Source organism: Lactuca virosa, chromosome 3, assembly GCF_052849685.1.
Source record: "Lactuca virosa cultivar CGN04683 chromosome 3, Lactuca_virosa_CGN04683_v6, whole genome shotgun sequence".
NCBI lineage: Eukaryota > Viridiplantae > Streptophyta > Magnoliopsida > Asterales > Asteraceae > Lactuca > Lactuca virosa.
The window spans coordinates 4,833,658-4,903,179 of NC_136428.1; the positions used below are offsets into that span (position 1 = coordinate 4,833,658).

At 35.0% G+C, this 69,522-nt stretch overlaps 2 protein-coding genes across 2 annotated transcripts; both read right to left on the reverse strand.

Annotated features, from left to right (window-relative positions):
- Positions 1–26,008: 26,008 nt before the first annotated feature.
- Positions 26,009–26,831, reverse strand: LOC145162182 (uncharacterized). The gene has a single exon (XM_079081405.1). It carries the CDS (start codon positions 26,740–26,742, stop codon positions 26,083–26,085), a length of 660 nt encoding a protein of 219 aa, XP_078937531.1. The 5' UTR covers positions 26,743–26,831; the 3' UTR covers positions 26,009–26,082.
- Positions 26,832–47,536: 20,705 nt separating this feature from the next.
- LOC145163262 (uncharacterized) lies at positions 47,537–50,840 on the reverse strand. Its single transcript, XM_079082098.1, has 8 exons — positions 50,444–50,840; positions 49,885–50,379; positions 48,636–49,772; positions 48,530–48,545; positions 48,370–48,469; positions 48,205–48,290; positions 47,653–47,794; positions 47,537–47,563 (listed from the first exon to the last, which is right to left on the reverse strand). The coding sequence occupies exons 1-8, from the start codon at positions 50,838–50,840 to the stop codon at positions 47,537–47,539; spliced, it is 2,400 nt and encodes a 799-aa protein (XP_078938224.1).
- Between the last annotated feature and the right edge of the window lie 18,682 nt (positions 50,841–69,522).

Here is a 69,522-nt window from a genome sequence, read left to right on the forward strand (position 1 = left end):
GGTCCCTTGATTTACATATCCGGTCCCTGTACTTCTTTAATTAATTTATTCATATCCTTTTGTTTGTGTTCCATTCAACTTCCCACTTTTTTGGCAGAATTGGTCCCTATATTATTGTTGGAAGTTAGGAATACTAAATTTGGATGTTTTTTTGGCAACTTTGGTCATTATTCTTTACCCATTTTCACACTTTTGGTCCTTGCAATCAATATTTTTACACTTTTTTGGAACCTTTTAATATTTAAAGTTTGGCCACAAAACTTTAACGGTTTGACAACTTTGATCCCTTTTCTAAAAAGTTGCTAATTCCTACCCCTTTAATTCTTTAGCCATTTTCACACTTCTGGTCCTTGCAGTCAAAACTTTTACATTTTTTGTCTGGGGCAAAGCCTGGACTTTTCATCCTTGCACTTTCTATGTCTGTCATATTTATCAATTCGGAAACAACATTGAAAGCTTCTGGCCCCCGCGTAGCGGGGGTAACCTTTCTAGTATATATTAAAGTTGTGAAAAGTTTTAACAGTAAAGTGGCATCTTTTTTGTCAATTTTGGTCCTCCAACTTACAACATTGACCCTTCATCTTTATGCTTTTGTTCACAAACAACCCTTTCACTTTGGTTTGAATTTTTCATAACCCTCGCCTTTTATTACATATTATTAGTATTTAGTCTTTTGGCAGAAATGGTCCCTCTTCATTATTATTATTATTATTATACAAAATTACACGATTGGTCCCTGTGGTTTACCATATTTAACATTCTCTTTTTGGTTTTAAATTAATGTTTTATTTATTAGAAAATATCCACCCAATACCATAAACCCACCCACCATCTGCCATCACCACCACCACAACCACCGCCAAAATTACATAAATGGTCCATATGGTTTACCCATGGTGACAAATTCAGTCCCTACTACCTGAAAAGACCAAATTACCCTCACATTAACGGACAAAAAGCAACCAACATGCTACTTTACTTTACAAAACAATACCTTCCGACCCCGGCAACGCCGGGGAATCTTTTCTAGTTTATGATTGTATTTGTTTTTTTTTCAATTTATTACATTTTATATTACATCATATAATATGATTATTTTACCATGAATCTTGACTTAAAGAACACTACGAATGTTTTAAAAATCATTTTAACTATTAAGTAAAAATAATGATGACGAACTTATGAATAAAACAATCAATGTTGTTTGAAAATAACTGTTTGCAAATTTAAGATTGATAATTACGATTTTTATAGTCTATGTTTTTTGCTATTACAGATTAAATTAGTTTACTTATTTATCATTTTGGTTGTATTTATTTCGAAACTTCACTTTTAGAAAATGTTTAAAGTTTACACGTTGATAGTTAACCTTTTTTATAATCAACTCGTGTAATATACAAGTTTCACATCTAATTAGTTAATATAGAATCTTCAACCAATTACCAATCCAAACAACAAACACCCAAACAAGATTAAAATCTAAATTCAAGTATGACTTTCCATAAGATGAAAACTAAAATTATAGGAGATTGTAATAAATCTATTCCGGGATGAGTTTAAATAGAATCTAGGTGGATCCTATGATCCACCTAATTTTTTTTAAAATTTCTTTACAATTTATATAGGAAAAAAATTTATGTTCAATCTTCAAAAAAGAAAAACAAAAGTGAAAGAGACATAAAAAAATACAAGAAAATGCATTTAATATTTGGTGGCAAGAATTAGTCCTATATCAACTCCAAAAAGAAAGTGCATGTGTGTCTGTGGGGGGGGGGGGGGGGGGGGGGTAAATACATTATGTTTCTTTCACACTTTCACGCCATGAAGATTGTTGAGGATTGGTTCAGACTAACTTCCTCCAAGTTTAAGTTGATTTTAATAAAAAAAAAACAATTAAGAAATGACCGATTTGGACTCCGTCCTCTCACCATCGATTTTTATAAATATTGAACAAATTATTTTTCAGTTTAAACTGTTACAGGTAAGGAATTACGCGGTTTTCTATTCTAGATTTGCCACTGAACCTATTTAAGAATTAAACCATTTATCATTACATCAATTGATCAATAATACAATGAGTTTAAAACCTTAATCTAGGCAAGTAATGAAGTACCCCTGAGTAGAAGCTTTATAAAAATGAATTAAGATAAAAATCTATATAATTAATACGGTGTTATCTAGTACCACTAAACCCTATTATAAATGTAGGAGGTGTAATAGTTTTAATGAGAAAAATGCAACATATGTAGGTTTAAGTGAACTCAAACCACATTTTGAAACAACCAGGATATCAACATCCAACCATATAACATTTTGATGGATGAAACTACTAAACGCCAACAAATTTAGGTCCCAAGTAGCGAATTAGGCAATTTTATGACATCAAACTTTTTAGCCCACTTTTCATCGAGGAATATGACAACCTTGACATTTTGGCTTGGTGGAGAGAAAAGAAACTATAATTTCCAATTCAAGTCATCATGTACTGTGATTTACTAACCATCCAAGATTCTATGGGAGCTTCGTAATATATTTTTCCTCTTAGATGTAAGTTCATTCGGAACAAAGTTCACAAATCACTACGCAATCGATGTATGTATGCATTTAATTGAAGGATTACCTGGACTTCGTTATAATGATACAAAATTTCTTTGGTAGGGGTATATCAGAATGAAGTTCATTAGTCACCGCCTAATAGATAGAAGTATGTGTTTGCTTGAAGGATTAGTTAGATAACGTTCATAAAATGGTAAACTTCATCATTTAAATGACCCACATAAACTAGCTACAAGGCTCATGCAGGTGTGCTAAGGTTTGAACCCTAGACACACTGTGTGGAACTCCACCCTCAACCACTAGGATCCCATCAGGGGGGCATTAGATGGCGTTGAGAGGATACAAAATTGTGTTTCGCTTGAAAGATCGCTTTTAACACTCGCTGAAGAGTTCATCCAAGAAGAAGCTGTACAAGGGATATCACCTCCAATGAACAAAGTAGATGAAAGTGAATTTGAAGAATTATGAGATTAAAAATGTCCGTTTATGAAGATGACTAATTTCAAGACTATAATTGATAATAATCAGTTCCGACATTTATAAGCTTTTATTTAATTTGAAATTCAAATTATTTTGTTTCCTATTTTGTATTTTAAAACCAAATATAATGGTTGAAATATTTGAATTAAAATAAAAGGTTTTTTTATAGGTTTTTGAAGAATCGTAATAAACAAATATCAAGCAATAAAGAACACAAAGTAATCAATAACTAATTTTGATTAAGAACTTATCACAAAGAGAATGCACCAACCAACTAAATTTTACAAGAACCCTAACATAACTTATATACTAGGTTGGACTATTCTAGAATACGAAATCCGTACGAGTTAGGGATTTAAATATAACTTTACAAAGATAGTATAAAATATACAAATAAAAGATCTTATCAGAAAAATAAAAAATATGGAATCGTGTTCCAAAAGTAATCTTCATTCTGTCGTGAGAAGCTCTAGTTAGAGGTTGATATGCTGACAACGATATATCAACGTGAAGTCGGTTTGACTCGTCAGATTATAAGGTTCGACCTTACAGTCTTCCCCAATCTAATGATGTCAAAACCTAATCTAGTTAGAAGGCATTAAAACAAAGTTTATCAGCTTCAACGATTATATCTGGCTTGATCCATCAGTAGTCATCACATGCAAGTTCTTCTATTATTTTGTTCAGCTCAAAGGAGATTAACCGGTGATAGCTATCAGCTTCAGCTTTACCAAAACATTCTAGCCTTAAATGGAACAAGTGTTGAGTGGGAGCCTTACAAATCTCATCAGATCTTTGGAAACACATGTGATCATTTTCATCAACATAAAATATTCAATGTTCTGGTTCTCGAATGAACAGATGTTGAGCAAGAACAAATCCCACTTGTAATGAATTATTGATGTAGACAGTTCCAAAGGGTAAAAAAAATTTAGCATGATTTGATATTCTTATTCTAATCCGTGAGGCACATGGCGCTATTGATGAGGAAGCTGCATCTGGAAGAGGAACCAAATTAAACTCATGCCTTAGTAATCATTAGGATCAGGGCAAGCTTCAACTCTTGAACATGAATACCTTTGTGGGTTTCAATGACATTCTGAATTTCATCAATTTGCTTCTTCTTTTAAACTTCAAAATTGAAATATACAAGTACCTCCCTATGCTCAGCCAAACTTCCTACAACAGAAGCCACTTTTGGTACAACATTAGCATCATGCTTAAGTATAGCTTTGTTATGAGCTACTGCCTTATGTTCTGCTGCAAAGTCCCTTGATTCTTCAACACTTAAACTCCAATATTTAATAATGTCAGAGAGTCGAGTGAATCGAGTGACCTTTTGATGTTTGACAGTATTAGAGGTAGTGGCAGTGGCAAAAGAAGTTTTTGTTGACGTCCTTTTCCTAGGCATAACTTGATCATCATCAGACTTAATGTCACTATTGACATGTTTCTCCCCTTGAAGTTAATCTCCTATGAAGAGAAGATCTAGAAAACCTTTTTCATCAGGACCAGTAGGATCAGAAGGATCAATGTGTTGGTATTCATCAAAAGATTCACCGGAGGAAGACTTGTCTTTTTTAGAGTCTTTTGCTTTCTCACATTTTTTTGACATTATCCACTGGAGAGTCAGTGGACCGAGTGGAGCTAGGTGTTGTTGGAGGAGGAGGTTGTATTTAAGGTGGTGGTTGGTTGCTTGACAGAGGTGGTGGTGGAGGTTGGTTGTGATGTGAAATAGGAGCATCTGTCAGAATAACTGCCCTTATTATAGCAACAATATCACCCTCTATGCATTCTAGACGCTGAGCGAAGACATCAGATACCTTAATCATAATTATGAGGTTTGTGAGAATTTGAGACTGCAAATTTGGTTGCTTAGGCTCATGCACCCCCTCACGCTGAGAAGGAGGTGAGTTATAATAAAATGAAAATGATTATCCATGAACAGGACCAGGTAGATGGAGTTTTATCGAACCCAAAAACATGTTCAGATGCATTAGGTTTTTAAAGAATACATTGATGCGATGAGGAGGATGAATTGAAGTACATATGCCTTTTAAGATGAGGAGGAGATATTGCACCAGTAGGATCTGGGAGACATAACACTAGTTGTTTGATTGTGATTGATGGGGACTTTTAAGGATGCTCCTGAAGAGTTTTCACTGTTAGCAGCCTCAACATATTCTTCATTTTCCTCCATATTGACATCTTCATCGTCAATATCATTATTTTCCTCTGTATCCTCTTTTTCTTCTTCTTCTTTAGTTTCATCATCTTCCTCTAACACTGATACAATTTTAGAAATATCTTCATCAGAAGAATAATTAGTGGCCCTGACGCCCAAAGGAGTATAGGGGCGTTTTTCGGCATTGCAAGGCTTTATAATCCACTTAGACATCCACTAAGTAATGGAAGGACCTGTGGGATTTAGAGTTGCATTGAAAAACTTTGAGGACATCATATATTTAGCAATTTCATTGGGAGAAGATCCAATATACCATGGATCAATGTGTTCGAGAACAAGAGCAAACCAACGAGGATAGGAAGCTTACATTTTCTTCTCATTAATAGAACTGGCGAGTTGGTTGAAGATGAGATGGGAAAAATCAAGATGTTTTTTCTTCACTATAACATAGAGAATTCTCCTCTTAAAGAGGTTCAACTTGTCAAGACTCCTAATTTTATGCCCTAGACACTTATCAATGAAACCAATAAGATACTTCCATCCTAATGGAATACACTGATGGAGAACCAAGCCATGGCGAGTTTGTTGGAGCGAAGGATTATATCCAGTATTTGCCAATACCTTTTTCCACTGATCTTCAGTGGGAAGCTTCGAATACCTAGTAAGGTTGGGAAGACGACGAGCATCTTGAATAACTTCCATAGTAAATAGAACTTCATAAGCACCATTACCAATTGTATCCAATAATAGTGTCTGATTGGTTATCATAAGTACATGTGTAGTAATAGTCACACACATGCTTTGGGTAGAAGGATACAACATGATCAACAAGATCATATCTCAGAGGATGAACTTTCATGAACTGCACGAATTCTTCCAAACCCTTGTTCTTGAACTCCGGTGGAATCACATCGGAGTAAGCAACATTCGTGGTATTGGTGATAATAAGAGTGGATGGAGTGTTTGGAGCTTTGCGGGCATTTGTAGTTAGAATGTAGACGAAGAGAGGATCCATGGTTGTAGGTTTTAGGGTTCATCGAGGGTTTTTATAATAAAGAAAATTCAAGGATATAAAAAATCATAAACCCTTAAATGAGACCTTAATTGACTTTTATACTGAGAATTTGAAGTGATTTCAAAAAGATTTCCATATCTGATGACGTGATTTGCAATCATCTTGATAAAAAAAGGGCGTCGTAAATCCCCAAACTGATTGTTCCGTTCTTATCTAGAAAGTTACCGTTGAACCAACGTCTTTGATGTGATGACATTGTTCTAAAAAATCATTCAGAAGATATATAACCAACGAGAGAGAATATCATGTTGTAGTGGAACAAAGGTCGAATGTTTGATGTCTCACTCGATGTATGGTTTAATACATGAGTTCTTAGACATATAGATTTTTGAAATGTATCACACACTGTATGGGATAATACATAGGATCATAGACACCTGGCTTGATCCCTCACATAATATATGCTTATAATAGAAAAGATCACATGCATCAGGGTAAAGGATTTGTTGATGTCATATCCCTCTCTATGGTGAAAATAGAAAGGGGTCAGGGACATCAAGTGTAGGGTGTGTCATACCTAGTTGATGGTTTTAATAGACAGGGTCAAGGACACAAAAGAAACCTAGAGCGTGTTGGGTTGGCAGGAAAGGATTGGAATCCGGGGAAAAGGATTCCAATTCCCTCGAATTCCTGCGTTTGGTTCAACTTTACAGAAGGAAAAGGAATCCTAAATGAGAAAACATTCCTTCATATGGGGGAAAATACTTTCCTTCATAAAATGGATGGAATGAATACCTTAATAACAAAGGAAAGTGACAAATGACCATTATACCCACAAAACCCTTTCTCACGTTTAAGCCCTTTTTATCAAATACGAGTGCAGCCGAAAACAAGACCTCATATCTCTCCACACGACCTTGTCTTCTCCATTTGTTCCTCGTCTTTTCCAGCTTTCTTCCGCCAGGTAAGTGAATCGATGTTGCTGTTTATCTCAATCTCACTATCTCTCACTCTCGCTCTCTATCCCCTCTTAATTTTCTGTGAAATCGATGGTTTATATTGTTCCTTAAATCAAATGTTGTTCCTGAAAATATAATGTTGTTTATCAGTTTCTGTAAAAGTTGAATGATGTTTATCAATTCGTGAAAATCGAATGTTGTTTATGAAGTTCGGTAAAACTCAATCTCAGTATCTCAAACTCCTTGTTAAACTCGAATGTTGTTCCTAAAAATTGAATGCTCTTCCTGAAAATTGAATGATATCAAGATTAGTTTCATTTCTAAGATTAGTTGTAATGCTTATATATTGGTTGATGCTATGTTTATATAGGTACGATAAGTCAAATTAGAAATTATAAGACATGGACAAACAATGAAGAAGCAAAGGTAGTTGGGGCTTTGGTGAATATGACAAATGCTAGAGGATTTAAAGGCGATAATGGTTTTAAGTCGGGTTATTTGCAACACCTTGTGCAAACATTGAAACAATCACTTCTGGACTCGGGTATTTTAGGTAAGCCAAATATTGAGTCGAAGATAAAAACCATGAAGAGAGATAGACAATGTGTCTACGATATGGTAAACGGTTCAAACACAAGCGGGTTTGATTATGAATCCGAAAAACATTGTGTTACCGCTGAGGATCCGGTTTGGGAGGCATACCTACAGGTACTTCAAGTTATAATATTTTATATTTATATAGTTTATAATGAAGCGACTATATGGAAATATTTTGTTTTTTATATAAAAAATATGTTATTATAAATAGGTTCATAAAGAAGCGACTAGATGGAAACACAAATCATTTCCGTACTATGTGTTACCGTTGAGGATTTGGTTTGGGAGGCATATCTATAGGTACTTCATGTTATAATATTTTATATTTATATAGTTTATAATGAAGCGACTATATGGAAATATTTTATTTTTTTATATAAAAAACATGTTATTATAAATAGGTTCATAAAGAAGCGACTAGATGGAAACACAAATCATTTATTTACTATGAAGATCTTTGCATTGTGTTTGGAAAAGACCGAGCTCAAGGAAATAGAGCTAGAGATTTCATTGATATGGAGCAAGATGTGAACTTAGAAGAAGAAATGCGAGAGTCGGATGATGATTTCCTTGAATCTGAGGAAATTATGCATAATACAACAATGCAAAATGAGGAAACTTCACCAAGTGTTCTATCTAATAAGAGGAAACGTCGTACCGATGATGTGTTCCATAATGCGGTTGGTTTGATTACCAAAAGCTTTAAAGAAATATCAAAGGAATTGAGTCAAGGTATTAAATTTGACATGAAGATCAACGAACTGAGTAAGAAGATCCCTCTGGACATTTTAAAAATGAACTCATTAAGTCAGACCAAGAAGTTCAAAGCTTTGACCAAGATAAGAAGTGATCCTATAAACATACAAAACTTTTGGCAAATTGAAGAAGGCCACAGAGAGGTTTGGGTCAAATACATTTTAGAAGGGTAGTATTGTTAAATAAGATGTTTATTAGTATGTTAATTTGTATTTTGGATTTTTAAGTTCTTTTGGGATGTTTATTAGGATGATGCTTGGTATTTTGGATTTGTAACTTTTTAGTATATACTATAGGGATGTATCGAAATATTGTTATGCTTTTTTGTAAAGTTATTATGATGTGAAGTGGAATGAATTTAAGTTATGCTGCTTATTAACATGATTTTAGTAATATGTTGACATGAATGTTCAATCAATAAATTAAAATTTTACTATTTTAATAATTTATATAATATATGTTTACATATAACTTAGAAAACAAAGTAAAATTAAGCAAAAATAGACAAAAGGGAAATTCTGTCACTTTACATGAATTCCAATTTCATTTCCTGCGAACCAAACATAACATAGAATTAATTCCAATCCCATTTTCTGCCAACCAAACATCACATGGAATTGGATTCAAATTACTGACATATTCCTTTTCCAATTCCAATTCAAATTACTTCAGCAACATTCTGTGAACCAAACAGACCTCATTGTATTTAAGGAGCATACAAGTATCTCTCAACTAATAGACTATGCTCTCAGGGTGAGCAACTGGGTTGTGATCAATGTGTCAGCAGAACATGAGACTTGTTACATGTAGAAACATGTTTCCAGAGACAGGGTCTGGTTAGCGATAATTTATCATAACATAAACATCCAAATCATATATAAAGATTTTTCTTAATAAGAACCTGGATATCTCACACCGAAAGGTTAGACGTGTTATCCTATCAGCGTGACTGGATGAATAAATGACATCTCAACAGATGGTCTCGCTAATGAGATACTTATAGAGATTTAGTCACATATAATAGCATGCTTCTACGAACATTAATTAGTTAAAGTTGCATTCTTGAACGCTAAAGTTCATCGTCAATTCATAAAGGTACAATTCATCATAAGATGATGAGAGAATCAGTGAAATTAATCATAAATATAGTTGTAAACTAGAATATAAAATTCACCATCAATGCCTTAGATAAAATAAAAAATAAAAAGAAACAGTCCTAAAAGGAAACAATCAATGAGAAAAATTGTAGCTTTTTCAGTAAGATCTTACCCGTGCCAATATTTCGAATCTTTTGAATTGAATGGTCATAACTACACATTATAATGTTTTGATTTTTAAAAACACACTCTCATGTTTTTTGTCTGTAAAAATCAATGCAGATTTGCATGCCTTCCTTGTGTTAAAATCTTTTCTTAAAAACAAAATGAAGGCAAAAGAGTTCTATCTTTTTAAAGAATGCATCATTTTGATGGATTGCAAACTTCATGTTTATCGTTATTGGAGAGCCTAGTTTAAACAGTCTTTGTAACCATTGAGTTAATTGTTCGTAATCTTTGTAACCCTCAATTAATGCTCTTTAACCGGAAGATAATCGAAGGGACAAAGGATTATGAACAAAAACATAGGACAAAGGTTTATGTGTAAAATGACCCTTTGTCCCAAATCTGGAATATTAGTGAGATTTAGGTTCCATGGATGGATTTGATCTCATTTTCCATTTATTTTGTCCTAGTTGGTGTTTAAGAGATGTAATGGACATGTATGTCTAAAAAGCAATGATTTTTATGGTATTTAGAGATGGAGAAGGCATCCTGGAAAGTTTGGTTGCTTGGTTGGAAGGATTAAGAGCTTAAAGCATTAAGCTGTCTAGAGCGAACCTCACAACGTGACGGGTTGGTTGTCACGTTGTGACGATGATCTGATTCGTGATTATCTTGTCCTTACTCCACCACGATGTGACCAAAGGATGATCACAATGTGGCGAGTGACGGAAGAGACCTTTGAGTGTTGATCTTGACTTTGACCGTTGACTTTTTGAACAAGTTTGACTTTGGTTCAAATTGAGGGTTTGGGGTTGTAGTTTGAGTTTTGGTGCCTGTTTGTTATATAGGTGACCTGTAGTGTCGGTTTTTGGATCTGTGATTAGTTTTGTTACCTACTAGGATGCGAGGTGAGTTTTCTCACTATACTTTGTACTGGCGTATGTGTCCTTATATGTAGGATGTTGTTATCTTGCATCGTTCTGTTAGACTGGTAGATCTACTATGATTACCTGTGTTGCTTGTTTTTGTTGTGTGCATATGTCGACATGGTGTGGTTGGGTTGAGGCAATACTGCTTTGTGCTATAACCCAACAAACCCGAGAGCAATTAAATCATAAGTTGAGGGCCAGGAGGGCAATTCGGTATTATGTTGTGGGCTCGGAAGCAATCCAATAATAAGTTGAGGGCCGGGAGGGGGAATCCAGTTTTATGCTATGGGCTCGAGGGCAATCCAGTCTTATGTTGTGGGCCCGGTGTGCATGCATTGTATATGTATTATTGTGTGGGGTATTTTGGGGGAAATCACTAAACTTTGGCTTATAGTTATGGATTTCAATGTTTTCAGGTACTTCGGATGACTAGGGCAAGGCGAAAGCGTGATTGTCCACATCATCCTATTGATTTATGTTTTGAGAGATTATTTGATACTCTGATTTCTATGGATTTGATTCGAAAACAATGGTGGATTATCTTATGGTTTTATGAAAATGTTTCATTAAAATGAAAATTTTTGTCATGGTTTTTAGGATGTTGCATCAACGAGTTGATTATCAATTGGAGTATACATCAGATCAATCTTCCCTTTTTACAGATAATGCATGATAAAATGATGCCTTATCTCAATATGCTTTTTCTTGGAATGTTGAACATGATTTTGAGTAATAAGGATGACACTGGTGTTGTCGCAATAGATGAGATTCTTTGTAAACTTGAATGCATAGTCCAGGAATTGGTTTTGAATCCAGAGAATGTGAGAACAACATCTACCAACAACAACATATTCAGATGCCATGGTTGAAAAAGCCACTGATGATTGTTTCTTGCTTGACCAGTTGATTAGTCTATTTCCTAAAAGTTGACAAGCTGGTTGCAAACATTATTAAGGGCGGATGACAATGAGATAAAGCAATGATCCGATTATTCCTCTATACAAAGTTGGATTAACATCAGAACCATTTGAATCAATGGAGATCTTTAGTGAGGGAGATATATGAGTCTTTTCTGGCTTGCAATCATAGAATGATAATTTCTTCATCATATCTTCAATGTAGTTGTTTGAGAGATAAAGATGCCTTTGGACTGCTGCTAGACTTGAAGACCTAAGAAAAAGGTCAACTCACCTATCATACTCATCTCAAATTTTTTGGACATTACTTCAATGAACTCTTTGCTCATCTCTTCATTTGTAGATCCAAAGTTAATTTCATCGAAATAAAACTGAGCAAGAATTAGATTAGATCCTGATTCCTTGATGATCAGGGTGTTGTCGATAGCACCCCTTTTATATCTATTTTGAAGAAGACAAGTAGTTAGTTTTTAATACCATGACCTGGGAGTGTAATCTCAAACCTTATAGTATGATGATGGAAGTATCAATACACGTTATCCACATGCGGCAACGACAGCGCCAGTGCGAGTACTCAAAAGCCTCAACATCAGCGTCAACTTGTAATCTTTTGTACTGATGTTTTTCTTATACTATGTAATTACAGTAATGATAGATGTCAGTTAACTGATCCTTACTCTTAGTGATTAGGATCAATCTGTATATTTAGATTAGAATCAATCCCCTTAATTCCGGGATTGATTGTTACTAGTTCAACTATATATTCGTGTAATTGGGTTGTTCCCATTGCAACCCTAATCGCCGCTTTGTGCTGATTCTCTTTGCGTGAATCATTTCTTAGTGAAATCATCTTTGTGATAACTTTGTGTTATTTGTTATTGTTATTTTACTTGTTTGTATCCGATATATGAAACTTCAGGGAGCTTGCTTCAATAAATAAACAACCTTATCCTATCTATAAACATGATCATGGAATTCTTCACTTTTGAAACTAGGAGGCTGCTTGAGAAAGACTTCTTACTCAAGATCCCCTGAAGAAATGCAATTTTAACACCCATAAGGAATACTTTTAAATTCATGTAAGAAGCATAATAAAGAAAGACTTTAATTACTTCAAGTCTGGCAACAGGAGCAAACGTTTCATCATAATCTAAATCCTCCAGTTGAGTGAACCCATTTTCTACAAGTCTTTCCTTATTTATTGTAATGATGTCATCTTCATCCATGTTCTTTCTAAACACCCATCGAGTTCCAACAATTGTTTTTTCATTTGGACGAGGAATCAGGGTCCAAACATTATGTCTTTCAAATTCATGTAGCTCATCCTACATTGCTCTAATCCAGTTAGCATCATTCACTGCATCATCAATTTCTTGGTTCAATTAAGGAGACAAAGTTGAAAAACATGCAAAATTTGGATAACGCTTGAAGACGAGTGTGAACCCCAACATCAATTTCTCCAATGACTTGAGAGATTGGATGATCATGAACAATTTGAAGATTGGTGAGATCAGACATGAGGGAATTTTCTTCCGTTCAGGTAGAGAGAAATCATCATTAGGATCAACATAAACTTCAGATTCAGGGTAGGGAGTGGAATGATTTTCTGGATCATGATTTAAGGTGACAAAAGATCTTGAATCAGGGATAGAGGGTACAAAAGGAACATCATATTCAGGGGATTCATAGGATGAGAATGAAATGAGCTCGTCCAAAGTAGACCGTGAATGATCAATGGAGTCTTTAGGTGTAACGCCCGCAAAATTAGGCTACACATAATAAGTAATAACTAAAATTAAAATTCTTGAATATGATAATCTATAGTCGTACGCGTTGCCGACTATATAATAGAAGTTTTGTATTAAGGAGAAATATGGAAAAATCAGTCGAATTGCCCGTAAATCGTAAAAATAAATGCGCCAAAACATATATATATATAGATATATATATATATATATATATATATATATATATATATATATATATATATATATATATATAGAACTAGGTTCAAGTATTCTAACTAATTATTGTGCGGATATTGTATGCTATGAGAATTACTAAGAGAATAAGTTGTTTAGCAATGCGAATACGTTCAACCTTACAAAAATATCGTCATTTTCATGCATTCTCGCTAATTATTATTTATTTTTGTTCTCACACATCGTTTTTCACTCATTTTCATTCTGACAGAGTACGACCCAATAAACATTCTGACAAACATTCTGACAGAAATGAGAATAATAATAATAAGTGTATAATAACCGTATAGACGATTTAATTAGTGATAATGTGTGTTAAGGACAATAGTTATGTAAGATTGAACGTATTTATATTATCAAACAACATATTTTCTTTATCATTCTTATAGCATACGATATCCGCACAATAATTAGTTATAATAGAATAACCTAAGCATATATATATATATATATATATATATATATATATATATATATATATATATATAATTTATAAAGTACACATCTTCCCATTCTCGAAAATATAAATTTCGTAGAAATCCGACTCCGTATGAATTAGATATGATTTTTATAAGATATAAAAGTCAGTCGCGCACAAAGAATATGTGACGTAAGATTGCACGTTTCAATCATGCAACCTTAGTGAGTTAAAACTATGAACTCACCTTTACCTTGAAGAAATCCTCCTTCTATTCCAGGTCTTGAACTTACTTGAAATTCTTAAGGCCCCACCTAAACACCACACATAACAAGCAATTAACAAATAAAGTATATGTTTCAAAAATACTACTTTATTCTAACTTTTATATATATATTTTTTATAATTTCCCAGTCCGACCCCTATTCAGTGTTTTAAGCATAAAACCGAATCTACAGCTCTAATTGGGATGACATCGGATATTATAGAAACTAGACTCGATTTCCTAGAACTTCATGAGAGAGGAGCATCTTCCAATTCTGCCCAGATTAGCAGCTATAGCTCTCGCAAGATGGGGAAAAGTTGCTGTGCAGAATTCTAACATTCCCCAAAAATCACCATATGCTTCAAGACTTTAGGTAAAGGATTATAGTCACTCAATTTTACACACAAGAGGATTGAATGATAGTATTAATACATCAATTGTGCACTTTATGATAATATCAAACAGATGACACAAAAAATGTTGAAAGCAGAATGCCTAAACATATAGACGAAAGTTTAGAACAAAGTTTTAGATTTTGACCCGTAAAAGCCACCTGTTCAAAGCCATTTTAACACCATCAAGGCCTTCAAAATATACAATATTTTTATATATTCCAGTAGTTTAGACTCTTAGTTTTTCAGAAAATACTTTTGAAGGTCCAAACGATTTGTCTACAATTTTATATGGATTTTACAAGACAGTCTATCCATGCAGCTAAATTCTGACCAGCTGGTCAAAAAGGCGATTTTCACCTAAGTTGGAGGAAACAACAGGTCCTGGAAAAATTCATGGACAAACTAGACTCAAAATGTAAACTTTGAGAGTTTACGGATCACTGACCTCTGATGATATTTCTACATGTTTTTCAAAACAGGGGCAGATTGGTAATTTTTTAGAATTTCCCAGCAATGCATTTTAAGGGTTATTTGATAACTTAACCCATTAAGCCTCACATTAAAACCTTTTAGGGACTGTTTTGAGGACCTTTTGTATGGTTCAAAACAAGGTTTTATATGAAGGAAATTAATCACACGAATCCAAGAGAATTGAAGATAACAAAAACCTGAACTTGAACAAGGAAATTATTTAAGGTTTTTATAAGAAGTTTTGATAGTAATTAAGCCATCAAAAACACCCAAAACCAATGGAATTAAACCATATGAACTTTCAAAGGTTTTTAGGAAGAAGAAGATGAGATTGTAGTCATCAATTAGGAAGCGAATTGACAACAACAATCATCAATTGACATGAAATTTGATATATAAACACAACAAAAGAGATTAGAAGATGATTTTATGTACCAATCATTGGCCAAAAATCGCTGCACTCCTTCTTCCTTCTAGAATCGATTGAGCAAGGTTTCTCTTCCTCCCTCTTCCCTCTTTGATCGCCGATTCCTCCCTCCTCCACAAGTCACGATCGTTTTTTTCTTATGTATGCACATGAATGGACGGACACAAGGAGAAGGATCGATCCTTCTCCTTGGGGGTTACTCCAAATTTTGCCATCTATCCCTTTAATTCTCCATATTGTACCCCTTTTACACTAACCCTAGTTATCTTGACAAATTAAATTTCTATAAATGACACCTTAGCCCCTCAACTCATAATAAACCATATAAGTGAATTATTTTTACCCCAATAGTTCCATAAATCAATTTCATTAAATTACACATCTTTTAAATTTCGATTAATTCTTTTAGGTATTAAATACAACTTTTATTTAATTTATTTCGTTATATAACCTTAGAACCAAAATAATCCTATGAAAATAAATATTCGTCTAACGGAAACTAACATCGTTGACGGAAGCAAAATTCGGGTCGTTACAAACAATGTATTGGACAATGAGATTGAATTTGTTCCATGTCATTTGTCCACATGATATCTTGCAGAACGGAGGATTATATGATCACTCATCTTAGGATACGTAACATACTGGGTCAGAGTTCGACAACGGATTTGAGAGCTACAATTTGCTTATTAGTTTTTGAAGTTATAGTGGAAATTATAGTTATTAGACTTATCCAAGTGGGAGACTGTTGGATTAGGTGTCTAAGCCCATAACTATAATTGGTATATACTCTAATTGATAGTAACACAGTCCTTTTGGGTTGCCCTCATAACTCCCTAAAAAGGGTTGGATGAAAACTTCTGGGAAGGCCCTAGAATTTTCGTCCAAGGGCTCTTGGATATGGATTCTTGGGCTGCTTGGTCCTTCAGCTAAGGAATTAGGGTTTCCTCCTAAAACCCTAGCTTTGGCAATAAGCTACCTCACTATATAAGGAGCCTTGCCCCTTCTCATTTTCGACCACCTAGAAACCCTAGAAGGATAAACGAAAATCTCAAGCCTCCTCCCCTCTCTCCTCTCTCACCCTCTTGCTTAGTTTGGGAGTGATCTACTAGAGGCGTGACACTTGTGACGCTTGCTCTCAAGGTTCAAGAAGACTTGGATTTTCATTGTTATTACTACATAACAATCAAAGGTAAGTTTACTAACCCCAAATATGTATTTCGAAAATAATATAGATCTCATAGGGTTTTCCATTTGATGTTCAAAAGTTGTATGTTTAATTAGAGAAAACACAGATCCAAGAATTAAGGTTGCATGCACACATAGGAATTGTTTGTTATGCTCAAATCCCATAATTTCATTCATCTTTCTTTTCTACAACAAACTTCTTGAAGCTTCCAACGTCAAATTTTCTAGATACTGATGGACTGATTTTGGATTGAGACTTCCTTTGTTCACTGAACTTCTTCTCATCAAACTTGCCAAAATGCTTCACAATAATAGCAATATTTGAGGCCAACTCAACATAATATTCTTCTTCGGAGACATATCTTTTTCGTTTTCAGAGTAAAGCTAGTCTTATTAGAAAACAAGGCAAATGAATTGTCTTTGAAATTTCCCTTCATAATCTCTCTACTTAAAATTTTTGTCTCTTCAAAATTACGCAAATTCCCATACAGGCTATGAAGATACATGGTTTTGATCTTCTCACTATTTTTTAGAACATCAACATGATGTTCCCACTTATCATCTAGGGAATCTAAAAACTTATGTACCAAGACATATTCATGCTTGAGTATATCAGATCTTCTCATATCATTAAACAAACAATGAAAACGATTAAAAGTTTGAGTTAAGGATTCATTCCTCTATGCGAAAAAGTGTTCATACTTCCTGTTGAGACTGTTCTCCCTGGTGGCCTTAACTTCATCAGTTCCTTTATAAGCCACACTCAGTGTGTCGATAATCTCTTTGACTGAAACACAATTATGAACCAGATGATATATATCATAAGGAAGAGAATTTCCTATAGCAGCGCGTGCACTAACATTCAGACTGAACAACTTCTTGTCATCTTCAGTGTAAGCATGTACATGTGTTTTTTTGAATTCGCTTGCAACATCATCTTTGGTTTCTTGAATAGATGGAATATGTGGACCTTTAGTGATGATTTTCATCATATTATAATCCATGGTCTCGAGAACAACCATGAACTTGCTTTTCCACATAGTAAAGTTCTTTTCATCGAATAATGAGATTTTATTTGCAGATGTTGAAGCGGTAGTAGGTTTAGAAGCTCCAGTGCAAGTTGACTTTGGTTGATAAAACTAGACGCTACCCTGATACCAATTGAAGGATCGTAATATAAAAATATCAAGCAATAAAGAACACAAAGTAATCAAAAATCAAGCAATTGATTTTTACGAGAACCCTAGCATAACTTATATACTAGGATGAACTATTCTAGAATATGAAATCCCTACAAATCAGGGATTTAAATCTCACTTTCAAAGATAATATAAACTAGGGGTGTGCGCGGTGCGGTTTGGTGCGGTTTAGAGTCAAAACCGCAAACCGCACCGCATATGCGGTTTGAATATTTTAGAAACCGCAAACCGCACCACAGATGTTCAAAACCGCGTTATGCGGTACGGTTTGATGCAGGCGGTTTATGCGGTTTGGTTGCGGTTTGTGCGGTTTGATGAGTTGTTCAACATTAAATCTATTAAAAAACCAAAATACTGACCGGGTTAAAAAAAATGATTGCTTTCATTTTATAAAAACAAATACAATTTTCAAGTTAAATCGTTTTTAATAAATTGTGATTCATGCTGCTATAGTTTTGTAAGTATCATTGTTATTGCTTTATATTGCCATTATAGTTGCTATATTCTTGTAAACCATGTGATCTTGATCTAATAGTGTTTTAATGATACGTTATAGATATTTGGTTATTGTAAGAAATATATTTATATACATCATTCCTAAATTGCGATTTGAAGTTATAACAAAGTAAAGAAAAAAAGTATATATAACATGCGGTGCGGTGCGGTTTGAACCGCGGTTTTATAAATACAAAGCACAAACCACACCGCATAGTGCGGTTTGATAAAATGATGAACCGCAAACCGCACCACGAAATTCTAAACTGCATTATGCGGTGCAGTTTGTGTCGAAAAACCAAAGCCATTGGCACTTCTTCACAGCCCCACCAGAGTAGGATCGCACCACGCTCATTGCCCCTGCACCACCTGTTCTTGCAACCTATCTTCAATCTCTTGTTTGTTGTAAAAAAACTCATACCCACCTATCCCTATCTCAGTTTCGAACCCCAACACCATTGGGGCCAACATCACCATCATTAACCACCGAGGCCACCACCAATGCTAATGCTTTCTTCTTTAACCACCAACCGAACCTTATCTCTTTTCCCGAGAAAAATCATCACCACTATACCACCTTCTTTGACGGCATATGACAACGCAAAACCACCCCACCAGAAACAAACGACATAAACCACCAACCACAACCTCGACGACCTTATACCACTAACTAAATACCATACCCATCTCACCCGGTTTCAAACATTACAACAACCTTGATCTTCACCTCCACTGTAAACCACCAATGCAAATCGCCACCATCACCCACCTTCTGTTCTACCAGAAACAACAAACCACCGATACCATCTCTTCGACCAAACTAGAACCACGACACCTACAAAGGGGGTGTTTGGCAAAACAACTTATTAGCTTATTAGTGGTTCCACACCGCGATAAGCTAAAAAATTGTTTGGATAAAACTTATAGCGGGGACAAACCATTAATAAGTTATAAGTTAACTCTAACTTATTATCTTATAATCCAATAGGCTAATAAGCTATAAACTAATAAGTAATAATTTTTTACCAAACACCCCTAATGTTTCCGACAAATAAGAAGAAGAAAAGAGGAGTCATGTGTGTGTCTGGGATTTCTTATGTTGCTGCTACGGGAAAAAAAAAGAAAACTGGGAAATTGGATACATAATAGAAAAGTAGAGCTTAGTCAAATTTGCGTGGTCTAGGCACATTTCTATTGAGCTAATTTTTGTGGGTTAATCTTTGTTTAATTGGAAAGCAATTCTGGCCTGCTACATATCCGAGTTAAGAACGATGACTAGACTCCCCGCAAAGCATGATAGTAACTTTCTAGTATAAGCTAAATGAAAAAGCCATGAGACAGTAATCCACAGTCCCACATATACAAAAGCCCTTCATGAGTCGTATCTCAATTCATCGAAACGGAAACATTATCGATTTATTTATCATATCATATCATACTATATTATAAAGGAAACATTTTTTCTTTCACCACATTCATTTGAAACTCCAAACTCTTCATATTTCCATATAATATACTTAATTTATTAACTTAAATATGTTTTTAGTTGTAAACATTATCATAAATGGAAGACTTTTTGACTTATCAATATAATATACTTAATTTGTTAACTTCAATATATTGTTAAATAAATAACCTACATTAATATATCAAATAATCTTAAAAATTTTGTGTAAAATTTAAAACCTAAAGTAAAATATCAAATAATGTTTTTTAAAAAAAATTCAATATATATTTTTTAATAGTTAAAAGAAAAACATTAAATATAATAAATATAAAAGAACCTAAATCTATGAATCGAATTAACTAAAAGGTGTCTGGAAACTATATTTCATAATAATTAAAATTCAATTCAATAGTTTTTAAATTAATTTATAATAATAATAGTTAAAAATAATAGAAACTTAGAAATTAAATTATGTTAGGTTACAAACAGTTGTTGATAATTTAAATAATCATCATGATGAAATTAAAACACCGTCAATTTTTTTTAAATTAATAAATCATAATAGTAGTAAATTAAAATAGTTGACAAATATAACTAATGTTATACACACATAAAACAAGAGTAGAGCCCATTAAATTATTTGATTGTAATAAGTGTTATTTTATCTATTGTTCAAATTAATTATAATTTTATATAAAATAAATGTAATAATTATTATTTTATAGTTAATATAAATGACATAAAATTTTCAATAACATAAGATTACCAAAAGTTTTAACTTTTCAATTTCTTTCTAATAATAATTTATAAGTTTGTTAATAAGGTTAAATAAATATCAAACAAATCATATATAAACTAAATTTCAATATTAAAAGAATATATCTTTACTTCTACTTATAAATTTATGTTTTTAACTTTTAACATATTATACTTAGTTTATTAGTTTTAATATGTTGTTTTTATGTAAAACATTATCATTTTAAAACTACAACTTTTGAACAATTTGTATAAAGTACTTAAATTGTTAATTTCAATATAACATTACATGGCCAACTTAAATATAAAATTTAGTTCAACTTAAACAACCCAAAGAATATATATATTGTAAATAGTTAAAATTAATAAATTGTAGTATCTTTCTAATAATGATTATAAGTTGGTTAATAAGGTTAAATAAACATCAAACTTAAAGTGTAATAATAATAAAACTAAATTTTAATATTAAAATAATATCTCTACTTCTACTTATAAAGTTATTTTTTTTTAACTTTTAACATATTATACTTAATTTATTAGATTTAATATGTTGTTGTATGTAAACCAGTACCAGTTTAAAGCTACAACTTTTGAAAAGTTTAGACAAAATACTTAAATTGTTAATTTAAACATAACATTACAGGGTCAACTTAAATACAAATTTCAGTTCTACTTAAAAACCCAAAAAATATTGAGAAAATGACAAAAATAGCCAAAAATACTAATCACTTTGTGGAAAATAGCCAAAAAAAAATGAAATTGCAAAATTAGCCACATAAATCGCAGATGGGAATGGTCCATCTGCGATTTTCACATTCCATCTGCAAATGTACAAGTGGCTAAAGCACAAGTGTGCTTTAGCCACTTGTACATTCGCAGGTGGGTATTTTTTATATATTTTTTTCTATATATATATATATATATATATATATATATATATATATATATATATATATATATATATGGGTGGACCAAGCTTAAATCGCAGATGGACACAGTCCATCTGCGATTTCCTCTATATTTCATCTGCGAAATTATGTATTTTTTTTTAATTTTTTTTAATTTTTTTTATTTTGACTATGAAATTAATTGGTTTGACTACGAAATAACCTTACTATATATAAACTTTTGTAGAAAATTATCAGTTTAGTTGTTATTTGTTTAGGAAATTTCTCTAAAATCTCTCTAAAAATGATTGAATATTTGGTTTGTCTTGTAACCGGTGGGAGATGGCAAGTTATTGAAACAAATCTGGAATACGTATGTCCACAGGGAGGTATTTCTGAATTCGCTTTGATATTTTCTGAGTATATTAGTTATAGTGATTTTGTATCTTTGGTGAGAAGCAAAATTGGTTTGTTAGACAAATATAGAATTAGTCTCCGTTTCCATCATCCTGAATTGAATTATTATATAGCTATAGTTGAAGACATGGATGTTAGAATGTTGATAAATGTAATCAAATGTAGTGGAGGAAGGGCTGTGAAAGTGTTTGTGGTGGTTGATGAAGGAGATGAGGTTAATGAGGCTGGTCACAGTGGAAATCAGCCGGTTGGTAATTTATGCAGCTATAAAGGGAGCAACGATCTGATAGGTACTTTCAATACTCGTAGTGTACCTCAATTTCACAGTGTTGCTGAAAATGTTAATGTTAGTTATTCACCTATTCACTATGTGGATCCTGAGAATTACAAGTATGTTGGTGATGATGATGTTGGTACATATCTTAATGATGTGGGTGGTCGTTGTGATGATGTTCCCGAACAAGAAGTTAAAGTTATAAATAGGCGTGTAGTAGATAAAAGTAAAAAGAAAAAAAATTTGAGTAAAAAAGATGAAAAAAGCATGTTTACGGGGATTATGTTGATGTTGCTGATGTACGTTTAGATATAACCGACTTACAAAGTAATTCAGATAGAGATGAGTTGGGTGATGAAGTTAAAGCTAAGTTTCACGATAACCTTTTTTACGGCATGCCCCCTGTACCAGCATGCCCAGTTGATATTAATGAAGATATCCCAACACAGATGGTAGACATCAATCTTCAAAAGATTGAATGTGAGAGTATATTTAAGAACAAAGAACTTTTAAAGCGGTGTATTGGTAAAAAATGTCTTCGAGAAGGTTTTCAGACGAGGACAAGTAGATCCACCAAATAAAGGTATGAGGCTGTGTGTGTTTCGAAAAATTGTTCTTGGTTACTAAGAGCAAAAGCAATTAAAAATTATGATGGACTTTTCCAAGTGAATAAATTTGTTGATGTACACACATGTTCTTCAACAATTTTGCAACTTAATCATCGACAAACAAAAAAAATATGTTTTGGGTGAATATCTTGCTGATGTTTTGGCTGAAGATTATAGTAGAGTTTATCGGGGAAAAGATATTATTAATGTATGAATGCTCAATTGAATATCAATATCTCATACCATCAGGCATGGCGTGCGAAGCAATATGCATTGTTGTTGTTAAGGGGTACGAAAGAGGATTCTTTTACCAAACTTCCGGCTTATTGTCACAATTTGGTCAAACATAATCCGGGTACGGTGACACATATTAAAACAGATGGTGATTATCGCTTTGAGTTTTTGTACGTCGCACTTGGTTGCTCGGTTAGTATTTTAATATTTTATTAATTTTTTCATTTTTATTTTGGTGTATTTGAATAGATATACAATGTATTGTAGGTACGCGCTTTTGTCAAATTTTGTAAACCGACCCTTGTAGTAGATGGAGCCCACTTAAAGGGCGAGTTCAAAGGTACCATGTTACTTGCAGTTACTAAGGACGGACAAAACCAAATATTACCGGTTGCATATGGTATATGTAAAAACGAGTGTACCGATTTTTGGACATGGTTTTTTCAAAAACTACGTGATTGCATAGGCAATATGCAGGAGCTTACAATTATATCTGATAGGTCTCCATCTATAGCAACATCCGTTGCCAACATTTTTCCTCACGCTCATCACAGAATATGTGGTGTCCATTTGTATTTCAACATAATATCTAGATTCGGGAAAAGTAACACAGTTAAAGGAATTTTTTGGGAGGCTTGTAGGGCGTACACAGTTGATGCTTTTGACGCTGTCATGGATGTTATGAAAAAGACAAAAGAACCAGTATGGGAGTACTTAAAAAGTATAAATCCAGAAACTTGGTCAATGACACATTTTAGAGGGAACCGATACAATCTTATGTCGTCTAATAGTGCGGAGTCTATAAATGCATTATCTAGACACGCACGTAAAGTGTCGATACTTATGTTGATCGATTTTTTTCGTGCAACAATGCAATAGTGGTGGTTTCAAAGACGTAACAATGCAACAGTGGTGGTTTCAAAGACGTAACTTTACGCTAAAAAACAATAACATACTATAACAAATTTTCAACTTAAACGACAACTATATAAACAATTTTCCAAGTTATACGACAAGTATACAAACAATTTTTAACTTTCAAATTATATAAAATAACATTTTCTAACCATACTATAAAATTTTTTCTACTTAAACAACAAATATATACAAATTTTCAAATTATACGACAAATATACAAACGACTATTGTACACATATTGTAACATTTTCTAACCATCATATATAAATTTTTCTACTTCAACAACAAATATATACAAATTTTCAACTTATACGACAAATATACAAACGACTATTGTACACATATTCTAAACATTATTTTAACCATTTTTCAAATTATAAAAACAATTATACGATAAGTATATACAATTTTTCAAGTTATACAACAACTATACAAACGACAAATAACATATTCTAACAATTTATTTAACTAATAACTTAAAAAAATTAACATATTCTAACCATTTTACTAGATGTACAACTAGCCAATGCACACTCTACGCAGTCTATACTTGTACATTCATACAACCACTAACAAAATAACATTTAAACTTCAACTTTACTAATAAAATATATTAAAACTATCAAATACAACAAAATTACCCTATCACAAACAATATAATTTCATTTTTTTACACTAACTAATACAATAAATAATAAAATAATAAAGACATATACTAAATAAATGTTAATTAAAAGATAAAAAGAGTTAAAATCTAACCATATTTTCGGGATTGTTGAAAATATCGTCCATTTCCTTCAAGAAATCGTCACAGGGAATCCCCGAGAGAGAGTTTTTCGGGATTGAAGAGTCAAAAATGAAGGAAAAAAAACGGTTTTATACAATTCATTCTGCGAAATTGCAGATGGACTCCCAAATTCGCAGATGGACTATTCCATCTGCGAATGTATAAGTGCCTAAAACACAGTTGTGCTTTAGGCACTTGTACATTCGCAGATGGAAAGCCAAAATCACAGATGGGTCATTTCCATCTGCGAATTTCGTGGTTATTTTTGCAATTTCTAATTTTTTTGGCTAAAATTGTAAGGTAATTAGTGTATTTGGCTAATTTTGTAATTTTCTCAAAAATATTTTGTGAATAGTTAAAAGTGATAAATTGTAGTGCTAAATGCAAAAACTAAATTGTAATATCAATTTAATTAAAATATTTCCTAAAAATATTTTTACAATAACAATAGTTAAAAATAACTCTATATAAATGATTATATTGTTACCTCTAAAATCAAAAATTTAATGTTTGATGTTTTAAATAATTACAATGATAGAAATTAAAACGTTTAGCAAATAAATTTTAAAAAATTAGTTAACAATAACAACAACTATATATAACATTAAACCATATATTATATTTAATTTTATTCATGAATAACTCTCAGGTAGAGGTCATTCAAACAATTGAGATTATGCAGTTTTAATAGATGTATATATAATCATATAATTCAAAATAATCAATATATCATATCAATTTATTATACGAATTATTATATTAAATTTAACAACAACGTTATTGTTATATTTAAAAAAATATATATCTGTAAAGATTTCAACTTTATAGGTGTTTCTGCGCAACGCGCCGGCATTCGGTTAGTTATCTCATAAAATAAGGTATCATAGGTTACTAATTCATTGCCTTCAAATTCATTGAAACTAAGAAAACGTCGATTAATTCCTATGTCATCCATACGTACCATACCATTAGTCCATTATATATGCCATATGCAAAAATCTTCAAATGATGTAGTTTTTTCTTCTTTGTACACAGAAAAACCTTTTTCTTCATCTTTCTCATATTTAACATATCATTTGATAAAAAAACAAAAGATATAGAAATGCATGTTTGATATATTTTTAGCTTTAACTAGCAAACATTAATTTCAAATCACTAACATGGTCAACTCTAGAATAAAAAACCAAAACAAATCGCCCTCATTTTATGGACATTAATGTTTGCTATATCTGGAAAAAAGAGTTAACATAACCACATCTCAAAGAAACATTAAATTAAAAGAACAACTAAGTATAAGCAACGTCACCGCCGACGCCGGCAGACAGATGATCCAATCTACCACCTGTGCTGCACCAGAAGGGATCAGCTTGATGCTATTCTTCTTAAGCTTTTCGCCTGTGAATTCATCAACCTCCACGTCTATCCCCACAACCACCGACCGCTTCCATTGCGCAATAGATTTGAACTTAACCCTGCCAACCAAATCCACCCTCATCACCACCACACTCCCACCACCAGGCTGCACCACCATTCCACCCGTCATCACCGTGTCACGGACATGCTTTTCCTTGTGATGGTCTTGATGAAATCCACGTAAAGTGTACACAGCTAAGGGGATACTAGTATTGGTGGTTTTGTTTGGGAAGTAAGAAAAAGTAAGATTCATTGGACGATAATACACTCCCACCGGATTGTGGTTGTCAAGCTTAAGATCAAAGTAGATGGTGGTGTTCTTGGTTGTGGGGGTGGCGGTGGTGTTTCCGGTAGCGGTGTTGTTAAGGGTATTAACATAGAATTCTTCTATGGAAATTGAGGGAATTTTCCGATGTAGACTTTGTATGAACAATATAAGCAACACTGAAGATATCGTGATATAAATCATGATCTTAAGATTTTCAAGACATGACCCGTGGGCCATTTTGCTCTCTAGAAAATAGAAATCGACACTGGTTATAGTTCTTGTTAAATGTATTTCATGTTTGGAAGTTGTAAGTTTAATATGAAATTATGTTGTTGCAGGGGGTGGAATAAGAAAAGCAAAGTAACCATGTGGAAGACATGTTTTGTTATTCTTAAAACACATCACCGCAAAATCTTACTGGACATGTTCTCCTTTCAAATTTAATTATGTACTTCGTTTAGTTATTTCAGTTTAATAATTTTCTTGATAATCATTAAGAAATAAGATTAATTAATTAAACATAATCTTTCTTTTGTTCTTTTAAGGAAAACTATAGTACAATCTTAATAAACCAACAATATATATATATATATATATATATATATATATATATATATATATATATATATATATATATATATATATATATATATAAAGAGTAGTTAGACCCATAGTTTGTTAAAAAAAATTAAATATGAAGGTCTAGACATTTAAAAGTTCAAATTTATAAGAAAAATACCGAATTATTAAAATTGAAATATTCATTTCTCTTTAAAATTTAAATAAATAAACAAATAAATTAATTGGGCTTTAATTTTGAAATTTTAAATATAGAAGGAAAGTTGCGTTAATGAAATTGAAATACATTTAATATTATATTTATCACAATTGTTAAATTTAAATATCATGTGAAATTTAATAACATGGAAACAAACCATAAAATGACATGCGGAGAAAAATTAATTTTAAATAACCACAAAATGACATGTAACAAAATGAATGGAAGTATGAACTCATATGAATATGTTTCGTCGTATTGTGAAACACTAAATTCTTAATACCAAGGATTTTCTTCAAATTCAAATCCCCACCACTTATCAGCTCCCGGATAAAGTGGTACTCATATGAATATGTTTCGTCGTATTGTGAAATACTAAATTCTTTACCAAGTGGACTGCACTATGGTTGTCACAATGCAATATACCATCTTTTACATCTTAAATTCTGATAGAAGATCTTCATTCATGAGATGCCTTCTTGCTTCTATAATAGCCATGTACTCAACTTCTGTATGGGCAACACTCTTCTGTAACCTAGACATCCAATTGACTGTCGTACCTCTAATTACGAATATATAACCTATTGTGCACTTTTCCAAATCCATACAACCCCCTAAATCAACATCAACAAAACCTTCGAATACTATATTTCTTTCTTTTGAAGCATACGACAATCTCGAAACTAAGTTTCAAATAATGTAACTGCCACGTGAATCCTTCTCAATTCTTTTTTCTCCCTGGATTTGACATAATCTGACTTACAACTCTTACTGCATGAACACTATTTAATCTGGCGCACACCATAACATACATCAACCTACCAATTATTGATATGTAAGGAACTTTAGCCATATCTTCTTTGTCTTCTCCTTTCATTTGGGGACTGTTTCTTTAAGAGTCTCAACTGACTTCCCAAACGTGTAATTTTGGGTTTCATACATTCCATGCTGAATATATTTAGAACTTTATTAATGTACTTTGTTTGAGAAATTTTCAAAGTACATGTAGCTTTGTCTCTAGCTATGCTCGTGGCCAATATCTGCTTAGTAACCCCTAGGTCCTTCATCTCAAACTCTATGGACAACTTCTTCTTCAACTTGTTGATCTTGAAATCTATAATAAAATTCGAACAAAACTCTCCAAAAAGATGAGCAATTTTTTCTTATGATACCACTTGATGAGTTAATAACTCATAGATGAATCAGAAAATGCAGAATTAAAAGAACATAATGATCTAAATATGAACTATTTATCTCTTTGATTGATTTTGAACAAGGTTACAAGGATTGGCTCTAATAACATAAAGTTATAAGCATAAGAGATTTCAAAAAAGTGTAATCTGATATATGGACATAAACTTTTATATATACTGACAAAACTTAAGTTATATCCTAAACTAATAATATTTTTACACATGTACATACATATATACATGAATTCCCAACCACATGCTCTTACTAACATACATTGACATCTCACTAACATACGGTGATTGTTAGGATCATATTATTCCATGTGATAAACTACTTACCGAAGGAGATTAAGAAACTCTACAACCTACTTCGGTATCTATAACTTCTTTTTTATAAGAATATCTTCATTCAATCTTCAATCTTTAACATGAAATAAACTTCGGAATAACAATTTTCTTCGGACTTCATCACAACATTTTTACCGAACAAATTTTTTTTTATAAAAATCTATCATATCTTTGTTATCACATGTTTATATTCTGTATATACTCATTGTTGGCAAAATGACCTCAAGGATCCCCAATAACAATCATAGAGAAAATAATTTACTACAAGATATACATGAAATTTTTCAAAACCGAAAAACCACGAACCTCGAGAGAGAGAACGATCCACTGTATGATAAATCATTACAATCACATAGGCTGATATCTCAGGCCTCCCCCAAATTACACCAAAACTATCCAAAGTTTTAACTAACAATTTTCTACACTCTACAATAAGAGAAATAAATGAAGGAATCAAACACTTCAAGTGTATTGATTGGGGTGTTTACCCAAGCCATGGTCTCCTATGATAAGTTTAGAGACCACCCAAACTTTCTTATTTGTATCAATGTAAGATGAAACATGATTCATTAGTTAGCCAAAAACTCAACAATCTCCACTTTAGTTAAATGAAAGAAAATCGCATTTGCATTAAATTTGATTGAGGAGTATCGAAAATTTATCGAGCACATTAAATCTCTACAAATCAACATATCGTTCGTCGAAGCCGTGTAGAAAATGTCAAAGTACGTGAAGTTTTTGAAAGATCTCCTCACTGACCATAGGAAATTATAGGAGGCATCAATCATGCTGCTAAATAAGAACCAAGAAGCTACCAAAAAAGATGAGGGATCTGAGCAACCTAACTCTCTCCTTCCAATTTAGAAATCTAGCGAAGAGTCACACACTTTGTTAAGACGTTGCCGTAGCGCCTAAACAAATAACAAATATATATATATATATATATATATATATATATATATATATATATATATATATATATATATATATAAAAGCACTTCTCAATTGCATTGTGTGGTAGTAATGGAAATCATTAACAAGCTCTAGTAATCCTCTTTTACCAAATCATTTAATCAAAACATGTTCTTTGAATTAAACCTTACTTTTTACTAAATTAATCAAATAAATTCTTAATTAATCCAGAAAATCAACAATAATAACCATGTAAATTTTCCCAGTAAAGTTCGATACTTCTCATAGACTCATAAGCGTAAAAACTTGTTCACTTTGTTTATTTTAGAATTAAATCCATGTACATAACCAATCTAATATTTGTTACTTATTACTGATTTATTAAGACATTTATGGATCATAAGAACTAGTTAACAGGAATGATTTATTAACAATTCAAGTGGCCAACAAAAACTAAATCTAAATCGAACATTCGATTAAACGCAAAATTGATCAAACTAGACAAGATTCACAATAAAATATCAAGCCTAATGATTACTTACACAAAAAGTCGAGTCGACGCGAAACTAAAATCACATTGCTTAAAACTAATTACAAAATAAGAATATAAGTACAAAATGATTAATCTTACAAAACATAACAAATAGAGTGAATCGTGTTCTTCGGATCTTTGTTCTTCAGTCGAAATCTTCAGAAAATCACCACACAACCATCTGGAATCGAAGTTGGGGCCACTAAAAGGTTATCATGTGCTTTTTATACATAGAAAATTACATCGGCCCATTACACGATCATGGTTTTGTAAAACACGATGTGTTTTTCTTCATTGCGTGTCTAAATTTAGTTTAATGAAGTACATTGCCATTTTTGGATATTTTCTGACTTTAAATGGGGAAACACGATCGTGTAAATAGGGAAAACATGATCGTTTTTTGTCAAAAATCTACAAATGAATTTTCCGTGTCTACAATACTTCGAAGCACTTAGACGATCGTGTTTTAGGGTAAAGCATGATCGCGTTTTTCTCTTTTCTGGCAGATTGATCGTATCTCTTCAGTTAAAGAAGCTTCCAGTCGTTCCTCGGCATCCATCTTCAATTTCCAACTCCAGTTAAGCTCCAATGCTTCATTAAACGCATCCTCAAAGTGTTGTATTCTCATTCCGTTCTACTTTTCCCTAAAAATCATAACAAAAGTGAGTAGTACGGAGTATTATATGAATTTAATGAGCAATACACAATTTATAACAATACAAGGGAGATAGTTAGATTTTTATAAGAAAATACCAAGAAAAACGTGCTAAAAGATGCATATAAAATGCATCTAACACACCTGCCGATTCTGGAGCAAGTATCAACATTATGCCATACTCATTCTACATGAAGCTCAAATTTTAGGAATGAAAGTCGATGCGCATGACGATTCACTTAGCCGACAGAACAGTAACATTCCCTCGGGGAATTGTGGAAGATGTATTAGTAAAAGTCGACAAATTTGTATTTTCGTCCGACTTCGTAGTTCTTGACACTTCGATTCGGAACTGATGCAATCACATTTCAGGTGTACCAAGCAATAAAGCACTCAAAAAATTAGCAATGACACGGTTTTCTCGGTGGAAGTCTTTGATACATTTTTGAAAATGAGATGAAGAAGTGGGAAGAAGACAAGTATGAGGACCTAATGACACTAAAAGATGATATCCTCAATGTTGAACATGAACTGGATGAGCTGGAATGAATTATGGAGGAGAACGAATACGAAGAATTAAAAACCAAGTCTATAGTGACACCACTGCATGGCGAAGCCCCCACACAACACAATTAGCAGATGAAAAGCCATTAGAGGAAGTATTCGAAGAATTACTAGGACATGGTACATATACATACCTCACAGCGGTCTCTAAAGAATAGCAGAAGCTGGAGCTGAAACCATTACCAACACATCTGAAGTACACATTTCTATAAGAAAATAAACAACGTCTGGTGATCATAGTAGCTGATCTATAGCCCATAGAAAAAGAGAGTTTGGTTGGAGTTTTCAAAAAAGGAAAAATGCAATCGTATAGAGAATCACCAACATTAAAGGAATAAGTCTCTTGTATTGTTCACACAAGATCCTCATGGAAGATGGAGCAAAGCCAGTTGTACAAAACCAAAGAAGCTAATGGATGCGAGAATAATCTATCCAATTTCTGGTAGTCCATGGGTGAGTTCGATTCACGTGGTACCAAAGTAAGGAGGAATGAAGGCAATCACCAACGAGAAGAACAAGTTGATTCCTACTAGGACGGTAACCGGTTGGTGGGTGTGCATCGATTACCGCAAGTTAAATGATGTCACTTGAAAAATGACTTTACTTTACCTTTTTTTGATCAAACACTTGAACGATTATCCGATCACTTCTATTACTGTTTCTTAGATGGATTTTCAGGTTACTTCTAAATTCCAATTGATCCATGAGACCAAGAAATGAAGACTTTTACATGTCCTTATAGGACATTCGCTTACCGACGCATGTCATTCGGGTTATGGATGATTTCTCAGTTTTTGGCCATTCTTTTGATAATTGCTAGTCTAACCTTGATCTTATGCTAGGTAGGTGTGAGGAAACTAACTTGGTCCTAAATTGGGAAAAGTGTCATTTCATGGTTAAAGATGGCATCGTATTGAGACACGAAGTTTCAAGGTCGAGGATAGAGATGGACAAGACAAAAATTGACATGATTTCAAAATTGCCACCTACATCAAACGTGAAAGGGGTGTGGAGTTTCTTAGGAAACATGATTTTTTACTGTCGTTTTATAAAAGACTTTTCAAAAATTACTTTTCCTTTAGCTCAATTACATTTAAAAGATTCACACTTTGATTTTTATAATGAGTGTTTAAATGCTTTCAACATTTTTAAAAAGAAGTTAACTGTCGCCCCACTTATGATATCCCCGAATTGGGACTTGCCTTTTGAGTTGATATGTGATGCGAACGAATTTCCTTTAGAAGCCGTTTTAGGACAAAGTGTTGAAAACCGATTTCAACCAATTTACTATGCAAGCAAAACACTAAACCCGACTCATGAAAAGTACACTACAACTCAAAAAGAATCATTAGTTGTCGTTTATGTTTTCGATAGATTCCGTCCTTATTTAATCTTATAAAAAAACAAGTGTGTTTACTGAACACTCTGCATTAAAGTATTTGTTTAGCAAACAAGATGCAAAGCCAAGACTTATTCGATGGATACTTTGGGTACAAGAATTTGACATTGAGATTAAAGACAAAAAGGGATAGGAAAATGTGGCGGCCGATCATCTTTTGAAGTTGGAGAATCTAGAATTGGAAAAGTTGAAAGAAGGCGAGATTGATGACAACATTCCCGATGAGTACTTAATGGTGATAACGGGGGAAGAACCATGGTTTTTGGACATTGTGAATTTTCTACCAAGTAGGTATCTAGTTAAAGGCTTGACCGCCCAACAAAAGAATAATTTTTTGCCGATATCAAGTATTACTTTTGGGATGATCCGTATCTATTTCGAAGTTGTGCCGACAACATAATTAGAAGATGCATATTTGGAATAGATGCAAGGGATCTTGCAACATTGTCATAGTGGACCAACCGGTGGACATCATGAAGCACAATACACGACAACAGAAAGTGTTTGATGTGGGTTTTTATTGGCCGGCTATTTTCAAGGATGCGACATAATTTTTCAAGGAATGTAACTCATACCAAAGATCGAGTAAAATCTCTTCTCATAATGAAATGCCCCAAAATAGCATCCAAGTTTGTGAAATCTTTGACATATGGGGCATTGATTTTATGGATCCATTTCTGGCTTCAAGAGGTAACACATACATACTAGTAGTCTTCGATTACGTGTCGAAGTGGGCGGAAGCACAAACTTTACCAACTAATGACGCACGTGTCGTTGTTAAATTTCTTAAGAAATTATTTTCTTGTTTTTGTATGCTTAAAGCCTTAATTAGCGATAGAGGAACCCATTTTGTAATGAATAAAACGGTAAGGTATTGCACACATATGGTTTTTACCATAGGTTTGTGACACCTTATCGTCCTCAAACAAGTGGCCAAACAGAAGTAACTAATCGTGCATTAAAAAGGATTTTAGAAAGATTAGTAGGAAGCAACAAAAAGGAATGGTCCGAAAAATTAGATGATGCATTGTGGGTATTTCGGACCGCATTTAAAACCCCTATTGGTATTACACCATACAGGTTGGTCTTTGGTAAAAACTGTCACTTAACGGTCAAAATCAAACACAATGCATATTAGGCTCAGAAAACTTGTAATTTTGAATTATTGGAATTGCGTACTAACCATTTGATTCAGATGAATGCCTCAGATGAGTTAAGAAATGAATCATATGCTAACTCTTTGATCTATAAAGTCAAAACAAAGAAATGACACGATGCAAAGACAAGAGGAAACAAGGAGTTCGTAGTGGGTCACAAGATCTTACTTTTGAAATCTCGAATGAGACTATTTCTAGTAAAACTGAAGACCCGATGGTATAGACCTTTCACAGTAAAAGAAGCATTCCCACATAGAGCGGTTGAGCTGATAAAGGAAGATGGAACGACGTTCAAAGTAAATGGGTACTGAGTGAAACATTACAAGGAATGAATAAAGGAAAAAAGATGACAAAGGGGAGGATGTGATCCTTGAGACAACCGCCACAAAATAGATTTGGAAGGAGTCCATCTAAAAACTCCAGATAAAAAGAAGCACTTCCGGGAAGCAACCCGCGGTTTGGTTGATCACATTCAATTAATTTTCATCTTTATTTTTTGTTTTTTTTTTCTATTTTTAGGGTTATTTAATTTGTTAGAATTTTTTTTCGACATAGTTCCTGTGAGGGAAAGGAAACAACAAGTATAGGGTGTGGTTAAAATCAATTTTTGACGAAAAAATTTACGGTCGAAAAAACCTCGAAACCACGGTATGGTACTCAGCCCACCACGACGCACTGCCCTTCTGAAAATCGGTATCGGGTCAGTAAAAAACATACAATGGTGTGGTAACTACTACCACCACGACGTGGTAAAGCTCGAATCAGGTATAATCACGAAACTCTAATTTACTTTTCACTTTTTACACATCTAAACCTCCACCACGACGATGTAATTTCTATTTCTGCTTGCTCTTGCCTAAATCTTTGATTTTTCATGAAATTCTTGTTTAATCCACTACCAATGTATACTCTTTCAAATTTAATCTACTTCGCATTGCCTTGAATTAATTGAATAAGAGGTAAATAGGTTGATTTTTCGTTTTTCTAGAGGTAGTCAAAATTAGGGCTTTTAACTGTTGATTTTGGTTTAATCATTGTTCTTAATCGATTTAGAAATTGCCTAGGATGAAACCCCTTGAATATTATGGTTTGATTAAGTGCTTAACAGGTCCCGATTTTTCTTGCTATTCGTCGCACCACTGTGTGGTGGATAAGCCACCACGACGTGGTTTCTCGGTAGATGCAATGTTCATTTTATTTCTGTTAATCTGTCTAAATCAGAATTATGGGTATGTTTGTTTATTGTGTTTTTCAGATGTCATAGGGGGAGCACGAAACCAACATCCACGGGGACCACAAGTGGATCCAAATTCACAGTCGTTCCATGCATTTTATCAATTTCCGACTATCATTTCGGACAAACATTTAACCCGCTACAACAAGCGGTCCGAGTGGTTACATGGGAAGGAGATTGTTGTACCACCACCTGTGGATTGGGCTTGGTTGGGAGGAGTCGGTATTATGGAGAGAGTAGCCCCTTACTTTTAGAAAGTTTAAATCGACAGTGATTTTTCGTTCAAATGTACCGGCTGGTGGAAAATGTTTCAATTAGCCAAACCCATTTACAAGGAATTTTGTGTGGAGTACTAATCTACGATTAAGTTTGACGAGCACACAAAAAATGTCACGAATCGACAAGCAATTTCTTTTTGGTTAGGTGGACATAACCGGGAGTGTAGTTTGGTCGGTCTTGGATATAGGCTTGGGATCAATATCGAGGAAGCCTCATGGAGATGAGGTTTTGTTAAATTCTTGGAGGACGGGAATCGAAATATTCCCAATGGATTTAGACATTATGATTTTTGGAGTAGAATCGCCAATAGAGTCTACGAGATGGGTACACCAAGAGAGATTATTATTCGCTCCCCAATTCACCGCTTCATTCATAGAGTAATCACTTTTAGTGTGAATAAAAAAAAGACGAGACAAGGTCCTGAAATTGGACCTATTTTATATTTGGTACATTATCTCCCATATGGTGTTTTACAACACTTCTTATGCCATCACCCACTTTTTATCTGAGAGAGCCACAAAACTGAGATATGAGAGCCCGATATATGGAGGGCAGTTTGTGTTGTGACTTGATAGATCATACGGTATTTTGGAGCTACCCATTCCGAGGATGTTGATGAGGGTCACCGACTTAAGATTAGGAAATTAGAGACAATGAAGATAATGGTGACTGTAGGAGAAGGATATGTTATTCCATCCAATGAACCGATCATACCAATAGGAGGCATTGAAGAACTAGAAGTGCAACCCCATTAGAACCTGAGGAGGAGAGTCGATGCATCAACTCAAAATCAGCCTCGAGACATACCTATGGGAGGTGGTCACCCTAGTGATCATTTTTCCATATGAGTTGTGGAGTATTTGGATGATATATGTGGGGGCATATCTTACATTGGAGGATCGTTGGACATGATGATGCAACACTTTGGCATATCACCACCGGCGCACTTGGGATCACAATTTCCATATATCCCGACTTGGAGAGAGAAAGAGAGAGAGAGAGAGAGAGAGAGAGAGAGAGGGGAGAGAGAGAGAGTGAGGGAGAGTGGCACCACGTGGCGATGAATGTGGCTCATCAGGAACTCATCCTTCTGAAGATGATGAGTGATTATCCTTTGATTTATTTACGCTTTTATTCAGTTTGTTTGGTTTAAAGACTATGTTTTTATTTTGTGTGTTAGATTGTAAAAGTTGTATGATTTTCCTTTTGTTACCCTTTGTTGTTTTTGATCTACTAATATTTAATAAAATGATGAAAGTAAGCTCAACGGACAGGTCGTGAAAGCTCAAACAAGATTACCGAGAGGCATGATGAAATTCAAGTGATGGGTGTGACATTCGAAATTAAGAGAAATTTGGGCTAATTTGAGACTATATTGTAACGTACCATTTTTTAACCCAAAATTTTCATTTTTATTTATTCAAAGTATTCATTTACATCAGAGTATTTATTACATTATGCGGAAACATGATTGCGAATGCGCGTATGTATAGTCGAACATTGCCCTTCTTATGAACCAACGAAACTCCTGAAAAACATTTATAAACAACTGGGTAAGCGTTAGGCTTAGTGAGTTCCCCCAATATACCATATACCACAATACTTATACATGCATAAAAATAATGGCTCCCATACTTTAATCGTTCCACCATAAAATCTACGTGGGTCTATAAGCTCCCGTACTTATTTTGTTCCACCATCAACCCTAACTACACAGACACAGGTTTATAGACTCCCGTACTTTATTCGTTCCACCATCAACCCTCACTATCTTTTAAGCATATCAATAATTATGCACAAAGATACTACACTTTCAGCTTTACAGGCACATGGAAACTACAATATGGGTTCTATTCTACTAGATTATATATCATAATATACATGTGTATATAGTAGAATACAAAATATAGTGAGATGAACTCACCTAGACAATTACTTCGAAGATTAACAGCTATCCGGACGATCCTACTGACGAGCAATGAGCCTAATGAGTATTAACCTATAATACTATAACTTATTAGATCCTAAGGGAATCTGGTAATGTGGGATATACTTATCACTAATCCCAATGAATACCGATAGTTCTATCAAGTAAGGATCATCTAGGCAGGACAGTTGGGAGGCAGGATCATTTTGGCATATAGCTTTTCTGAAATCCAACAACCAAGCCAATGTGACCATTGTAGACACCTCTCCCATAAGTACATCAATTAGTATTTTGAATTGGAATTACTGATAAATCTTCTTTATAGATTCATAATAATGACTTATGAATATAAATATAAGTTACATTGAAAACAAAAGAGTGTAGCTTAACTTATAGAGATTCCGTAGACAAAGATTGAAAATTGCACTGGCAAAACTTCGACCTGATAGCTACTAGTTGTCGAGCTCTCTGGGGACTCAAAGCTTCACCAAACTATCCTAAGTACTAAGGAGATTTTGGAATTATAACTTATAATTTCAAGAGAGAGTTAGAGGTTGTGAGGGAAAGAATGAGGGTTGTTGCCCTTTTATAGGCCACTTTTGGGGTGCGCGGCGTGCAAAGGGGTGCACGTTGCTCATTTTAAGGTAACGTCTCCCCAACCACTTTGTGCCACGTGTCAATCTCTCTGTGGTCCACTTTTCACCTTTTATAAGCGCGCGTCTGCACCCGACGCGTACCGCATGTTATGTAAAACGTAGATTTTGTAAATTCCATAACATCTTTATACAGACTCTGTTTGAGATGTGGACATCGAAAGTTCCCTCGTTAGCACACATCAAAGTCTGGGGTTGTGAAGATTTCGTTAGACGAGAGACTCATGAAAAGCTAGAACCTAGAAGTGAGAGGTGTATTTTTATTGGCTACCCACAAAAGTCTTTTGGATACTTGTTCTACAGACCTAGTGAAAACGTGGTCTTAGTAGCACGAAGAGGAGTCTTTCGTGATAGAGAAATCATATGCAAAGATGATAGTAGGAGTACAATTGACCTTAAAAAAAATTCAAGATTCAACCAATGAAGGAACCTTAGATGATACTAGCGGTCAACCAGAGGATGAGACTCCTGTTGAACCCATTGATAGTTCGCTACCTCTTAGACGTTCCAGTAGAGTTAGAATGCCACCAATATTATATGGTTTCCATATAACGTCATATGGTGATACTTTTATCAGTGATAAAACACTATTTAATTTGGATGAGCCAGCTAACTACAAGGAAGAAATGGCAGGCCCTGAGGCGACCAAGTGGAAAGAGGCAATGGAAAATGAAATCAACTCCATGTATGACAACCAAGTTTAGAATTTGGTTGATCAAAAACCTGGTCGAAAGATAGTTGGTTGCAAATGGATCTTTAAGAAGAAGACCGACATGGATGGAAATATGCACACTTTCAAGGCACGACTAGTTGTGAAGGGCTTTACTCAAACCCAAGGGGTTGACTATGATGAAACCTTCTCACCAGTGGCTAAGATAAAAATCTATTAGGATAACGCTCGCCATAGCTGCCTTTCATGATTATGAAATTTGGTAGATGGATGTCAAAAATGTTTTCCTTAATGGGAAGTTAGCTGAAGATGTTTACATGAGTCAACCAGATGGTTTTGTTAATGAAAAGTTTCCCAATAGAGTGTCTAAGCTTGAGAAATCCATCTATGGATTGAAAGAAGTATCTCGTAGCTGGAATCTTTTCTTCCATGAGAAAATCAAAGAGTTTGGTTTTTCTAGAAGTGAGGATGAGTCCTGTGTATGTCAAAGCTAGTGGGAGTATAGTAACCTTTCTAGTATTGTATGTTGATGACATACTACTCATGGGAAACGACATTCCAACCCTGTAATAATTAAAATATTGGCTTGGAAAGTGTTTCGCTATGAAGGATCTAGGCGAGGCTGCCTATATTCACGGGACAATAATTTTGAGAGATATAAACAACAGACTAATTGGACTTAGTTAAAGTATATACTTGGACAAGGTACTAAAACGATTTAGTATGGAAAATTCCAAGAAGGGAGAGCTACCCATTCAGAGAAATGCCAAATTGAGTAAGACTCAAAGCCTAAGTACGGATGAAGAGATAGTTGATATAACTCGAGTCCCTTATGCTTCGGTTGTAGGATCGATCATGTATGTTATAAAATGTACTCACCCTGATGTGTCCTTTGCCTTGATAATGGTCAGTCGCTATCAGGGAAATACTGGCAGAGCTCATTGTTCAGTAGTTAAGAACATTATCAAGTATTTGCGAAGGACAAAGGACATGGTTATAGTCCTTGGTGGTAGTGATACATTGAGAGTGATTGGGTATAGTAATGCCAGCTTTCAAACAGATAGAGACAACTTTCATTCTCAGTCTGGATGGCTATTTACATTAAATGGAGGAGCAGTTACTTGGAAAAGTTCCAAGCAAGACACTGTAGCTAATTCTACTTATGAATCAGGGTACATAATGGCAAGTGAAGCATCAAAGGAAGCTGCTTGGTTGAAGAACTTCATCAGAGATCTTGGAGTAGTTCCAACCATTCAACAACCAATGGAACTTTTCTGCGATAATGAAGGAGCTATTGCTTTGACTAATGAACCGAGAGACCATGGCAAGTCAAGACATATCGACAGAAAGTACCATTATATAATACATAAAGTAGAAGAAGGTCACCTCATTGTGAAGAGGGTATCATCAAAAGAGAATCATGCAGATCCTCTCACAAAGGCTCTGAGTAGGATTAAACATAGTCAGCATGCTAGGAGAACTGGTTTGAGAGATGACATTAGTTTTAGTAGTTAGATGATTAGTTTGAAACTTGTAACAAAATAAATGTAATTGAATTTTGGTGATTAAATAATAGACATTATTTATGAGTTTGTTTACTGCCTTTGTCAATTATTTATTCTTGTGTTTCGTTTTGCATGTTTTACTTCTAAATAATTTAATTATTCAAATTCCACAGTCACTCATACTTTGGGAAGTAAGTAGCGAATTAAGACTGTCATGAATTGGATTGTAGATTGTCTAAGGGAGTTAGACATAACAATTGTTTTGTTACAACATTCATGAGTACTTAGAAATGGAGATTTAAGTATTGGATAAACTCACACTCAGAGAATTACTTCATGGATTATATCACGAGTTATTCTGAGACGATAATATCTTAAATTCTTGAAACGGAGATATATGAGTTGTAATTTACAAGTCGGTTGTACATTGGTATTGCGAAAACACGACAATAACATGATGTTATAAAATGCAGTATCATGTATGATTTGGTGAGTAAAGGATACAAGCATATAAGTCAAACTTTATTTGTTCCTTTTGCCCTAATGGGAAAAGCGATATTTGTGGGCCGCTCGGTGATTTGGTGTTGACTTAAAGTGTTGGGACCAGCCAGGACACAATTGATGTGTTCAGTTTGAAGTCTTATGTCGTCATCATAAATCAGGAAATCGGGAAAGAAAATTTTGGACAATGAGATTGATTCTAATCCATGTCTCATGTATGTATAATATCTTGTACAACGGAGGAATATTGGATCTCTTATCTTAGCACCAATATCTGTTTAGTTCAGAGTTCGGCAATTGCTATGGAAACACTCTTTGTTGTTTAATTTAGAAGTTATACCAGTAATTTAGTTTTAGACGTATTAAAGTGGGAGATTGTTGGATTATGTGTGTAATCCAATAACTTAATTAGTATAATCTTGAATTATTAGCAAAGTCCTTTTCGGTTGCCCTCAAACCTAGTAATTGAAAAAGGATGACTTTTAGAGAGAGAGAGAGAGAGAGAGAGACTAATTTATTAATTTATTATGTGATTAATAAATTATTATAAATAAAAATGAATTTATTAATATGTTATGAAAATAATATATTAATTATAAATCATATTATTTAATTAATAATTAATCAGAAATTAATTAGAATTAATTTTGGGATTAATCAGATTAATTAAAAGTGCAGGGGCTGTTTTGTTATTTATTGAAAGTTAAAGAAGGAAGGCTCTAGAATCCCATGGGATGGAGTGGACGAAAATTGGCTAGGAATAGCCTACAATTTTCGTCCATAGGGCAAGGATAAGAAGATAAGGCATCTTGATTATTATATTAATTAATCTAGGCCTTATCCCAAAAAGCCTAGCTTTGGCCCCAAGTTCCCTTCAGCTATATAAAGACCTCCATGGCCTTCATATTTCATCCACTCCATTCCAAGAAGCCAAGACCAAAATTTTGAGCTCCCCTCTCCTCTCTCTTTAAGCCTCCTTGTTACTAGGGTTGGGTGTGAACCATCAGAGGCATGAGATATCTGATGCTAGCTTCCAAGCAATTTCAAGAAGGGTTTTGTCTTGATTATCTACTAGCATAATCAAAAGGTATGTTTTCTATACCCTTTTATTAATTTCGAAAATCATAGGGTAACAATAAGGTTCTTGATATTCAAATTGATTATTGTATTCAATAGAGGAAAACCTAGATCCTTAGGGTGTATGCGAATTTAGGGTTTTATGCTTTTCGCCAAAAATATGATTTTTGTTATCTATAAAACCCTTCAACACTAACTGGCCACGACGTGGTGACCATTTTGGGCCAAAACCCTAATTATCGGGCTTATCCGCTATTTAAAGGAAGTGACGGGCTAGGGTTTCCTTCACCCTCAGCCTCCATCACCTCCAAAGGCTCTTGAAGAAACCCTAATCCATTTCCTCCATTTTTGAGCTCATACTTGTGTCCTTGGTGGATCTAGAAGGAAGAAGGAGACTTTTATGGTTGTGAGATCATCTTGGCAAGCTTGGAACTTTTGTGGAGCATCTCTTGGACCTTTGGGAGTAATGAAATCCAAATCTATATGCATTAGGGTCTTAGATCTGTGCTTTTTGTCCCTTTTCTCATATTTTGGGAAGCTTTGGATTATAGGATGTCATAAAGTTGGCAACTTTATTAATCCTTCTGGTACATTAAAGGTTTATTTCTATGGATCTGGAGAGTTAGTGAGTTTTGGGTGTCTTACATGGGACATGCATGTATAAGGTTTATTTCTCATCTGATTTTCCATTCATTTTGACCTAGCTTATGTTTAAGACATGCATTGGACATGCATGTCTAAAAAGCAATGATTTTTATGATATTCTAAGGTAGACAATGCTTTCTGGAAAGTTTGGTGGTTTGGCTTTAAGGAGTTAGAACTTAATGCATTGAGTTTCCTTTCCTTTGGACCCTAGAACCTAGATCTGGATAAGGGATAAAGTTGGAAAGTTTATCCACTAAGAGCTTAGAAAGGACATGATCTGAGCTTTGGAGCTCTTGAAATCTAAGAAAATGGATTAAGATCGTTGGATTTGTTTAGACCAGTACCCACGACGTGGCATTAGGTTGTCATGGCGTGGCGACTGGGGAATCATCGATTGTTTTGGCATTTAGTACCCACGGTGTGGCCATGGAAGGCCACAATGTGGAGGGGTGCTGATTGACAATTTTGACCGTTGACCTAGACCGTTGACCTTGACTTGAGTTGTCTTTTGGTTAAACTCCTAGTTTTGGAAGGAGGGATAAGGGTTTACCTTGTGTGACTTTATAGGTGGTGTATAGCATCTGTGTTTCTGGAAGTGAAAGCAGTAGCAGTGATTATCAACTGAGAGGTGACTCTTCTTACTGTAGTTATGGGTCGAAGGCACCAATGTCGGCCCACTGGATTGTGTTATGTAGGATGTTAACTATCTTTGTGACTCCTGCATGTATGTTTGGGTTGAAATACACCCCACGGTTGGGCCCACTATTGTATGTTTGGGTTGAAATATACCCCAGGGCTGGGCCCATTATTGTATGTTTGGGTTGATATATACCCCAGGGCTAGGCCCACTATTGTATGTTTGGGTTGGAATATACCCCAGTTCTGGGCCCACTGATTTGTATGGTCTATGGTATTTTGGGTTACTCACTAAGCTTTGTGCTTATGGTTTTTTTGGTTTATTATTTTCAGTTACTTCCAGTTCGAATGGGAAGGGCCCGACATGATCGTACACTGTAATGCCCGTGTTTCTAGGCTAGGCATTAATGATGATGTAACAGTCTAGGTTAACCTTTGTAACTCGTTTTGAAATAATAAGAATGTATTATTTGAGTATTATGTGTTTATTGCTTAATTGTGTGAATTAAATGAATTAAGGATAAAAATAAGCGATAAAATAAAATATTAGATAAGCCTGATATCTATATATGAAGAGGTAGTGGTCGTTACGGGGATTCCGAAAATATAAAGAATGCCGAAATCCGAGTTATAACGAAGAAGTTATGACCTGTCAAAGTTTCGCGACAGAACCGATACGACACACGTGACGTAAATAGCGAATTTACGATAGAGAGATATTTAGTCTTAGTGATCTAAACGAAAGTCGTAGAATACGTTAAACCGAGAGCGTACATAAAAAGAACGTCTAAATCTGACTTCGTAAGAAGAAGTTATGATTTTTCAAAGTTTCGACTTAGTGGTATGCAGCCCAAAGTTCGAATATGAGATCGAGTGATTTCTAGCCGAAACAATCTAAACAAGAATCGAAGATCTCGTCGATAGTAGTGCAACGAAAGAAAGACAGATGCAAACGGACGTCAGATGAAGAAGTTATGAATTTCTAACAAAATTTTCTTGTCCCGGCCTACTAAAAATAATATAATAAAATAAAATCAAAATTAGCCGACAGAGTCTAAACGAGAGTTGTAGAGCATAATCTCACCTACGCGTGCATATAAAGAACGTCCAAAACGGAGCTCGTATGCGAAAGATATGAATTTCTGAAGTTCGGGGCACGAACCCCGAAACTGTGTCAGAGCTCACGACGTGAACACAGTGTTCACGACGTGAACAGGTGCTGGACGCCTTCTAGAGCAAGTGGATTGATAATGAACGCAATGACCTATGCCTGACCAAACTCACGACGTGAATTTTTGAGATTCACGACGTGAATCCAGAAAATCGACCCTATAAATAGAAAGTGAAGGGCAGTCGGCCATGGTTGCTAATTCCTTCACTCTCTCACTCTCTACACCCTCTCTAGCCCTCTTGAAGCACCCTCGAAGCCCCGATATCATCCTGATACCCGAAGCAAGTCCCGACGCTCCGAAGATCCCGAGAAGAAAAGAGTTTTCGAGCCGAAGCTCTGCTCGCGAGAAGCCCGGTGTGTGAAGATATCCCGGATTCATCGAAGAATTACTACTTGAAGAGTCGTAGTGCTGTCCGACAATCGTCTTAACAAGTGAGTGCATAGTCTCTTTCATAAACACGATTTTAATGCAAGTATTGTTTGAATGTATTAAGTATACGTTTTGAGAGAGTGTATAATCCCTTTTTCTAACACATAGGTATGAAGTATCTTCTATAGAATACGTGTTATGTGTAGATATATATTATCTGTGTATTTGGAGTGAGTATTGAATGAATATTTTATACAGGTTTTAAGTTGTATATGAATGTATAAGTATATTGTTATCTACTAAAATGTTGGGTAAAACATGGGTAGATAGTTGACGTGTGATCAAATGATGAGAGGCCTCGATGTTGTTGCTGATTCAGTAATCTAGCGGAGTTTAGATGACGACCACGGACTTTTCTAGACAGTCTAGTGGAACGCTGGTAGGCTCGCCACCTGTAGGTGTTAATGAACTTGAGTGTTCATTTGCTGTACTCCATCCCCCACATGGTTGCCTTATTTGACATAAATTGCTGAGGAAACCCCGAAGCATGTGTTGTCGCCCCGATGTAAATCCTTAGGCTAGGTCCCTTGTGATAGTTGTTTTAGGGACGTAAAGTGAGGATAACAGGAATGGGTAATTGGATTATTGTTGGTTGATGAAATTAATATAATTATTTATTGTGGGTTGAAAACCCTATATGCTCACCAGGCTCCCAAGCCTGACCCACTCAGTTTTCTTTGTATTACAGGTAGTGGCGCGATAGCATAAGTTGGACGACTTATCAAGATATTTTGATTATAGGCCTGTAGTGTATATAACTGTTGTAAGGCTTATAATGTGCCGTTTATGATTTTGGTATGTATCGGAACATGACATCCCGAGTTTTGTTATATAATGAAAATACATTTCTTTAAGAAATGCTTTGGTAAATCTTATTTTATCATATTTCGTTTTGGGAACAAATTCCGCAACTCTTTCAATCAAAGGATTACTCTGAAATTATTTTAAAATCATAAATTAAACTGGTCTTTTCTGGCCGTGAATTTGGGGATGTCACACACACCATCCCCTTTTGATTTCCGCATTGATAATTATTCTTCTTTGATGTTTTTGATACATTGTTTATGATAATTTGAGACATAGGATGTATGTTTTGATGATTTATAAATGAAAACTTTTTAATGGTATTTTTGGGTTGTTACAAAAACAAATTAGAAAATTGAGAAAAGATACAAAAAAAAAGTTGTTCAAAAAGAAATAATAAAGTGGAAAATCGAAAAAAATAGAGTTCCAAAAAAAGAGTGATGCAATCCATATATATATATATATATATATATATATATATATATATATATATATATATATATATATATATATATATATATGTTTAGGATATCTTTTATATAGTATTTTTTAGTCATGTCATTTGAGAACTTGGTAATAACTTGAAGCAAAGGGGTAATTGAAGGGTATATTAAGAAGTGATGCAAAAATAAATATTGTTCAAAATGAGTGGCAAGCAATCATTAGTACAAAAATGACCTACGGTCACACTTTCTGAAAAACGGCCTGTGACACTTTTTTTTGAAAGTGTGGCCAAAGGTCACTAAAAAAATTTAGAGACTGTTTTTGGATACATTTAAATTAGTTTGTGTGGCCATTATATTGATAATCAAAACTTTAACCACACTTAATTATACCAAATGTGACAAATAATAGTCACACTCGACCACTGAGGCCATAAGTCACAATCAGCCACATGTATCGATTAAGATTGTCATACTTTTTTATGAGAGACAGTAGATTAACGTATCGTGCCATGAGTTAGTTCTATGTGTATTTGTAACCTGGTGCCTATTTAGCCACATAACAGACAAATTAGCTAAAAGGTGATACATATGGTCACACTAAATATTTGTGTGTCCATAGGGCGGTTCTGTACTAGTTGTACTTAGTTAACGCAAAAATTTAAACAAGTTAGTATTGGTTACTTATGGTCATGTATCATTTATTACGTGTGTCAAAATATTATGAATTTGCTTTAATAAGAAACAAATATTGTGTGTGTAGGTACCATTTAGTTACGATTACAGCTATTATACGTGTCTATATGTAAATATAGACACATATGTAATGTTTATTCTCGTTGTACTATTGTATTTGCAAGACTCTTAAATTTGACCATAATTATCTTTGATATCATTAAACATTCTCGTTGTACTATTGTATTTGCAAGACTCTTAAATTTGACCATAATTATCTTTGATATCATTTGGCAGAATTAAAAATGAACAAAAAGTTCAATCATTGCATTTTACAAAAGTACATTGCTTATTTTGCAATTAAAGGGTTGTATAAAATAATGAAAAAAAAATGAATTGCAGTTTTGTAAAGTTAGAAACAATTTCTGAAGAAAACAAAAAAAAACTAAAAATAATAAAAACAAAAACAAATAACAATATAGTTGTGTTGAATAAGAGCTATAAGAAAGGACCAAATTGCCCTTTTTGTCATCTATTCTTTTAATTGCACCAGATCAGACACCATTAAAAATGAAAAGAATACAACTTATTTTAACAGAATAGTATGATAAATAAATGAAAAGAATACAACTTTGTCTAACATTGCATAAGGAAAGTACATTACTATAACATGCAGTTTATGTTATAACATGTCATCCACCATTACAATAAAAAAATGAAAAAAAAATAACTTTGAGTTATAACAATATTACACTAGAATAGTTTGATGGTATAATATGGTAAAAAAATATTAAGGAAAGTACATCGTCATTTTTTTGTCATTTTCTTATTCTCCACGTAACGCTAGGATGAAGGTTTGGCCTTTCCCTTCTACAAACAAAAATAAAGATCATTAAATTTTAAAAGAAGGAAAAATATTATCGCTACAAATGTAATTCATGACATTAAGAAACACATACCGTACGTATAACAATACCATGACAATCAGTACGAAAATAATCATTTTCCTTCTGCAACTCAAGTGTCTCTACACGTGGCAATATATTATCATTCTGAGGAACTACAGTACTAAATTCTTCATCTACATCTTCATATGTATCTCTGTAATTTTTGGGAGGTGTATTGAACACAATAGACATTTTTTGATCGAGTGGGTCTGTGACATAAAATACTTGTTGTGCTTGTGAGGCCAATATGAAGGGATCACCATTATCGCCTAATCTTTTTAGTTCAACTAGTGTGTACCGCAATTTATCCCTTTTAACCCCATTTCTATTGTCAACCCAGTCACACATGAAAATTGGAATTCGTTTAAAATGATAATCTAGTACCCATATCTCTTGTAAAACACCATAATAAGTGTTTTTGGCATATGTTACAACTTCTTTACTGATGTGTGTGTCAGTTGGGTCCATGTGAAATCCATCTCTTGTAACACTAATCCCACTGTTTTGGTAAATTTTACCTTCACGAGCTTTTGTACGAAAAGTATATCCATTGATAGCATATACATCGTAATGTTCTTATTGGGTCCATGTGAAATCCATCTCATTGTCTCTGTTATACTTTCTCTACAGCCCCCTAACTCTCTCTCTACCTGAATTGTAATTAGATAATGAATTTAAGATATAAAGAAATACATAACAAAAAACACAACATATATGAAATGAATATACCTCCTTTCGTAACCAATGACCAAATGTATTATTGTGCTCTTGTTCTAGATGTGCCTTTCGTTTAGTAGGGTGTTGATGTTGCAAAAAATCCATGTGTCGTCTGTCAATACGTTAATGTTATTATTATAACAAAAAAAAACATACATGTAAAAAAACTTACTTGATATACGGGAGTACTTCAGATGTATTTTGCAATACAAAGAAACGTGCTTTTCTGAATAGTTATGCGGAAACTTCTGCCGATTTAGCAGCTGATAGAGAAGTACCGTCCGTAATAGAACTACTATCTACACCTATCTGAATTCCACATGTGTTATGATTGTCAGGGGGAATACCAACATTATCCATCTTTTTGAGGAATTCACTAAAAAACTCAATCGTCTCTTCTGCAACATTTCCTTCTACAATGCATCCTTCTGGTCTATTTTTGTTTCGCACGTGACCCTTAATAACCTTCATAAACCTTTCGAACGGGTACATCCATCTAAAGAATATTGGACCGCATAATTTTACTTCCCTAGTTAGATGAACGGTTAAATGAATCATCACATCAAAAAATGATGGTGGAAAGTGTTTCTCAAGAAGGCATAAGGTTACACATAATTCCTCTTGCAACTTATCGAGCTCATCCAGTATGATTTCTTTGCTACATATTGATTTGAAAAAGAAACAAAACCTTGTAATAGCAACTCTGGTGGGTGGATGCATAATAGATCGAATTGCTATGGGCAAAAATTGTTGCATGAGCATGTGATAGTCATGTGATTTTAGTCCGATCAACTTCCTATCCTTCAGACTCACCAAACTAGAAAAATTAGAACAATACCCTTGAGGAACCCTTAAGTTGTATAAAGTCTCACAGAATTTGTCTTTTTCCTCTTTTGTCAATGTACAACCTGATGCGGGAAGTGTTGTGTTGTTCCCTTCTATCTTAGGATGCAGCTCTGGTTTTAAACCATAATGAACCAAATCCAATCGAGCTTTATAACCATCTTTCGTCTTCCCGGGAACGTTCAACACAGTTCCAGTTAAACTCTCGCCCACGTTCTTTTCGACATGCATAAAATCTATACAATGTGGAATCAAATTGTCGCGCCAATACCTTAGCTGTCTATACCATATATTGAATTTCTTCCAGTATGTATTATTTTGCTGGCCCACATCTGAAGTACCCACTTTGCGTGATTTTCTCTTTTTTTTATTTATCTTCCCACCTATTCCACTTGTAGATTGTTGGATTTCTGCCTCCTTGCCCTTAGACACCTTTCCCCATTTATTAATTATAAATTTGACCCTGTTATATACTTCCTCCCCATTCATAGGTTCTGGAGAGGGTGAGAACTCTTGTTGTCCATTGAATGCCTTTTTGTCTTCTGAACGGGTGATCATACGGTAGAAATCGTCTATGACCAGCATAACTCTGCTTTTTCGATTCAAGGAGTCTAATGCAGTGTGTTTCTTCGCCACACACAACACAACCTTGAAATCCGATGTATGGACAACCACTTAATGTACCTAGAGCAGGATAATCATTAATAGTCCATAACACTAATGCACGTAGTTTAAACTGCTCTTGTGCATATGCATCGTATGTTTCAACTCCAATATCAAATAATAATTGCAGATCATCAATAAAAGGTGTTAGGAACACATCAATATCGTTTCCTGGTGTTCCCGAAATCAATAACGAAAGCATGGTGAACTTTCTCTTCATACACAACCATGGTGGAAGGTTGTAAATGACAGTTAAAATAGGCCACACACTATGACTCCTATTTCCTCTATTCACATCGACCCCGTCAGCCGAAATGTCTAGCCGCAAATTTCTTGGCTCGCTAGCAAAGTCAAGATATTTGTCATCAATGGCAGCACATGCTGGTGAATCAGCTGGGTGACTTAAAACACCAATATCCACCTTTCTGTCTGCTGCGTGCCATGTTAAATCTTTTGCAGTAGTCTTAGACTGAAAAAGTCGTTTCAAGCGCGGAATAATTGGAAAGTACAACAAAACTTTTGCAGGAATATTTTTGTAAATTTTATTTTTTTTGTTCATCGGCCTTCCATCTTGATTTACCACAAGTAGGACATGCTTCCATGTCTGTGTATTCGTTTCTGTAAAGTATACAGTTGTTGACACATGCATATATCTTAGTATACCCTGAACCCATTGCCTTGAACGCTTTTTTGGCCTTATATGTACTACTGTACATTTCGTTACCTTCTGGTAACATATTTTTGATCAAAACCAATAATTCTGTAAAGCACTTATCTGATATTCCATACTTACTCTTTAAGTTGAGTAGTTGTATGACTGCAGATAATTTTGTCAAATTAGGACACCCTTTATATAGGGGCTTCTCGGCATCTTCAATTAGTTCTCTAAACTTCTCAGGGTTCCCAATAAAATTTTCTTCTACAACTTCCACCATCTCTACTGTTTCTGCAGCATCTGCTGGCATTTCTGTGTTCATGGTCGTTGAATCAACAACGTATGATGTGTCCATGTCAAAATTATGTTCATATATATAATTTATGGGTGGTTCCTCTGTTTCTCCATGCTTATTCCAATTCGTGTATGTTTGATGAATTCCATTCCTGAATAGGTGATCATCTACCACATCCACCGAATGAGATATGTGGTTTACACATTTAACACATGGACATGGAATTCTTATCTTTTTTTTGTATCTACAACATCCATATTTTTAGAAATCTTGTAATTATGTACTGCATATTTCAAAAATTCTGCAACACCCTTCACATACGTTTCTGATGTTTTGTAAGCTCCCATCCAAGACTTATCCATATTCAGTTTATAATAGCATCAACAAGCAATATATGTTTCCTGTTCATTGAAGCATTTTAACAAACAATTGGTGTGCATAAACGAAAAAGATCACATTACAATTAAATCCAATAACTGGAAACCAAATACTTGTTAATTGAAGAATATATAATGAAACATGACCAAACGAAATAGCAAAGATTAATATTCTGAAGGTAATTGTTTTTTATGTCCCTGTATAAATTAAGGTAGTATGTGTACCTGTATGAATTCCATGTTGAAGTATCAATTCGTGGTTGAAGTATAAACGTAGTTGCAATGCGTTTGTAGTAAGCAGAGAATGATTCGATGGGAATGCATATAGTCTAAAAATTCATATCTACGCAATAGGTGTGGATGATCAAGGATATATCGAGAAAAAACAAAAAAAAAGAGAAAAAAAGTGTTCCTAATGGGGTTCGAACCCATGACATTCCAAAATATACCTTTAACTACATTTACACTTACCAACTGGGGTGTCTGACTGTTTGTAAGTTATTAGTTTGCGAAAAAAACATAACTATAAACTAAAAGAGAAACATTTGCCGAAAATACCCCTGCTTCCTCTAGAACTGATCTAAGATAACCACATTTACCATCAATCATACTTTCCTCATTTGAGACAATATAGTTAATTGTGGTTGCACATTGTTTTTAATTACCCTTCACAATTGGAAATAAAAACAAATGACAAAAATACTCCTGATTCTTCTCACACTCTTATTGTTTAATTGTAGTTATGCACATCATATATATATCCAAGATAAACTTATTTTTTTTCTATCAATACTATGATGATGCATACCCTTAGATGATGTTTCCTTTTTCTTTTCATTATATATACTGAATGACCATTATACCCTTATATCTCAAACAAACTTTCAATGGGAAATTATAACATTTTCTTTGTTTTATGATAAAAACAATTAATTGACGGATATACCCCTGCTTTAGCATAATCTCCATATGTTGATAACAAACATGGGACAAACTAAATAATCTAACCAATAACTTACCTCTAAAGTGGAAATAAGTTGAAAAGTACATTGCTTTGTTTACAAAACAATGCAACAAAACAGGGACAATACTAACTCAGTTATAAGTATGAAACACAATATAAATAACATAATAAAATTATAATTATAATTAATTCCCATTTTGCCCGTAAGACAGTTATAATCAAAACAACATCATATTGCTTACAAAAAAGTGTTTCATATGTACTATGTATTAAACACAAAATGGAGTACAACATAGGTCCACTACACTATATTTTTCCATGCTATCACATTCTCCTTCGCCATGTCCATTGCATCTTCCATTTTTTCTCTTGGAATGGTCATGTTTAGCATATGCCTGATGTATGCTATTCCATCATCAATTGTTGCCATTGGGTGTTCTGTTACAAACAAATGAATAAGCTTCTCAACTCTTTTGGATGGTGAGTTAATCAAAAAGTAGGGGAAATTGGTTGGAACAAATACATACCTATGTTCAACATATAGATGTTCAATCTCTCGGAATTGGTCTGCCCTAACAATCATCTTGAAAGTTCCCAAACAATCATCATTCAGAATTGGAATCATTGACACCCCACAGTTTTCTTTGGTTGGCATATGATACCAGTTACCCATAGTTGTATGCCCCAAGCTTTTCGAAAAACGACCAAGCATCTCCATGTTCAGCAAATCGATGTTGACACATGAAATAAAGTTAACTTTTGTCGTTTGATACGACTTACCTGAATAGTCTGTAAAAACCCCGCCATGTACAACTCTAATGGTGAATATCTTATCGTTTGCTTTCCCGTACTCTACTAATGGTGTGTTTTTCGGTGGTTCACTGCTTACACTCCAGAGTTGGAACCTCAGATTTTCCCATGGATCAACATTCATCTTTGTTTCCATTGATCGTCGGAGTTGTTTTCACAGAGGAAGAGCAAATAATAGAAGCTATCGTATGTTGGTAATAAAGATGTAAGATTGACGATTTTGATATAAGGGGAGGCTTTAAATGAATCGTCATTCGGAGCTGAAGGGACATCGACGCAGGCCATCACTTCCGATTAATAGCAGGCTACAGGGGAGGTGCAATTTGAACGACGGCTGTGATAATGATTATCGATATAGTGTTATACATTAATATATTATTTACATTAATATATATAATATTAAATAAGTGTAACATCCATACTTGCTTTGTTTTTATTATTACCATACAAAATATAAATTTATATATAAATTAATTATAAATATATAAAATCATTTTTTAAATTAATATGGGTATGGGTTGCAGGTGGTCGGGTGTTGGTACGGTTGACCAACATTACGTCGTGTAGGGGTGTTGGTAATGGTTGGGACCAAATTGGGTTTCTAATACGGGTATGGTTTCCAGGTGGTCGGGTGTTGGTAACAGTTGACCATCATTAGGTCATGTAGGGGTGTTGGTAATGGTGTGGGACCAAATTGGGTTTCTAATACGGGTATGGTTTCCAGGTGGTCGGGTGTTGGTAATGGTTGACCATCATTAGGTCATGTAGGGGTGTTGGTAATGGTTTGGGACCAAATTGGGTTTGTAATACGGGTATGGGTTGCAGGTGGTCGGGTGTTGGTACAGGTTGACCAACATTAGGTCATGTAGGGGTGTTGGTAATGGTTTGGGACCAAATTGGGTTTCTAATACGGGTATGGTTTCCAAGTTGTTGGGTGTTGGTAATGGCTGACCATCATTAGGTTATGTAGGGGTGTTGGTAATGGTTTGGGACCAAATTGGGTTTGTAATACGGGTATGTGTTGCAGGTGGTCGGGTGTTGGTACGGGTTGACCAACATTAGGTCATGTAGGGGTGTTGGTAATGGTTTGGGACCAAATTGGGTTTCTAATACGGGTATGGTTTCCAGGTGGTCGGGTGTTGGTAATGTTTGACCATCATTAGGTCATGTAGGGGTGTTGGTAATGGTTTGGGACCAAATTGGGTTTGTAATATGGGTATGGGTTGCAGGTGGTCGGGTGTTGGTACGGGTTGACCAACATTAGGTCATGTAGGGGTGTTGGTAATGGTATGGGACCAAATTGGGTTTCTAATACGCGTATGGTTTCCAGGTGGTCGGGTGTTGGTAATGGTTGACCATCATTAGGTCATGTAGGGGTATTGGTAATGGTTTGGGACCAAATTGGGTTTGTAATACGGGTATGGGTTGCAGGTGGTCGGGTGTTGGTACTGGTTGACCAACATTAGGTCATGTAGGGTGTTGGTAATGGTTTGGGACCAAATTGGGTTTCTAATACGGGTATGGTTTCCAGGTGGTCGGGTGTTGGTAATGGTTGACCAGCATTAGGTCATGTAGGGGTGTTGGTAATGGTTTGGGACCAAATTGGGTTTGTAATACGGGTATGGGTTGCAGGTGGTCGGGTGTTGGTACGGGTTGACCAACATTAGGTCATGTAGGGGTGTTGGTAATGGTTTGAGACCAAATTGGGTTTCTAATACGGGTATGGTTTCCAGGTGGTCGGGTGTTGGTAATGGTTGACCATCATTAGGTCATGTAGGGGTATTGGTAATGGTTTGGGACCAAATTGGGTTTGTAATATGGGTATGGGTTGGAGGTGGTCGGGTGTTGGTACGGGTTGACCAACATTAGGTCATGTAGGGGTGTTGGTAATGGTTTGGGACCAAATTGGGTTTCTAATACGGGTATGGTTTCCAGGTGGTCGGGTGTTGGTAATGGTTGACCATCATAAGGTCATGTAGGGGTATTGGTAATGGTTTGGGACCAAATTGGGTTTGTAATATGGGTATGGGTTGCAGGTGGTCGGGTGTTGGTACAGGTTGACCAACATTAGGTCATGTAGGGGTGTTGGTAATGGTTTGGGACCAAATTGGGTTTCTAATACGGGTATGGTTTCTAGGTGGTCGGGTGTTGGTAATGGTTGACCATCATTAGGTCATGTAGGGGTGTTGGTAATGGTGTGGGACCAAATTAGGTTTTCTAATACGGGTATGGTTTCCAGGTGGTCGGGTGTTGGTAATGGTTGACCATCATTAGGTCATCTAGGGGTGTTGGTAATGGTTTGGGACCAAATTGGGTTTCTAATACGGGTATGGTTTCCAGGTGGTCGGGTGTTGGTAATGGTTGACCATCATTAGGTCATGTAGGGGTATTGGTAATGGTTTGGGACAAAATTGGGTTTGTAATACGGGTATGGGTTGCAGGTGGTCGGGAGTTGGTACGGGTTGACCAATATTAGGTAATGTAGGGGTGTTGGTAATGGTTTGGCACCAAATTAGGTTTCTAATACGGGTATGGTTTCCAGGTGGTCGGGTGTTGGTAATGGTTGACCATCATTAGGTCATGTAGGAGTATTGGTAATGGTTTAGGACCAAATTGGGTTTGTAATATGGGTATGGGTTGCAGGTGGTCGGGTGTTTGTACGGGTTGACCAACATTAGGTCATTTAGGGGTGTTGGTAATGGTTTGGGACCAAATTGGGTTTCTAATACGGGTATGGTTTCCAGGTGGTCGAGTGTTGGTAATGGTTGACCATCATTAGGTCATGTAGGGGTATTGTTAATGGTTTGGGACCAAATTAGGTTTGTAATACGGGTATGGGTTGCAGGTGGTCGGGTGTTGGTACTGGTTGACCAACATTAGGTCATGTAGGGGTGTTGGTAATGGTTTGGCACAAAATTAGGTTTCTAATATGGGTATGGTTTCCAGGTGGTCAGGTGTTGGTAATGGTTGACCATCATTAGGTCATGTAGGGGTATTGGTAATGGTTTGGGACCACATTGGGTTTGTGTTATGGGTATGGGTTGCAGGTGGTCAGGTGTTGGTACGGGTTGACCAACATTAGGTCATGTAGGGGTGTTGGTAATGGTTTGGGACCAAATTGGGTTTCTAATACGGGTATGGTTTCCAGGTGGTCGGGTGTTGGTAATGGTTGACCATCATTAGGTCATGTAGGGGTGTTGGTAATGGTGTGGGACCAAATTGGGTTTCTAATACGGGTATGGTTTCCAGGTGGTCGGGTGTTGGTAATGGTTGACCATCATTAGGTCATATAGGGGTGTTGGTAATGGTTTGGGACCAAATTGGGTTTGTAATACGGGTATGGGTTGCAGGTGGTCGGGTGTTGGTACGGGTTGACCAACATTAGGTCAGTAGGGGTGTTGGTAATGGTTTGGGACCAAATTTGTGTTTCTAATACGGGTATGGTTTCCAGGTGGTCGGGTGTTGGTAATGGTTGACCATCATTAGGTCATGTAGGGGTATTGGTAATGGTTTGGGACCAAATTGGGTTTGTAATTTGGGTATGGGTTGCTGGTGGTCGGGTGTTGGTACGGGTTGACCAACATTAGGTCATGTAGGGGTGTTGGTAATGGTTTGGGACCAAATTGGGTTTCTAATACAGGTATGGTTTCCAGGTGGTCGGGTGTTGGTAATGGTTGACCATCATTAGGTCATGTAGGGGTATTGGTAGTGGTTTGGGACTAAATTGGGTTTGTAATATGGGTATGGGTTGCAGGTGGTCGGGTGTTGGTATGGGTTGACCAACATTTGGTCATGTAGGGGTGTTGGTAATGGTTTGGGACCAAATTGGGTTTCTAATACGGGTATGGTTTCCAGGTGGTCGGGTGTTGGTAATGGTTGACCGTCATTAGGTCATGTAGGGGTGTTGGTAATGGTGTGGGACCAAATTGGGTTTCTAATACGGGTATGGTTTCCAAATGGTCGGGTGTTGGTAATGGTAGACCATCATTAGGTGATGTAGGGGTGTTGGTAATGGTTTGGGACCAAATTGGGTTTCAAATACGGGTATGGTTTCCAGGTGGTCAGGTGTTGGTAATGGTTGACCATCATTAGGTCATGTAGGGGTATTGGTAATGGTTTGGGACCAAATTGGGTTTGTAATACGGGTATGGGTTGCAGGTGGTCGGGTGTTGGTACGGGTTGACCAACATTAGGTAATGTATTGGTGTTGGTAATGGTTTGGTACCATATTGGGTTTCTAATACGGGTATGGTTTCCAGGTGGTCGGGTGTTGGTAATGGTTGACCATCATTAGGTCATGTAGGGGTGTTGGTAATGGTTTGGGACCAAATTGGGTTTGTAATACGGGTATGGGTTGCAGGTGGTCGGGTGTTGGTACAGGTTGACCAACATTAGGTCATGTAGGGGTGTTGGTAATGGTTTGGGATCAAATTAGGTTTCTAATACGGGTATGGTTTCCAGGTGGTCGGGTGTTGGTAATGGTTGACCATCATTAGGTCATGTATGGGTGTTGGTAATGGTTTGGGACCAAATTGGGTTTCTAATATGGGTACGGGTTTTGGACCGAAATGGGTTTATAGTAGGTGTATGGATTTTTTTTTCTAACTTAATATAAAATAAAATAAAAAATCTTAACAAAGTGTTCACACGGAAAAATTAGTAAGCTAACTAGACCTTTATCTTATTTTCGTTTTATTATACTATTATCCCATTGTATATACATAATTAAATGTTAAATATTTTTTATTTCCAATAGTGATATAGTTGTATCCTAACGTAAAATTGTTAATTTACAAGGACCAAAGTTGTAACATTTCTATTTATATCTAATAACTCGTAATAATATTTCAAAAGCCAGAACATGTTTCCAAACCACGATTTTTGCTTCTCATCGTGTGAGTTCACTATCAGATCAAAATTTGGAAAAAATTTGAATTCGTCAATCAAAATTAAGCAAATATAATGGGAGGCAAACATTTTTTCCATTTTGTTTTGGGCTCCAAATCAACGCAGGAAGTATTCATCTATCTCACCGCCAAAACTTTGAAGATCAATCCATCATATGAAGGAAAATCCGGTAAATTTGGTAACCACCCTCAAATTAGGACGTACTAACAATGTATTATTTAAAAGACTTTGAATTTTTCAACCATTGGGTGGTTTTTCTCTAGGTTATATCGATCCTAGTTGGATTATATTTCAGTTCATCATTCGACAACATTCATCACGCATTTCTACTGTAAGTATATTCTCTGTATATGGTGTCAATGTTATTGATTGTACTGATTAGGGGATTATACATAAAACATAAATTTTTTGATTCGTCATATTACTGTGCTTGTTGCACACTAACTGTTCGATGAAATGTGTATGTGAAATTTTGTATGTAATATAAGTTAGTCATACTTTTTATTAAACATACAAATAATCAAACTTAATTCATATGTTTCATGTCAACAAAAGAATCATGAAGGTGAACAAGGAACAACATGAGGATATGCCTGACTATGATATGGAATATGAGCAAGATGATGAAACATAATTTTATGAATCGGACACAGAAGATGGTGAAAATAATGACATTGAATACAATAGCCATTCAGATTCGGAAGAAGAAATGTAAAGCAAAGTTCCTACAAGGTCACCTAGGAAGAGGGGACTGAATCGATTTCCAAAGCTGAAGACCGAGTATGTCAATTCTGGTGGTAGAAAAAACGTGTGAAGTTTGATGAATTCGGTAAGTTTACAGGGAAGAATAATGCAGTGTTTGTTAGTTATTTGGGAGATCTTATCCGCGAGAAGGTGGGATTAAGTGCTCTTTGCTGGAAGAAAGTAAAACCGGAAGTGAAGGACAAACTTTGGGAAGAGATTACAGTAAATATTTTTTTCACTTTTTTTAACTGCATCTCATATTTTATTTACAAATCATGTATTAAATACTAACAAATTCATTATTGTTTCATTTTAGCGCTATTTTATAGTTGATGAAACTGGAAAAAGATTTGTGATGAATAGGCTTGGTATCCTTCTACGAAACTTCAGAAGGAAATTGTATGCAGCTTACATCAAGCCACATCTAGGGAATTCCAAAAAGCTTGGAGAAATCCCTGTTCGATATCGGGCAATAATTACTGAAAAAAATGATTGGAACAAATTTGTGACATATACGTAATCTGAAGAGTTTAATGTTACAACTTTTTCCCAAAACTTCTTCATTCATTTATCATAAAATTACCAAAAAGTGCTTGACAAATCTTTTTTTTAGTCAGGTTGTGTCACAAAAGACAGTCAAAGCGCGCAAGATGTCAAAGTACGCTCATCGGATGGGACGAGGGGGGTATACTACTCTTAGGCGGAAGTTGGTAAGCTTTTTTTTAGCTATATGATCCATTATATTACCTTCATAGTATGCTACTTAACAGAATTTTATTTTATATTATTACAATTTAATTTTTTTATCAAGATTGAAGAGAAAGTGATTTCAAAGGAAGAAATGCCCCCAAGGTCAATTATGTGGTGTAAAGGACGTTAAAGTAAAGGAGTATTTAAGGATGAAGATGTTAAACTCATGGCGGATAAACTAGTAACTTCAATAAACTTTTTTATTACTATTACTATAAAGATTTTAATCAGTTTTATTAGGACAATAATTATTAATATTTTGTGTGCTAGATGGAATAAGAAAAGCAGATAAAAGAAGGAAAGTTAATGTTGAACCAGGCACGGATGCCATGACCTTAGTTTTTGGCAAGGAAAAGGGAGGATTTTTAAAGGGTGTCGGCATAGGAGTCACTTACAACAGATATTTCAATGTTCCTTGCAGCAAAGGATCATCTAAGGAAGAAATTAAAGATCTTAAAGTTGCACTGCATAATGGAAAACTTGAGCTTGAGAAAAAAGATGCTGAACTCAAGGCTTTGTCTACAAAGGTTAATGAACAAGATCAAACACTAAAGCTAGTTTTGGCTCATATTAATGCAAAAGGAGCTGAATTTCAAAATCTGTTTCATACTGTTGTAAGTAATCTTATTAACAACATGTATTTTCAATGTTACTTGTAAATTGCATTTTTTTTAGACATTTTCCATGTTTCTTTATATTTGCTAGGGTACTTCAAGTGACAAGATTGTTGAAAGTAGTGAAACAACTCTTGTTAGTCTCAAAACCAAGCAACCATCAGAACTTGTAACACCAGTATGTTATCATTTTATAAGATAATCATTGATATACTTTTTTTTATACTAATTTCTGTTTTTTCAATTGGGACTTTAATTGATTTAGGTTATTGCAAAACCCACCAAGAAACAAGTTCAAACCAACTCTAAAACTGCAACTCCCGATACACAATTGATTTCCATGAAATTTGCAACAGTAGTTTATACTTACTTTACAGTTTTCAACACTTTTAATTTATCTTTTATATTAAAATATAATTTTACATATATGTCTTAAACCTTTATATTAGGCAAATACAAAACCCACCAGAAAAGCTGTTGACTCTAAGACTGCCACTATCAATCCTGACATACCAACAGTTTCACCAAATAAACCCCTTCACCAGGTAAGTGTTTTTTACATGTTGAATATACATTTCTGTCTTTTTTTTTCTGATTCTAATATTACTTATCATTGTAGCCAATCAAGTGTACTCTATCACATCCGTATAAAAGGAACATCGTTGCTCGTGGTACAATTCACTTATCATCAGAAAGACAATTCATTCATGGAGTTCCTCTACAAGATGATTGCTATAAAGTTTCCATTGATGAAGTGGTAATAAAACAAGCATTTCTACCCCATAAAACTGGAGAATTCACATTAGTTGAGGATGCATATAAAAGTTTTGTTCCATGGCCAAAATACCTTGTGCAACCCGAGTCAAAGGTTTGTTTAATTATGTTCACTACTTTCTGCATTACACTTTATTTTCTTCATTAAGTAGTATACTAAGGTTTTGATGTACTCAATTTTTTTTGTTTCAATGTTGTTGTTATAGGTACCAGAAATTATATCACATCAAGAACATCAACATCAAAACTCAAAGAAAATAAAACCAACTTACGTCTCATCCGATGCCCTTCTCAAGAAGACAATGAGCAATACAAATAAGAAGAATGCCTACTTATGTTTAGGTTTTGGTTTATGATGTGTTTGATTTTTTTACCATTATTTAAATTCTTGAAATTAGAACAACTTTTTTTTTTTTTAGTATTTTAATTAGGAATTTAATGTATGGATTTGGATTTCAATTATTAGTAATATCAAATTATGAATTTTACTTTTGTTTCATATTGTTGGGTTTGGTTACTTTAATTTAAATTATTTTGATGTGTCTAAAATTGTATAAAAAGTAACAATAAATATTAAATTAAAGAGGCTTTAATATAAATTTGGTCATGTTTTATTGGTTTTCAATGTCTCTATAATTATACAATGGTTACTTTACATCATTTTTTAACGTGTGGCTAAATGGTTAACAATAGATACCATAATTGATTGTTGTTGTGACGAAATACTAGCAAATCGTCACTTATAAATTTAATTATATGTGTCCATTTACCTAACATGGTCATGTTCACCGTAATTATATGTATCTAAAATATACCCAATAGTCTTATTACGATATCGAATAGTCCTTAATTTTAACAAAATGTGTGTCTTTATAATACTTATGATTGTATTTCACTTAATTGTGTGTCTCTATACGATAGGCTATAGTCACAAAAATTGATTGTTTTTTGTGACTAATTATTAGCAATTCGCCACTTATGGAATTAATTATATGTGTCCATTTACCAAACATGGTCATGCTCACCGTAATTACATGTTTACAAAAGATACACAATAGTCTTAACAAAATTTAAACTGTGTGACAATATAAAAGAAAACAACTACACTAAAACATCATCAATGTCGCAAGTTGGTGATATACAGTCACCACAGTTATTAAATAAATGTGTCTATTGACGGTTTAACGCTACAATATTGGATATTTATGGAAAAAATTTCCGTAAAAATTTGCCACACTTTTATAATACGGCCACATGTTTTCATCTCATACGGACACTACATTTTAAAGTGACCATAAGACCCATACGATGGCGTCACCTTCCGTCACACTTTCAGTGAAAAAATAAAATGTCACTATATGCATATGGTCACACTTTTTTGGTGTGACTGTAAGTCATTTTTCTTGTAGTGAATTATGAGGATTGTAAGTATTTAGGATTTGAGAAATAATTAGGATCTAGACACAAATATATGCATTGAGGCAAGATATAATTGGCGAATTCAATTTGGGTTATTCTATACGATGTTGGCGAACAAGGTTTTGATGTGTGGTATTAGAATAAATTATGATAAAAACAAGCTTTGCTTGGGGACAATCAAAAGACAAGTGTGTGGTATTTTGATATCGTCATATATAGTCATACATTTTACATGATACCTTAGTGTTTTTAGCTATAGTTTAGTAATTAAAGATAGTTGATACTTATAATGTTTAAATTTTGTTTGTAGCAGTGAAGACATGCTCGGGATAAAAGGAGCTGAAATGTTGTGTTGGAAGCTGAAATGCTAAAAAGAATCATCAAAAAGGAAAAATCCATAAAATTTGAAGACCATGACGTGACAATATGTCTTCCACACTATGGTGAGGTGTCCTAATCGATATGTTTATCATATGTAGTACACATCAGATTACTTGGAGGATACATATAGGAGTCTTCACCAAACCATGGTAATACCTTCACCACAACGCCACGACGAGCAATTTGTAAACTTTATAAATACGAACCTCATTCATTATCTGGATTAGGCAAAAAGTATTCTTCGACTTTTGATGACAATAGAATCCTTAGAAACCCTTTGGAGAACAGAGATCGATTTTGTAATACTCATAAAAAATCATGCGAAATTTAAACTTTTAAAAACATTTCAAAACCATGAATCATTACAAAACTTGTTTTCAAAATATATAATATCAGAGTATCCCAAAAACATAAACATAAATATGAGGAGTTGTACGAACACGCCTTTGCCTTTTCGCGATCCCCTAATGTACCTGAAACAATAAACTGAAACTATAAGCCTGAGACTTAGTGAGTTCCCCCAAAATACTAATACACTGCACATAACACATATACAAATTACAGCATGTACTGGGTCCACAACTTTACAGTCTGGATTACCCCTGGGCCCACAGTGTGAGTCTGGATTGCCTTCCGGGCCCACAACTCACATCTGGATTGCCACCGAGCCCACAGTACGAGTCTGGTATGCCCCACCTGGCCCTCAGCTCGTATCTGGAATGCTCCCTAGCCCACAGTATGAGTCTGGCATGCCCCACCTAACCCTCAGCTCATATCTGGAATGCTCCCGGGTTTGTTGGTTACCGCACGGAGCAGTATCACCTCAACCCATCCCACATAATATGTCGACATATAACACAACTAATGCGCATACAGATATTCACATAATAATACAGGGCGGTCCTATAGATCTACCTAACTGGCATAGCAACTAGCACGCAACACTAACTTATACTCAACATACTACCACTGCTAGGATATTATATCCAATGGGCCGGCCTTGGTGCCTTAGACCCCTTAGTATAGTGAGGTAACTCACCTCGCAAGTAGTGCTGAAGTACCGAAAACCTCTGATCACTGTCTCACCGGAAATCCCGAACTATCACATAATAAATACCAAGTCAATACACAACATAATAGTCTTGACTAAGGGTCCGCACAATCCATCATGTCCATTCTCTTTATTGGTCCAAGGCCCAATGTCAAGCCCATAACCTTGAAAGTCCTTATGCAAAGCCTATTATTGGCCCAATTCACCAAATTGGGCCCAACTCCCTAATTGGGCCTAATTCCAAGATCCATTATCAAAACTTGGCCCAAAACAACATATTCATAAAGTCCAGCAAAGGCCCAAATCCAACTAGTCCATAAACAACCCAAAACCCGAAGCCTAAATGTCAAAAGCCCAACAGAGGACGTACGCTGGGCGTACTCCTCTGGTACACTGGGCGTACTCGTTCTAATGTTGACCACCATCGGGGTGGTTGACCCAGTGCGCTGGGCGTACTGGATTTATGTTGGGCGTACGTAGTGGTTTGCCAAAATCTTAATAAGTGCTTAATGGCTTAAGCACTTAAGCCCAAACTTCAGATCCAGTGACCAAATGTGCCTAGGACCCATAAAGTCACGAACTTTATCACTTTGGACGTCCAGAAAGCTCTTAATACTTGGTCTTAATCCATTAAGACCTTCCTACTCCATGCATGGGACATCTTAAGCCATTGGGACTTCATTTTTATCACTCAAAACCCCTTCAAGAGTCTATAAGGAAAGTTCATTTCGTCCAAATCACATCATGCACCATCTTGGGACTTTTTGGGACAAGAAATGGTTCTTTAAAGCAAAAATGGCAAGATCTATACATATATGCATAAATTTTGAAGTTTTTTTACCTTCTGGAGCTTCTAGGGCACAAACCAACTTCAAATCTACAAGCTTGATCTTCTTCTCCAACTCCTTGATGCAACACCTTCTTCTTAAAACACTCAATAAACACTCAATAAGCTCACACACTCAAGGAGATGGCTAGGGTTTGGGGAAAATGACTCTAAGCAGTGGACGCTGAGGTAAGGGAGGGTTATGTGCTCATAATGTTGCTTATATAGCCCCCAAACCCTAAATATTAGGGTTTCATCCTGACATAAGTATGCCCAGCGTACACAAGTGTACGCCCAGCGTACTAAGGCGGACCTTAGTACGCTTAGCGTACTCTTATGTATGCTCAGCGTACTCCTCCTTGACCCAAGGTTGCAACCTTGGCCCTTATACTTATCTTGGCTCTACACTTCCAACCACAAGGACTACAAATGACAAAGTAATGATAGAAGAGGGTTTGGAAATACCTGCAAAATCTCGGGATGTTACAGATTTTGGAGCAAGATTCGAAGAGATCGAGAATCATAACACATTTAATCATTCGATTTGTTTTGTTTAATCATGTTTAACAAAGTTTAATTATTTTTTATTTGTGTTTTTATTTTATTTATGGGCTAAAACCCCTTTTCTTTCGTTTAGAGTAGATGACCCTGAAAACTGTGTGTTGATTTTAATAATCTCGAATTTAATCTAGTCGTTTATTTATTATGTTTGCTTGATAAAGATCCTTATGTGTTAAAGTTTCAATCTTTTCTATATATTGTTGAGTATTGTTAGGGTTAAATGATCAATCTATCTTAATATATTTGAATCACACGCTTTTATGAACTATATAACTATTTAACTAGAGTTTGACCAAAAATCTAGGGTTAAATAGAAAAGTTGGTAACCTTATTATGTGAGAATGTATGTGATGATCATTCATGTATAAATAATTGCTAATCATTATGATTGATTTTAATTTATTATTCAAGTATTTCATAATTCGATTTGAACACTGATTTTTAGGAATATTAGTTCACTTGATCACTGCAATTATTAATTGGTTAAAATCAAAGGATTAGATGTCTGACCATAATGCTAGCCATATTAGGAATCGGTAAGCAACAAAATTAAATCCATTGCACTATTAACAACATCAACAATATGTGAGAGGTGAATCGAATCTAAACGAAAGTGCTCTTAATATCTTGTATTAAAGTATTATCTGTTTTGTTCTTCTTAGTTTAAGGTATTTGATTGCTATAAATTGTTTTAAGTGAATGTTAGAAGTTTTTGAACTTTAAAATCAGAAACCCCACTTTTTACAGTAATTTCTAGTTTAATTAGTAGTATATATATATATTTTTTTTAGAATCATACTCATTCCCTAAGTTTTTGACAACCCATTCTTACCATCGCTATACTATCAAACGAATATGTATACTTGCCTAGTTTTGTAGCCGTCCCTAGTTGTGATTAAGTCCATTTTTATAAGTATAAAACTAGTATATGAAAAATAAACCATTTTGTCAATCCAGGTATTCGCGGTTGCATCGAGATAATTCAGATTTGGCCAAGAGATTAATTTCATTGAGGGAATAAGGGTCTGTTTTCTTTGAAATCAGATAGGTCATGTTTATGGTGATTGTCCCACATGAGCAGGAGTGATAATTTAGGGACCAACAATAACTGTTGTTGTTGGTATGTTTCAGTTATACGAATGATGTCTTTGGTATTTTGTTGGTTCATGTGACGAGTTGTTTGATGAGAAATCGTAGGCAACTTGTCTGATTTAACCATTCGTTGTTACTTATAGAATTCGTGTTTGTCATGTTTGTTAGAGTTGTTGCTAGAGCATCAGCACGAGCTCCTTGAAGATGTAAGGAGAGAGAGAGAGAGAGAGAGAGAGAGAGAGAGAGATGGTAGGGGATGTATGCATATTCTTCGGATGCAAGTCTCTGGATACATAAAGTTTGGTTCTCGGATACCTCATCAACCAAAATGGTATAATGGTCGGCCCGACCAAGATCGAGGCAACGGTGCAGTGGGAGGTTCCGAGGTCTCCATCTGAGATTTGAAATTTCCATGGGTTGGCTAGATATTTTCGAAATATTTATCCCTTTCTTTTTATGCGCTAGGGAAATCGGGGATGATTTGTATCGGTTAGTTAGGTCCGGGGCTCAAATTTATGGATAACAATGGGTGGTACTTCGAACCCTAAGTAGGTGAGAACCGAGTATTCTGATTAGAGGTTCATGGAATAGTCATCTTTTGGTTTTGATATTTCGTGTTAAAAGAATCTACGGCTCGAGCATGCAGGATTATTGGTTCAGTCTTATTATTGCAAGAAGACTATTGCTGGAGTGTCCACGGATTTGAAATTTTGTTTTCCCATTTCTTTAGTGTCAGTCGAATTCTTCCTTCATGGGTCAGGAAGAACCCAAGGATTTTTCAGATCACAGGTGCTACTTGGGTAGATATCATGTTTATGTCTTCAGAAAATCTTGAGTTGTCTTCGCATCAGGGAGCTTCTAGGCAAGGAATTCATTGTAGCAAGTAGTTCTCTTTGGGAGCATCATGTATTTTGTAAAGGAAGCAGTTGGGCCGCTCGGGTTGGTGTATAGGTTTTAGTAAATGTAGTTAGCTTGGGGTATGGATCGGGTATCCATTTTCAAAATTGGCAGTGATGATCGGTCTCAAAGTAAGGAATGTATATCTTCATATGCGCTTCGTTCAAGTTTTCGTCAAAAGTGGGAGTGAGAAAAAGACTGCTAAGAAAACAACTTCGATATGGATTAGGATTGTTAAGGTAGGAGTAATACCTTTTGGGGGATACTTAGGTCTGCAATATATGGGACTCATGGATTTTAATAATAGGATTATTTTCAATCGACTTGTTGTAGTGTTCTTTGTGGATTGAGGTTGATTGAGAATAGTTTGCGGGAATTAATGGAGGTTCAGGAAAGGTGGCAGATTATTGCCAAGTTTCGTCATTTATTTATCCATGCTCCTGGGAGAGTGTGCACTTAATTTGTTTGATTGTGGAAAGGATGCTTCTAGCGGTTAGTGTTCGACTGTTATTTTGAAGAGTTAGAAGCTAAGATGTCAGAGCGACATTGTCAAGTTCCTTATGTGTCACGTTGTGTTTTCACGAAGTGTAGTGTTGGGTTGTCATGTTGACAAGGATAGGAGGATGGGTCGATTCGACCAGGGTTTAGTCTGCATTATTATGGGTTTTTTTGGAGTTTTCCTCCGAATTTGGAAATTTTTATGAGTTAATTGGGCACTGTCGGAAATCTGTTTAGATGTTCCAAGGTTTGGAATCTTGTTTCAGCTGTTGATAAGAGTGATGACATTAGTGGTTGATATTCTTACGTTATTGGGATCTGATGGTTATGTCACATTAGACTCCAGCGAGATACTGCGAGAAGGAGATAGATTCATTTGGATATATAAAGGTATCATATTGTGACGTACTTCGCTCTTTGGGTAGAATGGAAAGGCATGAAACGATGTGAATCTTGGTACATGGTGTGTCCCCTTAGTAGGTTACACTGAGGATGTTAGTGTGGAGCCCATATTTTGAGAAGATTGGTTGGGCTAACCTGGGAGGTCATGGTTAAAGAGCTATAGAAAGTGGAAATTTTAGAGGATCATGGTGGGACCATAGTCCATGTAGGATGCTATAGCTAGATCATAGAGAATGTATGAGATGGTATGGATTGATATTAGCATATATAAGGAGGCCGTGGTTGGACCGTGGTAATTGCCTAGTTCGCAGGATATGTTGGATATTTAGCATGATGTGTTTGCTTATTTAGAAATGGTAGCAAGGGATGTCGATTGTGCTTCTGCAGGTCGGTAAGATGACAGACGAATACCTTTAGGCCGTTATGGTGTTGGTCGTGAGTCTTCAGGCCAGTGGTGGGATGATAACAAGATCAATGTTGTACCATGAGCTTATCATTCCAATGGTTAGATGGTGTCACGATGTATTATGAACCAGTAAGTTTATGGCTAGTAAGGGTAGGACCCAATAGTGGTGTGTTTGAGACTCTCAAGACTTGATTTGATAGTCGTTTTTCATAAATGGGTGTTAGAGCTCTATAGTTAGACAACCAGAGGCCTAGTGGTCAGTTGGTTTTGATCATGCATTAGTAGAATGTAGTTTGATGAAAGTTTTATTTTTGCATCAAAATAACTTATTGAGTGTTTTCATTCTTGAATCCCTGTTTGTTTTCTTGGGTCATTTATTGGGAGTTTGGTTACCTTGTGAGGTTTTGGAGTTACCTTTTTTATGCTCGTGGGACCAGTAGGATTGTGATGACTTGTCAGGAAGTTAAGTGTGCATTTGAGGTACTTTAGGCATGAATTCCGGAATATGGGTTTGTATGAGTTATTATGGTCAAAATGTTTTGCGTGCTTGCTTCAACATGGTATGGCAGTTTTCCATAGTCATCGGAACTATGGGAAGTATCTTTCAAAAAGATGATCGTCCACCTTTAAGTATGATTTCTAGAGTTTTAGGCCGAAGGGTTTCCAGTTTTGTGTATATTATCTTTGGACTTGGATTGTGGTCGCAATATGGGAGTTTCCGATTTAGGTGGCTTTTCCAGGAGTTTGATCGGACCATCGGTGAGAGAGAGAGAGAGGTAGTTATCATAGTTGATTATTTTCAAGTAGTCAGGTTTGTTTTGGTGGCATTGTTTAGGTTCTAAAACGCCTTGGGAACCCGTGTTGTCTAAGATTGTGTTTAACGATTAGTTGGTCAGTGAAGTCATAATGGTTTGTGTTGGGTTGATCTTTTGTAGTTTAACCAATACGGATTTTGAGGACGAAATCCAGTTTAATTGGCGGAGAATTGTAACATCTGTTTTCTGGAATGATCATATAAAGATTTAAGGATTATGAGAATAAGGTTTTTGGGGGAAACCTGATGTCGTGGCGCGGGGGTTAAGGTAAAGCGGCGTTCCCATGTCATTTAAGTGGCAACCCAGTTAAGTAGCCTCTATGGTGCGGTGGTGGTTGGGTTCAAAACGCTAGATCTCAGGCCTTGGGTTCTATTTGATAGCTCTAACTTGTAGTGTTGTGTGCATTCGTCAACCTTATCC

Excerpts from the sequence above, each read along its gene's own strand:
- LOC145162182 (XM_079081405.1), bottom strand. The coding sequence starts at position 26,742 with ATGGCCCACGGGTCATGTCTTGAAAATCTTAAGATCATGATTTATATC.
- LOC145163262 (XM_079082098.1), bottom strand. The coding sequence starts at position 50,840 with ATGAACACAGAAATGCCAGCAGATGCTGCAGAAACAGTAGAGATGGTG. Across the intron at positions 50,380-50,443 it reads GGAAGCATGTCCTACTTGTG|TTTTGTTGTACTTTCCAATT; the intron begins GTAAATCAAGAT and ends TTCCTGCAAAAG. Across the intron at positions 47,564-47,652 it reads ATGGTATTGTTATACGTACG|AAGGGAAAGGCCAAACCTTC; the intron begins GTATGTGTTTCT and ends TTTTGTTTGTAG.